This window comes from Aplidium turbinatum, chromosome 1 (genome assembly GCF_918807975.1).
Source record: "Aplidium turbinatum chromosome 1, kaAplTurb1.1, whole genome shotgun sequence".
In the NCBI taxonomy this organism is placed as follows: domain Eukaryota; kingdom Metazoa; phylum Chordata; class Ascidiacea; order Aplousobranchia; family Polyclinidae; genus Aplidium; species Aplidium turbinatum.
The window spans coordinates 47887565-47959653 of NC_137472.1; the positions used below are offsets into that span (position 1 = coordinate 47887565).

General features: G+C 36.9%; 1 protein-coding gene across 1 annotated transcript; it reads left to right on the plus strand.

Annotated features, from left to right (window-relative positions):
* Positions 1–24224: 24224 nt before the first annotated feature.
* Positions 24225–36101, plus strand: LOC145781686 (uncharacterized). Its single transcript, XM_082593363.1, has 9 exons — positions 24225–24279; positions 28206–28304; positions 29260–29445; positions 30256–30393; positions 30677–30861; positions 32212–32270; positions 32835–32892; positions 33710–33744; positions 35077–36101. Exons 2-6 carry the CDS (start codon positions 28263–28265, stop codon positions 32222–32224), a joined length of 564 nt encoding a protein of 187 aa, XP_082449489.1. The 5' UTR covers positions 24225–24279; positions 28206–28262; the 3' UTR covers positions 32225–32270; positions 32835–32892; positions 33710–33744; positions 35077–36101.
* Positions 36102–72089: the final 35988 nt, after the last annotated feature.

Below are 72089 nucleotides of genomic sequence, written 5' to 3' on the forward strand. Positions count from 1 at the left end.
CAAAATCTGGGCTCACAAAGGGTATACCCTACTTCGTAAAATAGGGCTGATGGGGAAAAAATGATTGCATTTTTTTAATCAGCGCCTTATTTGCTGTACGTATATTTCCAAATAGATCTGACATTCCAGGCTCTAAATTTTGTATTGATTAGTGTTATTGCATTTTAACAAAAATTTAATGAAAAATCTGTAAGAATGGTAGGTAATTTCTTATGAACTTGTTTTTTTAATTTGAATAGCTTTAATCGACGCAGAATCTTTAAAATGCTCTTTGATGATTTATGAAATTGTTATTATGTTGCATCATCGATGAAGCACTTTGTTAATAGCGTCGACTGACGATTTGCGTGTAGCCTTCACATCGCAGTGTTTGATTTGCAAACAAAATAAAAGCAATTTCCCAGCAACTAACAAATTTTAAACCAAATTTGTTTTGCAGCAAAACCAAGACCTACACTCCAATAGCGCAGTTTTGTTGGTTTCCTGCACGAGATTACATATTCAACAGGTGCACCGATGCCGACGGCTGGAACTTGAATTTCAATGTTTACAATGGTACAACTGATGCATCTAGCATGAAGCTACTGTTTGCAAAGTCGCTTAAAGTGCCCGAACATGGATATTCCAATCGACTTGTTCTTTCTCCTGATGCGCTTCCCTTAAATCTGAAACAATATTCAAACCCTCAATACGACCTAACTCTATGGATTCCAGGTAAATAAAAAGATTGTTATTGATAAAGCGGGCGTTTTGTCGCAAAATAAATCCAGCAAACAGAGTAAATTTATTGTCATTAAATTGCGTTCGTGCCATAACATTGAATTTTATCACATTGCGCGATAAACAAATTTTTATAAGTAGGCCTACTTCTTTTTTCTGTAGCCTATGTGGTGCTAAAAAACTATTCGAATCGCAATAATTTACGTTTTAGTTATGTTTAGTAATTTTATACAGGTTTGTTGTAATATCCATTACAAGCAGTAGAAATCTTAATACAAATTAAAGCATCCAGTTATTAACATTATTTGAATGAAAAAATACAAAATACTATATTAATAGTGCTTATTGTTTAAAATGCTATATATATTTTATATCATTGGCGTAGCCATACACTCTCCTTTTGAAAGAGGCATTTCACGAGATTGACAACAGTATTTGGAAAAGGATACTTCAATACTGAAAGATTATTCAAAACTTCAATACGATCAAATCATATGGATTCCTGGTAAACAAAAAGCTACTTTGTGGTTAATAATGAGTAATGACCTACCCGTCCTACATTTTTGATACGTAAAAATTTGTTTTGAAAGTTTGTTGAAAAGTTTATTATAGCCTAGGTGCTTCCTCGGTTATCCGATCTCGCTGGGACAATGGTTTCGGAAATTTGACCGGAAAAACAAAAAAAAACAGATAATCGAATTATTGTTATATTTAAGTCAAGAAAACAAAAAAGTACAACATATATGGTAGGCTACAACACGGTATAAAACTTGATAAAGTTCAAGAACGCAAGAACTTGTTTGCTTGACTATCAGTTGCAACAGTAGATGTACTGTAAAATCAATTGATTTTAGATTGTTTGCAAGAAGATTCGCGTATTTCGGCAACTCCCTCGTTAAGGCGTAACAATAAGGATGTATTCAAAATTGCTGTCTCCTGCAGAAAACGGAGCCATGTTGAACAGTGGTCAAATATTCGCATTGCCTCTACATGAGAAACAGGACATTGTACGTTTTGCATTGAATGTTCTGTATTCTTTTCATCATCACATAATTTTTTTTCCGCTAAAACAAGGTCAACCATTCTATATTCACTTGTATGTTTATAAAGCTTGAAGTCAGCCATCAATATCGGAGGTGGGCTATTCGTGTCGGCTACGTAGTCCAGTGGTGGAAGCCGTGGTGGGGTACTCGAAAACGTGTGGGTTAAACCTCGCTCATGATCATGCGGCTATGTCTTTAACAGGTCACTCAAAGGCATGCCTGAAAGTGGACACGGAGATTAGCTTTCTTGCCTTTTCGTCCACTTAATCCAAATCTTCAACCATTGTGCGCAAGCCTTGTCACGACAAAAATATCGGAAGTCGTCCATTCACTCAATCTTCCATATTTCTTGCGCAAATTCATTTTCTTATTTAAATTCATCGGCAAATTCATCTTCACTTGACAAAGCTGAGCGGTTATCTAATATCAAAAGTACTTCTAGTTCCTGTCTTATTTGGACTGTTTTTTCTCGACGTAACGGGGATTGTTTGTTTTTTCTCCGTACCATATCACACACTTCAACATATCTTCAACAGATACAACAATCTTTTACATTATTATTCATATATGAGGCCATCTTTAAACTTTCTCAAAAATTAAGCTTTTCGGCCCAACACAATGCAGGCTACAGTAGTTACATTTCGATAGCTGACTCCAGCGCATGGAGCAGTCCTGATTACTTTTATGGTGACGCAATGCTGCGTTACTGAAAGTGATGCATCCACGATTTAATTTATCGTAAAGTAAATTTGTCGGAAATAAGTCGTGGAACGGCTAAAAAAAACATAAAATTTTGAAATGGTGTAGGAAAATAACGCAACAGGATAATCGAATGCCGGTTAATCGAGGTATGGATAAATAATCAAAGAAAAGCTTATTTGAAATAAAAGTTGAACACAAAATGAAGCATCCCTTTTGGGACAATATTTACAGTATATTCAAAAAGTAGGCTATAGTGCCAGTGCAGTGGTCGTGGACTAGACAGGTTTTTCTTGATTGGATTGTTTCACAAGATTGACGATTGCATTTAAAAAAAATATTGGTTAAGTTCAACTGAACTGAATTAAAAGACGCAGGACGCACTGCAGGTGATGTATGAACTATGAAGCTATAAATGTACATCAGATCTCGTCTTTACCAGAGTTATTTTTTACCCAAACTGCCCTGTGACTGAGTTAAGTAGTTGGCGTTTTAATTGGAAAATAATGGAAAGATGTTTGAAGTGACAAATAAGGTTTTGTATGAAACTAGTGTTTAGATGAACCTTGTGTGTTGAGGCTCTTTTCAGCCTATATTTTGTGGATTGAATGTCTGCCAGGTTTGGTAAATATGTACTTAGTAGGTTGGACGTAGAAATTCAATCCTTATACCAAGGCTACTCAACTGGCGGACCGCGGTCCGAATCCGGACCTTCTGGGTGATGATGGTGGACCTTGAGCTTTTGGAAGAATAACCTCATTGCCACGATTCAGGGCTTCTTTAAACGGATTTCTACTGGGAGGAAGCAATTTTTACTGCAATTATCCTAGTTGCTGGGGAGCTTTGACTCCCAGACTCCCCAACACTTTCTTAGAAATATAATTCGAGTTCATTTTTCGTAAAAAAGTGATTTGGTACAGATAGTTTAACTTTCGTGGTTGCGTGTGAAATAACTTATTCAATAAACCGCTAAAAATATTCAACTTGTCAAACTGGACTTTTTTAGTTGAGTAGCCCTGCATACACTCAGCGTCAGTGATGTACGCGAATACAAAAAATATTGACGCCGTCAGCGTAAACGCAAACGTTCCAAAAACCATACGCCGTAGGCGTCAATGTAACTTGTAAAAAGTTGGCGGCGTCAGCGTCAGCGCATACACTAGCGTAAACTCATTTTGTTTGCTAGGAACCAAACATTCACACGGTATAAACCACTCGAAACAAACAAGTTTTATTTTGAATTTCCACGAAGAAACACAAGCATTTGAAAGTGTTCATCTGACATTTTGCTGCGTTTTGGTTTTAATAGATCTTTGCCCATTGAAAACATTCTTTCAACTTATTCAAAATTTGGAATGTTTGATAAAAAAAATGCAAACAACAGCGAAGACAATAAAAAGTATGCGTTGACGCTATGCGCTAAAAAACCGCAAAAACTTTACGGCGTAGCCTCAAGCGACAACTATCCAAAAAATGTGGCCGCAAGCGTTAGCGCAAACAAAAAGTCTACGCCATAAATCTGCGGCGTAGAATTGCGGAGTATACGTACATCTCTGCTCATCGTCATTGGGCAGCTGGAGTTGTTAATAAAGTGAGTATATTAGTGAAGTACCGGACTGAAGAGCAGTGGGAAGTCGATTATTTGCGTCATGTTTCGTAGTTAATTAGACAAGGTTTGGGTTAGTAGCCTAGGTCAGTAAATGTTAAACACCCTAACTTGTCCACAAGGCCTGAGCGTCGTTCGACGAATTAAGCAGCATCTTGAGGCGCAGCCTTTAGATGGAGACAGAAATTGATTTGCCATATTTGTATCCTTATAATAACTTTGCTTGCAATAGCTTTTTGGTGTTTGGAATAGCCTACTGTAAGGCAAGGGTGTCGAAACTTTTTTCCAAGCAGGGCAAATTTGATAATTCGATCTCTGATAACCTTGTTTTGCTCGAAGAAAGGTGCATTAGATAGCAATATTGCGTCATTTAATATCATTTTCATACTACAATGCAATATGCAGATTTAAAGTAGGCTATGTTATAAAGTTACATATCACCGGTTGTGATAAGTTCAGCTATAAGTTATCACATCAGCTTTTCTGCTATAAATTGATACATCCAAAAATTTGGTAAAACTCAGTTGTGTTAATGTAAAAGATGAAACTGATGTCTTGATTTTAATGCACAAGTCAAGTCTGGATCAGAGCTAGTGGTAGACAATAATAGTACCTCACCTTATGTAAAAGTCCTCTTTTATGTGAGAGTTTTGATTTCAAACGCTAAGTCCATAACCGAGAACGTCTGCTCTCACAAATACGCTGAGCCGAACAAGCTCAACGTTTTCTTTGCAAAGCATTCGCACTTTTGGAATTTTATTTAATCCGACACGAGCTGGTAAAAAGCTCAAGGAAAAAATGTTGCTATCGATTTCGGAGCTACAGTGACGCTCAACTAGCTGCAGGTGGGCTGGACCCTCATCAAGGTTCACGCAGAAAAAAGTAAATAACCAAAAGTCCTTGTTTGTGGAAAAAAAGCGGTTGTTGTCGGCTGCATTGCCGAGTGGTGAGAACACTGGAACGGCAATCGAAAAGGCGCCGGTTCGACACCACTCAAGAGCATGCGTCTGTGTTGGTGGCAGGACACTTGAAGGCATGCCTGAAGGTGGACACGAAGATTGGCTTCCTTGCCTTCCCGTCCACTTAATCTAAATCTTCAACCACCGGGTGTAAGCCTGGATACGACAAACAAACAAAAGCGGTTGTTGCATATGCTAGCAAGGAAATGAATGAATGCTCAGCGATCACTAATTGCTATACTGTTCAGGACAATGATAACTGATTGCAATAATGATTTTAACTTTTTTTGCCAGCTTCTCTTGTCAGCGAGAAAATACTATCTTTAATTTATTTTCTTTTAAATGCAAGTTGAAGTGGTATAATTTCTGTGTGCCAAAACTTACACATTGTGAAACAACAGGCGCGGCAATACAAAAACGTTTCGGGGGCTGGAATTGGTTCTCGGGACGAACTTTGGACACCCCTCCTGTATGGCTTAAAACTGTTTTAAAACTATTGAAATACAATCTAGTTTATTCTTTGTTTACATCTATGTCTAGCCAATGTTTATGTGTATGACAGTATGAAAGAAATCTTCAAAGACACGAAAATTACGAACTTGCAGTTGCAATATGAAAACTTAAATTTATGGTGTGCTTAGTAGCATTGTAAACATACAATGACTGCTTTAAAGTAAGCATCACAAATAATGCTTCAAAGTAGTAACGTTAATTTGAACGTATGTAGGCTGTAAAATGCATTGCTGGTGACAAAGATTCTCTGTAATACTGTAGTTGTATACAATAGATCTATGAAAGCTTTCAGCAACTTTTTGTCTATAATAATTAAATTCTATCTATGCGTCAATAATTAAATTATCAAAAAATTTAGTTCATTTATTATTTAAACACGAAACGATCAAGAGAGGACAAAAAAAAGTGATTTAACGAAAAAAGTGAGACAGCAAAAGAATTTACACCAGACCTATACAAAACGTTAAGGTTGTGGTCTTTTTTGCGACTTTATTGTTTTAGTCACGGCTACAAAGAACAATTTGCAAAATATAGCCTATGTATAACTTTAGCAGTGGCTACACTTCGATGTTTGTTTTTTGTATGATATTTTCAAAAAGGATAGCCGTTAAAAAACATTTTGAATTACTGCCAAACATTTGACACAACCAGACGCATGACTTCGTGAAAAGTTAATTGGGTTTTCAGCTTGCGTTGGCTACAAAACGGAGCTATAGTAATGAAAAAATTTTTTTTTCAGATATCAACGTATTCATTGGAGCTCGATCTGACATAAAGGAGTCATCATGGTTTTGGAACAACGGAACCGAAGTAACGAATACCAACTATCCAACATCGAATAGTTCAGTTTGTCAACAAATGGCATGGCCATTAACGTATGACTACGGGATCAACTTATCACCGAAACCATGTACATCTGATAAAGCATTCTATGCATGCCAGTTTGAATGTAAGTTCATGATTCCTTAAATAAGTTGTTGTTGTTATTTCGTATGACGCTATGATATTGATACAGGCTACATTTAATTTCAAATCCAAGAGACGATGATTCAGCCCACCTTTATGTCACTGTTGCATTGCCTTAAGCTAATATACAAATTTAATTATGCGGATATATTGTTATCAGAAGGATACTGTAAAAACATTATAGTAAGAAAATAGTGTTTAGATGGTAACACTGTGAACACAAGTTTTGTTCCTAGAGTGTAAGTGCCATTTTCTGATAAAGGTAACGTCTACAAAAGAAAGAAAATCCATATGGTATCTTTCAAACTTTGTTTTTGTGCATGCGAGAATGACTTTTTTCAAAATTCAGATCTGGTGCGAAAATGCATAATACCATCTGAAACTCTTGTGCCCAACTATTCTGACAATCTTGTGCCCACCCATGTAAAACGTTACTTGCTTAAAAGCTTCATAAAGCCTTGTTCGAAACAATATCCGCTCATAACTCATGCATCACTCCCAAGGAAAAACCTTTACATTCTTGATCTGTAGATTGATAAGGAGATGGTGTAATTCTAAGCTCTGAAACAAACTTTTTGTCGATGAAGCTTTCTAATGCTCCAGAATCTAGTAAAGCTTTGGCTGAAGCATCGTTGATAAAAACTTGAATTGTTGGCCTTCAAGAAATGAAGGAGCTCCACAGACATAACTGGATGTGAGAATTGGGAATGCAGTTGCTGCAGTTTTGTCTTCTTCAGTTTGTTCCTTTTTGCTCTTGCAAATTTCAGCCAGTTTTACCGCAGTTATAGCATTCTGTCTTCTGAGCTGGGCAGTGGGCAGTCCATTCATCTGTGCATTGATCTAGGACAGAAAATGAGTTTTTTAGGATTACGTTGTGATTTGAAAACAGACGCTGCTAAAGGTTCTTCCTCCTTGACGAATCTGAACACTGTGACGCTGCTGATGCCGCAGCAGATGAATTAACGTTATAGATGCTTGAATTTTTCGAAGCAAGGTCGAAATAGCGCACTGTAGTGGACGCTGCTTTTAGATAAAAGTGACCTTCTTGTTCTAAAAGAAGTTGTCTTATAAAACCTGACTTCAGCCCAGTGATGAAGACATCACGAATTGAGACCTCTTTATGCTGTTCAACAGAGACTTGTCTGAAATTGCAGTCCTTTGATAAAATTCGCAAATTCTGCAGAAATTCGTCTATAGATTTGTTTGTCTGTTGACGACGAGTAGCTAAAAAATGTCTTGCAAGTATTTCATTTTTGGCTTCAACATAATATGTAGCATCAAGCACCGCGATGGCCTCGTCGTAAGTTGCAACGTCGTCTGTGTAGTTTAACATAGATGCTGACACGAGATTTTCAAGTATACTAAACTTGTCTAGAGGACGATTAGCTTCGACATCTATGATTCTGATGAAGTTACGAAATGTCCTTAGCCAGTGCTTAAACTCTCTGCTTGCTGTCGTAAATGCAGGTCCACTTCTAAACGATCAGGTTTCAGGAACTTGTCCATAACTAATGAAATTGTGATGAATTTATTGATAAATAGCCATAAACCTTAAGATGGTTTTAATGCATTGGACTATTGCTATGTCTAAATTCAAATAGAATATAAATTAAACTATTATAAACATAATAATTACAGAATTATACGCTATATCTTTAACATGAAACTCTTTAAAAAAACTGCACTGGAAAGCAACTGCTACTAACTGGTCACTACGTTACGACTTCAAATCAACAATTGAAGCGACAGGACTGACAAAGGCACACACACATAATTATGAAGTAACCAACTAAGAAGGGCATCGACCAGACAGCAGTTCAAATACTTCACATCTAACATGATATTATAAAATTTGATGTTATATCTTTTTTTCGCTGTTAAAATGATATAAGTTTTGTATTCTAGTTTATGCTTTTTTGTAAAACAAATTAAGACCAAGTTTCAACTTCCTGTATAATATGAAGTTGCCAACTTAACAGTTTAAAACAGCGCAATTGTACACTTAGCCAGCAGTAAATGAAGTAATTAAAATGTGCGATTATTTTAGGTTTCTGACTATACTGTAAGTCACTGTAAAGGTAGGGTGGCCCCTTTTGAGTCAATTTTTTCATTTCAACTTGCATGCGTGATAAATTTTTTCCTTAGCCCAAAATATTATTAAATATATATATTTTTTGAAATCTGACCCTGTTTAGACTCTGCCCCAACAGAATTTTTAAATCGAGCACCTTAAATCACGTTTTTATTGATAAAATTAGTAACATTTGAGCTAGATATATGTTGTTGGTATTCATTTTTATTGCTTTTCAGAAAGGAAGACATTTGCATGTTTTAATTCAAGATTTGAACAACTTTTTTATTAATTTATTTTATAATATCAATGTAAATGCTTCCTTAATTGACCGATGAAGTGATATGATTTTTTTTCTGAGAGTTAGGCAAAAGACAAAGTGATGAAAGCACTACTAATTTATTAACCAAGAAGTAACAGCACATCGCATTTTACACACTAGAATCTATGTTTGCTTGGAATTTCTGGTGACACGATACTTTTTCCAGATCCATGGATTTTTTCTTCCTTCTATGGTCCACACTGCACAGTGCACATAGCTTCACCAATTTGTGGTTTTTGTCTGGCTATCTGCTCAGATGCTGCTGTTGTCAGTTTAACTCTACGTTTTACAGATTGAGTGTGACTTGGATAATTTAGATGAAGAAGATGTTCCACAAATTGCTTAATGTTAATGCATGATTTGGTCAGGAGAGGTTTGTTTGTTTGTCGTATCCAGGCTTACACCCGTTGGTTGAAGATTAAGATTAAGTGGACGGGAAAACAAGGAAGCCAATCTTCGTGTCCAACTTCAGGCATGCCTATAAGTGTCCTGCCAGAGACACAACCGCATGTTTTTGAGCGGTGTCGAACTGGCATCCTTTCGATTGCCGTTCCAGTGCTCTCACCACTCGGCTATGCAGCCGACAGGGGAGGTTCGTTCAAGGAAAAGATTCCTGTTTTGTTTAAGAGGTAGGATATTGTGGAGCACCCACTGCCGAGTATGGTTATCATTTCTGTATAAGATGTTGCCTCAAAATTTAATTTGGGAAGGTAAAACTCTCGCACTGAAGAATTTTACGATTGACTTTCATCATTGTTGGTGCGTCTAATCTTAGAGATTAGTTTGACTGCATTAGCTTTGATGGTTTTGTTATCATTGCCAAAAGCACATTTTCGAGATGAGCAAAAAAACAATTTTGTTAAACACTCTGTTGAATGACTAGGAGCACTTTATTGCTATTGAATAGATTCTTTTGCGATTGCATTTGTTGAAAAAGATTCTTCGGCTTGTTGTAGATTACAACTAACCATTCGTATTTTGCCTCGTGCCTAATCATTTCTATTGCTTCTCCTTGCGATGCTATGACGTAGGTAATTGCTCGTTTAAACAATCAAATACCTGCTGCGACATTTTACTTGTGTTCTAGAAGCGTAGCTTGCTTCATACAGCAGATTGTTTAGTAGTGAAGACATTTCAGTTGCATGTATTTAGTTTGTAAGCTGTAGTGTATAATCTCTTTATTTAAGTTAATACCTGCTATACCTTATTGTGTTGATGCTAACCGCTATGTTTATGTTCAGCTATATCGTGTGTTTTGTTTATTAAATCTTAATTTGAGGATATGTGATGAATGAGTATGGATTCATAACAATTTAATAAACAGACACAGAATGGATCTTAAAGACTTAAGACCAAAACTGTTTACTGCCGATCCTCACAGTAGCGAAGCCAGGAAGATTTGGTCGCACTGGTATAGGTCATTTACCTATCATATTCAGAAGTACGAAGGTATTTGGGATGCAGATAAACTCGGTCTTCTTGTCAATCATCTTGATGGTGCAGCTTATGAGGTCATTTCAGAAGCTGGCACTTATGAAGCTGCAATTATTCAACTTTAAAGTGCATATGACAAAGCTCCTCATCGAATTTATGCGCGTTATTTGCTTAAATCTTGCAAGCAAGAGGTCAACCAGACACTTGATGAATATTATCAAAAGCTCAAGCGCTCAAGTACTGACTGCAATTTCGAAGCTGTGTCGGCCGTTCAGCACAGAGAGGAATGTATTCTCGATGCCTTTATTGGCGGATTGACATCACAAGAAATTAAGCAACGTTTATTGGAAGAACCAAACCTTGTTCTACAAGCTGCTTTCGAGAAAGCTCGGTCGTTGGAAGATGCTCAAAAAAACGCTGGACGAATAGTTGCAGAACCCTCGGCACTGCATTCGCATCAAGTTGCTGTTATATCCGAACCTAAAGATGCCCTTGAAAGAAAGCAAGATACTGCTGCAGCTACCGTTTCAGTAAGATGTCCATATTGTGGAAATAAACGGCATTCTCGACAATTTTGCCCAGCTAAGGAAGTTGAGTGCTATCGTTGTGCTAAGAAAGGACATTTCTCCAAAATGTGTCGATCACCTAAACCTTCTATGAATAAAAGTCATTGTTCTTCAACCTCTTTGATGCACACAACCCCTCAAAAGACTTAAATCTATTGATACGAAAGTCATCATTCCTGTCACGATTAACGGTATTTCGGCCAATGCATTAATGGACACAGGATCGTCGTTATCGCACATAAGCAAGTCGTTTAGTCAACAATTGCAACTAAACCTTAAAGAGACTGATCAGCGGATTGGTTTAGCAGTAAAAGGATGCAGCTCTAAAGGTGTAGGCATATGTAAAGTTGACGTGAACCTTGGTGGTCAACTATACCAAAAAGTGGATGTAATGGTGCTGGAAAATGTGCTAACTGATGTCATACTCGGTCAAGACTTTATGGAACAGCATAAAAGAGTCAGCATTTACTTCGGAGGTTCGAAGCCCACGTTACACCTCGGATTGTTGCAAGCTGTAAAGACGTCAACTCCTGTCAATCTATTCCAGCATCTATCGGAGGATTTCCATCCAGTGGCAACCAAAGAACGGCGTTATTCAATGCAAGATAAAGAGTTCATAGGATCAGAAGTAAAACGACTACTGAAGGAAGGACTCATCGAGCCAAGTAACTCTCCATGGCGTGCGCAGCCTCTTGTGGTTACCCAAGATAATCATAAAAGGCGAATGGTCATTGACTATAGCCAGACTATAAATAAATTCACTAGAATTGATGCGTATCCGCTGCCACGGATGCAGGACGTGTTGCAAAATGTTGCAGAGTTTAATGTGTATTCGACAATCGATATGACAAGTGCATACCATCAAGTAGAACTACCCAAATGCGACAGGATGTTTACTGCGTTTCAAGCTGACGATTCACTTTGGCAGTGGAAAATAATACCATTTGGGCTAACAAATGCAGTGCCATGTTTCCAGCGAATTGTGGACGATATTATCAAGTCTAATGATTGCAAAGGTACGTTCGCTTATCTTGATGATATTACAATCGGTGGTAAAACGCAGCAAGAACATGATGAAAATTTGTCGAAGTTTTTGCAAGTAGCTAAAGAGTGTAATTTGACATTTAATGAGTCGAAATGTGAATATTCGACTGACTGCATACAGTTGTTGGGTTATCAAATTTCTAAAGGTTGTTTAAAACCAGATCCTGACCGAGTGAAAACTCTTTTAGAGCTCTCTTCTCCAACAAATAACAAAGAGCAGCAGCGTGTTATCGGACTATTCGCATATTATGCCAAATGAGTGTCTCATTATTCTTACAAAATTAAGCCGTCAATAGAAAACAGCGACTTTCCTTTAAATGGTGATAGTTTAAAAGCGTTTGAAGAGCTTAAATCAGAATTGGCCACTGTGACACTTGGAGTAATCGATGAAGAAGCCATGTTTGTAGTCGAAACTGATGCTTCAGATGTAGCCTTGTCAGCAACCTTAAATCAATAGACCAGTTGCATTTTTTTCCCGATCGTTGACAAAAACCAAAAAGCATCACTCTTCGATAGAAAAAGAGGCCGCTGCTATTGTTGAAGCAGTGCGGAAATGGAGCCCTTTGCTGGCCGCGCGGCGTTTCAAACTTGTAACTGATCAGCGATCAATCGCGTTTATGTATGACTGCAAAAGTCATAGTAAGTTGAAAAACAGTAAAATTTTGATATGGCGTGTTAAACTTTCACAATATCAATATGACATAGTTTATCGACCAGAAAAACTTAACGTGGCACCTGATACCTTATCAAGAGCGTATTGTGCATGTTTGTCTAGCAATTATTTGTACGAGATTCATGCGAGTCTTTGCCACCCTGGGGTAACAAGAATGCACCATTATATCAAAACAAAGAATCTACCTTATTCGCTCAGCAAGATACGTAAAATGATCTCAGATTGTAATGTTTGTGCTGAAATTAAACCTCGTTTCCACAAGCCGATTCAAACTCCGCTTATAAAAGCTACTCAAGCTATGGAACGCCTAAATATTGATTTCAAAGGCCCATTGCCTTCAGCCACAAGAAACAAATATATATTGACTGTAATCGACGAGTATTCGAGGTTTCCATTTGCGTTTCCTTGTGCAAATATGAATGCCGGAACTGTTATTTCTTGTTTATCGCAATTGCTTTCTTTGTTTGGCCTTTGCTCATATATTCATTCTGACAGAGGGCCTGCATTTATGTCAAACGAATTTATATCATTTGCGCACAGCAAAGGAATAGCTCTCAGCAAAACTTCAATATACAACCCTCGATGTAATGGTCAATGTGAAAAATATAATAATATTATTTGGACCGCAGTGCAACTTGCATTAAGAACGCGCAATTTGCCCATTTCAAAATGGGAAAGTGTTTTGCCTGACGTATTAAATTCCGTACGTTCACTGCTCTGTACTGCGATCAATGTATCTCCCCACGAGCGCTTTATGAAGTTTAGTCGACGTTCCATGCTGGGATTATCATGTCTCACTTAGCTCAGTACTCTTGGTCCTGTTCTATTGAAGTGCCACGTTCGCACGAGCAAATATGAACCTGCTGTAGATGAAGTAGAATTAATTCATGCTACTCCAACGTATGCTTTTGTGAGATTACCGAATGGTCCGCCAGACCAGTGGCGCCGGCAGAGGGGGGGCAGGCGGGGCAGCTGCCCCCCCAATGTTTTGGGCATCATCTTTTTAATTTTTTTTATATTATTACATATTGTTATTATTTTTTTCATATTTGGATCCCAACCTGAAGTCAACTCAAGTTACAAGAGGGGGGGGGGGGGGGGTAAAAGCTTTCTCTTTTATTTTAAACTTGCTCTTCTTGCTGCTGTTATTATTACAATTTTGTGATTCTATTCACGTACTTCTCCTGCTGCCTGTCACGTAACGTAACAATTGTTACCGGCTGTTCAGCAGATTGGCTCTTGCTTGGTTCTAGAGTGGTAGCAGTGCATACAGCAGTGGGTCATTCAATGTTTCAAGGATATAATGTAGATTTAACTCAACGAAGTCTACTAAAGTAATACAGTAAGTAACCAGTGGTTTGATGACTATCTCTGGCTGGAGTATTCAGAAGCTAAGGATGCCACATTTTGCTTTCCCTGTCGAGTTTTCAACAGCTTGGTATATGTTATAGTCCTGTTAATATTAGTTAAAATTTATTTTATTAAACTGCAATTATGCTCCACCGGTGTTAAATGATTTTTTATTCTTAATATTTCTTTATCCTATCCACGAAGATTTCATGCGCAATATAATGATGAAAAAGTTTAAAACACAAAATGAGCGAATAATTATATTATATACCTAGTCTATTAAGATGCAAAACTGGCAGTATGACGAAATGATGCAACTAAAGTCAACATGTTTCTACGTTTATTAGACGTTAAAATACGTTTCTCTTGTAGTAAAATTATTTTCTCATTCTTTTATTTCTAAGGATATTGCATTGCTTATTTCCTTTAAATGGGTAGATTTGCGTCCCCGCGCGCAAGATTGTGCATTTTTTACATCAATTCAACGCCCTACAACGTTGAATCGATGTAAAATCAGCAGATTTAGCTGGCTGGGGTTGGTGTTTTAATTGATTATTTTTACTTTCAGAGAAGCTTGTTTTTACTCAGTGAAGCTTGTTAATACTGTAATAATAATTAACTTAAAAACTGTGATAATCTCGCAAAAAACAGCAATCAACCTTTGTCTCTAAAACAAAGTTTGCCTAATTCTAAACGAAACTGCATTAAAACAGCGAGTTTTGCCAATATCAAACATTCAAATATCTCAGCCTGGAAATACCAACAAGAAAACATAGAGACTTAGCTTTATTTTCGAAAAATGCCGAAGAAAACATGATCTTATCCTTTTGCTGTGCCATCGGACAGCACCATTTTACAGGAATATTCATACCCACATTTTTGTTGAAAATGCTCTCAGAATGCACCAAACTGAAAGTAATTTTCCAAAAATTTCTTGGGGAGGCCCCCCAGACCCCCGCCGCTAAGTGTCGCCTTCCGCGAACACGCCCGCCGGACGTCAACACCCACCTTTCAAAATTCCTTACTACGCTACTGTCTTGCACTGTCAATATTTTGCCCCCCCAATGTTGAAGGTCTGGCAGCGCCACTGCGCCAGACTACTGTATCATTGCGTGATGTTGCTCCTGAGGGAGAAAGAAATGCTTTCGAAAATAGATTCTGACAATTCTGTTTTCTGATTCTGACACTTCTGTTTTCATTAGTGATCAATCGTACAATGATGAAACGTTGCAAGCGATTTACCCATTGATAAAATGCATCACAGCAACGTGAGAGGTGCTGAACCAAACACCGAAGTTGATCGTCATTCTGAAGTCAATGAAGAGCCTAACACAAGAGAAGAATCAATGCTGAGGCGTTCTTTCGCATAAGGCGCCCTCCTGATCGTTTGATGTATGAATGATACAAATACCCGTTTGAACTCGATTTCTTGGCAGGGGAGAATGTTGTAGATTACAACTAACCATTCGTATTTTGCCTCGTGCCTAATCATTTCTATTGCTTCTCCTTGCGGTGCTATGACGTAGGTAATTGCTCGTTTAAACAATCAAATACCTGCTGCGACATTTTACTTGTGTTCTAGAAGCGTAGCTTGCTTCAAACAGCAGATTGTTTAGTAGTGAAGACATTTCAGTTGCATGTAATCTTTAGTTTGTAAGCTGTAGTGTATAATCTCTTTATTTAAGTTAATACCTGCTACCTTATTGTGTTGATGTTAACCGCTATGTTTATGTTCAGCTATATCGTGTGTTTTGTTTATTAAACCTTAATTTGAGGATTTGTGATGAATGAGTATGGATTCATAACACGGCTCATCCATGATTGTACTTTGATATTTAGCTTGAATGTAACTTTTCCAATAAACGCCAACAATATACAGTATTTTGCAAGAAGGCTGATTTTTTTTGTAAGGTGCACTTTGTATTTTAAGGACAAGGGTGTTGATCCTAAAATAACTTGGTCCATCCACAGCTGTGCTCGGCCTTATAGTGGAGGTGGTCGTAATAATTGTGGCCTATGTTTGGCTGAAAAGCTGGCCATTCTGAAGGCTGATAGTGGCCACCTTTTGAACAAGCGTTCCAAACTGGTGGGTAAATGTCGTCATAGAAACAAATTTAAACTCAAGTACTTCAAAATAAAATAAATTCCTTTTGATTTTCACAGGTTATTTTTTAAAAAAAATTTCATTTAATTTTTACAGGTTATAAATCTCATTTAATTTTCACAGGTTTAGAAACAGATTTCATTTCATTTGTTCAGGTTACTACAGGTTACATCATCACAATTCTTTGTGATTTTCACAGGTTATAATTTTGAAAAAATTAAATTTCATTTGATTCTTACAGGTTATAAATCTCATTTAATTTTTACAGGTTTTTTAAACAAACAATTTCCATTCATTTTGTTCAGATTACTACAGGTTGCATTGATCATCAAACTGCATTTTGCTTTTTTGTGATGTCATAGAGGTTGCCATCAAGTTGCTTGGTTTCCAGATGGACAAATTAATTGAAACTTTGTAGTAATGGATGAAGGTAGCCCTTAGTAATTCTGAGGGTTTTTTTCTGCAGATTGGATTACGGTTATAATATTTAATATCTTTTCAGGAAGTACAGGCTTAAAGGGTTTTTTTGCAGATTAAATTACAGTTATAATATTTAATATCTTTTCAGGAGTTATCGATTCATTACTTTTTTGCATGTTTTTGCAGACCTTCTGATGATCCGTTAGGTGAAACAATTTGTAAAGGCTTCAGATAGTAATAACTACATTTGATTATCCATATATATGTAGACCTTTAAAACTGGCGATCCCAAAGTCAGCCAACGAGAATTGCACAGTGGACCAATTTTGTTATTAACTGTTAACTCCGGAGATGATCATCAAAGCTCTGATTTTGTCTATAAGAGTGTTCAACAAAATTACTTTTTTGCTCATCTCGAAAATGTGCTTTTGGCAATGCGGACGATGATAACAAAACCGTCAGAGCTAATGTACTCAAACTAATCTCTAAGATTAGACGCACCAACAATGATGAAAGTCAATCGTAAAATTCTTCAGTGCGAGAGTTTCACCTTCCCAAATTAAATTTTGAGGCAACATCTTATACAGAAATGATAACCATACTCGGCAGTGGGTGCTCCACAATATCTTACCTCTCAAATAAAAAAGGAATCTTTCTCTTGAATGAACCTCTCCTTGTAATGTTAAGGAGTCCACGAAACATTACAACCCTGACCAAATCATGCAATAACATTGAGCAATTTGTGGAACATCCTTTTCATCTAAATTATCCAAGTCACACTCAATCTGTAGAACATGGAGTTAAACTGACAGCAGCAGCATCTGGGCGGATAACCAGACAAAAACGACAAATTGGTGAAGCTTTGTGCACATAGAAGAAAGAAAAAAGCCACGGATCTGGAAAAAGTATCATGTCACCAGAAAATCCAAGCAAACATAGATTCTATTGTGTGAAATGCAATGTGCTGTTAATTCTTGGTTAATAAATAAGTAGTGCTTTCATCACTTTGTCTTTTGCCTAACCATCAGAAAAAATCATATCACTTCATCGGTCGATTTAAGAAGCACTTACAATGATACTATAAAATGAATTTATAAAAAGTTGCATGAATCTTGAATTAAGGCATGCAAGGGTCTTCCTTTCTGAAAAGCAATATAAATGAATACCAACAACATATATCTAGCTTAAAATAGTAATAATTTTATCATTAAAAACGTGATTTAGGGGGCTCGATTTAAAAATTCTGTTGGGGCAGGGTCTAAACAGGGTCAGTTTTCAAAATAACAATTATTTATTAATATTTTGGGCTAAAGAAAAAATTTATCACGCATGCAAGTTGAAATGAAAAAATTGCCTCAAAAGGGGCCACCCTACTGTAATGGGTTAGTCTCCATATATATATTCACTCCAAAATCCGCTCATTATAAGTTATTATCTTTGGAAACAATGATCAAAATTCAATATGTTTTGGAGGAATAGTTAGCTGTGCTCCTCATGGTAAGCTCTCATATTTTCCATGATGGGATGATTCGCAGTCTATTTCGCCGTATCATTTCACAAATTTTACAAACAGCCCAGCACGATTTTCAACTTTTGATAGCCTAAAAATGATAAGCTACAACAAGAAAGTTATTTCAAGCTTCCCTTTTCTTTTCTGGTTAATTTTTTAAGAAACTGGTCGCACTCCAGGATCTTTTTTATTTGGGGCTTGTAAAGACACCAGCTTTTATCTTTGCTTTAGAAATCTTAGAAAGTAATGTATGCAGATGTTTGAATGCACTTTAATTCTTTAGCTAACTGCTCTAGGCTGCTGCTGAGCTGAGTCGTAGTCTGCCTCGCTTTCTGACCTAGTCTTGTTCTGAAACGATCCCTGTTCCATATCTAGAAAGCTAAAACCTCAATTGCTAAGGTAACAGGGATCAGTAGTCAGTAGATGTAACAGAAAATATATTTCGCACTTGTTAGTGCATCGTCAGTTCTGATCTAAGATCATCGTAAGATCATCGTAAGATCATCGTAAGATCATCGTAAGATCAAAACTGACGATGCACTAACAAGTGCGAAATATATTTTCTGCTACATCTACTGACTTCTGATCCCTGTTACCTTAGCAATTGAGGTTTTAGCTAGCACCTTAATTCTTGTTTGATGTTTTAACAAATTATTTGATAACGCCCAGTTTTTATATCATGCAACGATGGCATCAACATTTTGCTGTTATCAATTTTGACATTATTTTCCCAACCGAAAAGTGAGTTCGTTTTGGTCATATTTTTTCAATTGTAATGTGTAAAATTATTTCTACTATTCTAAAGATAATATAAAAATTTGGTAAATCCACCCCAAAGATCTAATAAGAATCCGAGTTTTTTGAAATCTTCTTTTCTTGTCGGTTGAATTGGACATACTTTAAAGCAATCAGAACAGTTTTGGCATTCACATAATTTTCTTGAAAATGAACTAAATGGGTCAGAGGAATACAACTTTTTATTGTGAAACGATAGACCTAAGGCTTTGGGACTCCTGCTTGAGCTATCGATGAAAATACGCCAATCGTTTGGAATACAGTAGCTTACAGTGAATCCCAATAAAATCAAAAGACCATTGACATTACGACAAAAAAAAAGGTCTTTTTTGTGGCAAAAACGCTAATAAAGTTGGAATGGCGCGCTGCTCAGTGACTCGAACGGATGGATCCAGCAAGTTTCGTTGTTTGAGTCCAAACGTCAGCAATTCCTACATTCGATTATATTAGGCCTACCATATTTTCATCACCCAAAAAGAGGACATGTTTAGGAAGCAAGTAAAATGCCAGTAAATTTTTACGTTTAAACAATTTTTACATCTTAGATGATTATAACCCTATGTAGCAGAAGTGACATAGCCTATAAAAACATATTTATTTGTCAGATTCAGTCAATGAACATTTTGCTGTTCATTCGATTTTCGCCCCGATAGCTCAGTTGGTTAGCGCGTGACTTCTGGAACAAAGAAGCTTCCACATCAAGCGGCCCTGGTTCGACTCTCGGGGTGTGCGCTTGAGCAACGCACGTTAAGGACTGCTCTTCATTCAGGGGCATCAAATTGATGGGATAGTTCCCGGCAACAAGATTTCAACAATCGGAGACTTCACTCTGTCAATCTCGATGACCGGGCCTGCATCAGTGATTCAAAGCCTCTACAGTCTAAAAGTATGCGAAACTGCCAGGATTAAGCTCTGCAAGAAGCTTTCCCAGTCCGAGGATAAAGATTCAATCAATCAATCAATTTTCTATACAAAAAACATGCGTTTTACATTTGCATTTTGAGCCATAGCTTATTGCAGATGAAGAATTGCTCGATTTTTAACAATTCATTAAAAAAAATTTATAGTTCTGCAATATTTGAACTATTCTGTCCATTTTCTAATGAGCCATCATTAAACAAAGCTAATGCAAGCCAGATATCAGGTTTACGACGCCTTTGCACTAGCTTTGGTGTACTGTAGATCGAACAGTTTAACATCATCAATGCCAACATTTTTCTCTGACAGATACTTCCACACACCGCTGAAAAACGTTATCCTATTTTTTTGGGTAAGACAGAATAAGCATCCAATGAAAGGATATATATAAACTCGGAAAATGGAATTAGTGGTCTATTCATCCAAACAGGCAACACAAGAGTCGAACAATAGAAATACATCTGACATGGTCATCGAGTAACACATACCTTCGTTTGCCACAGAAATAAATGTTTCCACCATATCCACAGCAAGCAATGTATTGTCAACCTCAAAGTCAATAAACACTTTACCTAAACAAGGATAGCCTACTTCTTCCACAGCTCACAGAAAAAATACTTTTCGTTTTTGGTATCGTTGCTTAGCCTTATTTAGCTTTCACAAGGTCACATAAAAATAAAACTTTGTTGAAAATGATAGCAATGTAAAAAAAGAGGACATTTGAGCATTTTCAAGTGTCCTCGGAGGACAATTTATTTTTTATGAAAAAAGAGGACAAATCCTCCTAAAAGAGGACATATGGTAGTCCAAGGCCACCTAAAGATACGGCCTGATTTGTCACATTTTGCACAAATTTCGAGGTTTTTCTGACTTTGGGCAAACGTTTAAATAAATTTTTCTAAAAATTAGATTTTTACGCTTTCTTTATTCTTTTTCCCAGATGACACAATATGTTTTAACATTCTCACATGTTGAAAATAAAGAAAATTTGATTTAGAAGATTTTAGTCAGACTGTTAATTTTCAATAACAGTCTGATTTTGCGTTTTTCAACTTACTTTTTCTCATTTGCTACTGCTTCCCCAAGGCAACAAAAAAGTTTTATGTCATTAGGAAACCGCAAAAAGTAAAAACATCTCAAAAAATGTCAGTCAAGCACTAGCAGTAGCTATAATCAAAATCCGCAAAATGTGACAAATCAGGCCGCATCTCCAGGTGGCCATGGGTAGCCCTAGATTATATAAGACCAAGATCCATAATCTAGTCATTGATATCTTGCTTCTTGGGAAAATTAGTTTTTTTTGCTCCAATGCATTTGTGAAGTTAATATCATAAATAAATATATCTTCCTCACTTGTTATAATGCTTGACTCATCTTGAGAGATTTAAGGTGGGGGGTAGCGGGTAGGTACAGGCAAATAGAAAGAAGTGGCACAGAAGTTACCATCAGCTTTCTGCAAGGTAGAAGCAGACGAACTGCGTTCGAATTACAGGTGAGCCGCTGTGACATATTCGGGTAGTTGTTGCTTCAAAGACCAAGCAAGTGCTCATTTGTGAAGTCCCAGCGCACTTTCGGTTATCTTAGGGGTCATATAGTTTTTCTATAAAAGGATGTGGAAAATCACTCAGCCGTGATTAAAGTAGCTTGAAATTTGCATGGGATATTTATGATGCACTAGCAACGAGTTGATCAAATTACATATTTACACGTTTACAATTTCGTCTGCCAAAACTTCCTTGGATTTTTCTTTAAATTTCATGTTTGAGTGAACACAAATATTTTCCATTTTCAAAGAGCAATAACTTGAAAACTACTTCCCCAATCTTTCTCAAATCAGTAATATTTTACTCAGAAAACTAATCGCTACAACTGTGTAAAATTGTATAAAAAATTGTTATTATGGGTGGCATGACCTGGATGATTTCACAAAGAATGACTCTACTAAAATCGTCTGCTTACATAAGCTAAATTAAAGGCCACATTTTTCCGCATTTTTCTAGAAATTTCTTAATTTGAACACTTCATTCTCATAATTACAAAAATAAAGTTTTAAAAGAAAACTTGTAATTTTCCAATCTTTCTTATCATAAGCAATAAGGAAATGTTGGTTAGAACGTGGAAATAAAAAAAAGTCACATGGTGCATTTTTAAATATGCGAAGTTGATGTGAGTTTGGAAGCTTTCAGCTGCAATGGAACTACACTCCGAGTTTCTTGGATTCCCACCAACTTACGTGCAATCACAAATGTGGCTCCTTCTTTCGTAGTGCAGGTAAGACAAACTTTTACTCATCTTATATAAACAGACATAACTGAGCAAAAACACAACATTAACATCATAAAAATAAAATAACAAACATTTTCGGTCATGCATATGGCTATTATCAAGCCTTTAAAAGAAAATAATTAAACATTAATAAACATTCTCAGCAAAGGTGAAGCTATTACTTGATAGACCGTCAGTGTTTGGTGCTAGAAGTGTGGTTCCGGCCATGTTTTATTGGTCAATTGGTCTTTTGTTTTTTTGGTCAATGTTTGTGGTTCGATACCGTGTTAGTAGCCTATTGAGTATTAGCATGCATGTTCTTTGCTCTCAGTAATCTCTTGTATGCTTTTCGATTAGCGGTGTTAGGAGTGTGGTTGCTCATTTTTTTTCGTTCATTGATCTTTCGGCCAATGTTGTGTTTCGGTACAATGTTAGCCCTTAGTTTAGCATACATTATCTTTGCTTTCAGTATTCTCTATTATTCGTTTTAATCAGCGATGCTAGAAGTGTGGTTCGGTCAATATTTTTGTCAATTGTTTGGTTAGAATTTGTACTGTGAAAATACACACTATATTATTGTAGGTCCTCTTGCAAAATTATTTTGACTAAAAGACTCAAAAAGAGCTTAATACAGCACAGGGTGTAGAAATTTTGCTCCTAAAAGATATTATTGACAAATACAATCTTGTTTTGGTCATTTTATGGCGTACCAATCTTTTTTTGTTGTTGTCAAGATGCACACTTTGTATGTAACCATAAGGCGCTAAGTATGTAACCAAATTTATGAAATTAAAATTGGATTTGGGTGGACATTTTGGTGTAACATTTAAGTTAGCCTATTATTATAAAAAAAATTCATTCACGACTACAGAATGATTTCAATAATTTAGTTCTTGAAAGTTTGGATATCCTGGCGTAGGGTAGCCTTTCAACACGCTAGAACTTCAAAAATGTATCTGAGGTGTCCCCACTTTCACCGATGGCATTTTCACTTCACGTTTAACTTCATAATCTATCTCGATTAACACTGAAGCTTATTACTTAAATTGTTAATTAACTCGAGCAGTGTTTACTTCGACATATTTCATCATTTTGCTAATTTTTTGAGACCCAAAAATTTTTCACTTCCTTTATCCACTGCTGAAACTGTGCATGCCCAATATCGTTTGTTAAGTTAATAAAATGTGGTTAAGCGAGCAAAAAATAAAAATAAATACATATGAAATGTTACATGTCCGGTGACAAAGCAGCAGTATTGAAACATTATGCAAAATTCCACAACAGTGAACTAAAAAAGAAACCAGCTCTGGCAGACTGCTTTGTTGTTACTTTCGCCGAACAACCCAGCAAACAATATATTTAAACATCGCTGAAGATAAATGGCTACATAAAATTAAAGCCACCATTAACATAAAAAAATTGATTCGACCAACCACTTAGTCTGTTTTGTTACTCCCATGTCATCAGCAACCTCCGACCCTGTAGTGTAGATTATTCAACCATGCCCATTCACACGTTATTCTTTTTGGCGTTATATCAATGTAAACTTATGGCAGTGGACTGTAATCTAAATTGCGTTTTTCTTTGTATTCGTCTTGTTGAACGATTGTAATTTACTTGATGGATGATATTGTTCTTGAATTTTGTACCAGTATAGTGTTGAAAATCGTGGCAGAACACCAGTTTAAGATTTAGGCTTGCAGGTTTTGATTTTAATTTTATGTAACCATCTATTTAGAATAGAATTTTATGCATGTTGATAATATCGGAGTTTGCTTTATTTGTTCGTTTTACGTATTTTCAAATTTTCTTTTTACATGTGCTAGCTGAAGATGCTATTACTATAGCGAAATCGATTCTTACTTAATAAATAACACTAAGAGGTTTGATTGTTGTGCAAATGCCAGCATTTGATGAATGCAAAATAGCAGTACCATGTTACATGTAAAATTACAAGTTGAAAAACGCTGCACTAACTAAATATGCGTGAGCCCCTTGGCAGAGGTGGGCCAGCCGTGTATTTGAAAAGCAGTAAATATGGCCTTGCATAATTTAAGCTATTGATCATATTGAGCATCTGCTGCAGAGTTTATTTTTTCAGACAGCCAATAAATATTAAACAGATAAAAATGAGTGGACGTGGGTTTTTCTTGCTGGCAATTAACACGGCCCTTATTGTAGGTCCATTCTTAGACCTACAATCTACCCTAAGAAGTTGATGTGGATTTGGAAGCTTTCAACTGCAATGGAACTTCACTTCGAGTTTCTTGGACTCCCACCAATTTACGTGCAATCACAAATGTGGCTCCTTCTTTCGTAGTGGAGCTAAGACAAACTTTTACTAATCTTATATAAACAGACATAACTGAGCAAAGACACAACATTAACATCATAAAAAACAAAATAACAAACATTTTCGTTTATGCATATGGCTGGGATCAAGCCTATAAAAAGAAAATATTGTATAAGATATAGCCTACCAGAGAAACATGCAATACAACAAGAAGATGGTCTAATTTAAACATTTAAAAAACTGCATAACTTGTTCACTCACGAAGTGATGACTGAAAGATTGCGCAGAAGGCTACAATACAACGGGTCAGGTATTTGAAATAAGAAAAATTAAATGTTCAGAAAAGAAGTATCCAAACAGATTCCCCAAGATGACGGAAGCACAACACGAGATAGTTGCACAAACAAAGCAAAATACTTACAAAAAGCACAACAAGTGACAATTTATTTAAAGGCCGTAAGGAGATCGGAAGCTCAGCCGGCAAACAATCCTGTTGTTTTTTTTTTTGTTTTTTTTTTATCAAGATGCACACTTTGTATGTAATTAAATTTATGAAATTAAAATTAGATTTGGGTAAAATTTTTAGTTTAAAATTTAAGCTAGCATATCATTATTAAAAAAATTAATTTACGATCACAAACTGTTTTCAATAATCTAGTTCTTGAAAGTTTGGATAGCCTAGCGTTGGGTAGCCTTTCAGCATTGTAGAACTTCAAAAATATATCTGAGGTGTCCCCACTTTCACAGATGGCATCTTCACTAGGGTTGGCCGTTTTTGACTTTTGTTCGAAATTCAGAAACGGCTAGTCATAAAAAGTGGCACATGCATGAAAAGATTACGTGTGCAAAATTTCATCCGTTTGGGGGTGCATTTTCTGCCCCCGCAAGGGGGTCAAACTTTCAATTTTTTGAAAAAAAGGGGAAATTTCACTTTCTGTTTTAAAATTTTTTTTTTTAAATTTTTCTACTGGCTAGTTATAACTTGTAAGTGGGATGTACCCAGAACTTTCCTATGTAAAAGCATGTTCCAAGCTTAAGGTTTACTGCCACCGCATCGACGACAAAAATACTGAATTTTCACTAATTTGAAGTGCTATTTTGTCATTGCTCAATAAACAAACTTGTCGCAAAAGGGCGAGATGGTGTTAACGCTGTACGCTCATTTATGTTCTGTCCACCAACTTTGCAGGATGATACGAACTGACAAACTATAAGACGTAATCTTGCTTAAACGAAAAGCAATAGTAGGCCTACAGTAGCCTACGTTTGGTCAGTTGCAGCTATAAAACGGAACCTACAATTTACTTCAGAATAAAATCAATATGATCTGCCGGTTTCGTAAATGGAATGTACTGTACAGTTCCACGTGAATTGTTATCATGATTTTGTTTACACAAATTTGTCATTTACAAACATTTACAAATGTTTTCAAGATGGGCATAAAACGCATTCCTCTATATTACTTTGTTGAGAATATTGGGGGTTTATTCGATAGCTTCTGAGGAGAGTGTAGAATTTTAAAGAAATGTTTTTGGCCATTAGTGAAATTGCTTTCCTTTATAATGGCAAACCATACTGGAATATAAACATTCATAATATAGTCCACAACGTTTCACCAATAGGCTACAGCTGACGGTTCGTTAGATGCAACATATAAACGTAGGATTATATTGGCTGTGGTCAACCATCTTGAGTGGTTCATCATACCTGGACTCCTATATGCGAAATGAATTGATATGTCTCCAATTTTCACTGCTCTGTGCATGTGTAGAAAATGTTTTTGGTCAGTGCTGAGGTCATTTTCATCAATTTCAATCTCTGGTGCAGGAACTGCTTTATATTTTACAACATCTAGTTGTGTGACAGTGGCTAGCTGCTTTATAATGGGCCCAGTGAAGCTATCAGGTTTGCTAGTATTGCCATATCTTTTATAAGATGCCTAAGAGGCCTACTCCATTACTATGGAGTAGGCATATTAACCGCTGAAGTGGCTTTTGGAAATGATCTTTCAGGAGCTTTATCACGAAGCCTTTTTGACCTGTGTTTATTGCGGTTCCATCGCATCCAATTGCCACTATATTATCGTAGCTAATTTTATTTGATCCAAGATATTCAAGAATCCCGGTAGCCATTGACACATTAGATCAGTTGGCTGCAGTAAAATGACCAATGAAATGATAACTTGGCTCCTCAAGTAAAGTAATGTGTTCTTCAACTGCGAAATGTTTTCGAAGTCGCCCAGCAATTTCATTTTGTTTGATGGTTTAATCTTTTCGGCCATCAAAATATATGCTTTGCAAATTTATGCACTTCATAGGCCTACTTTCCATTTGAGTTGTAAACCTCATTTTTTTTCTCGCTCTTCTCACTTTGCTTTTGTCTACGATTGATTGAGATTCGCTATCCGTTACAACTCCCGCATCTTGTAGAAATGATGAAGCAACAAGTGCTGCAGACCTATCTGAAATACCAGTAGGCTACGATCGCATGATTTAGCAAATACTACTAAACTGGAAGTAACCTTGCTTTTTCTGGGGTTTTCCGAGGCAAAACTGGGTTGATAATCAAAATCTTCGCAGCGTTCTTCATTGGATGACAAAGTTTTTGAGCTTGAGTAAGTTAAAGGTGTTTTAACCAAAGCGCTACTTGTGCCTGCTCTTGGGTCTTCACGTAAAGAACGGAATTGTTCTGATCTTGCGACTCTCCTCGGAAAACGTTTAAAATTAGATTTTGTGGCCGATTTATCATGTTTATCAATCACCATTATGCGAGTTGTTTTTTGATCAAGAAGGAACTGTTGTTCTTTAACAGGGACACGATTTTCCTGCGGCAAGTACATTGCAGAAAATTGGAACACTTAGGCTACAACAACCGATTTCAAATATTTTTACTTTGCAGATTCTTTCATTTGGTCCAAATTTTACTGAAACATTCGTATCATCCTGCAAAGTTGGTGGACAGAACATAAATGAGCGTACAGCGTTAACACCATCTCGCCCTTTTTCGACAAGTATATTTGTTGAGCAATGACAAAATTGCATCTCAAATTGGTGAAAATTCAGCATTTTGGTCGTCGATGCGGGGGCAGTAAACCTTAAGCTTTGAACGTGCCTTTACATAGGAAAGTTCTGGGTACATACCACTTACAATTTATATCTAGCCAGTAGAAAAATTATAAAAAAAATTATGTTAAAACGGAAAGTGAAATTGCCCCTTTTTTTTCAAAAAATTGAAAGTTTGACCCCCCTGCGGGGGCAGAAGATGCACCCCCAAACGGATGAAATTTTGCACACGTAATTTTTTCATGCATGTGCCACTTTTTATGACTAGCCGATTTTGAATTTCGAAAAAAAGTCAAAAACGGCCCACCCTAATCTTCACGGTACATTTAACTTCATAAGCTATCTCGATTAACTCGGAAACTTATTAGCCTACTTAAATTGTTATTTAACTGGAGCAGTGTTTAGGCTACTTCGGCATATTTCTTCATTTTGCTTTGTTTTTGGTGACAAAAAAACTTTTAACTCGCTTTATCCACTGATGAAACTGTGCAAGCCCTATATGGTCTATTAAGTTAATAAAACGTGGTCAAGCGAGCAAAAATGAAAAAAAAATACATTATGAAATGTTACATGTAAAATTACAAGTTGAAAAACGCTGCACTAACTAAATATGCGTGAGCCCCTTGACGGACGTGGGCCAGCCGGGTGTTTGAAAAGCAGTAAATATGGCCTTGCATGATTTAAGCTATTGATTATATTGAGCATCTGTAACTGATTTTTTTGATTTTTTTTAAACAGCCATAAAACATTAAACAGACTAAAATGAGTGGACCTTTAATCAGCCGTGGGCTCCCCCGGCTGCATGGTGGTTAACACCGCTCTGATTGTAGGTCTACCCTTACAACAACTTAAAAGTAATTGTGGTTTCACAGGTGAAAGAAACAAAAACAGCTACTTTGAAAGAAGTTCCTTACACTGCACAAGAAGTGATGATATTCGGCTTACAGAAAAGAACTGATTATGAGATAGAGGTAACTTGTATTGATCATGTGTCATACTTGGTGGTAATTTCTATCTAAAAAGTATAGTTGGATCAATAGAATAATATCCCACAAGAGCAAGTATAGTGTGTCAAATTGAGGAAACAAGGAAAAGTAGCTGCAGGAATATTTATTGCACTAAATAATTAGTTTAGTATGGAAAGGGCCGTTTAGGAAATCATTATAAGCAAGTTTCAAAGGGTGTGCTCAACATCTTTTTACTTAACTGACTAACTTTTTACTTTGACTAATTTGCATTTGATTTGGTTCACATGTCTTTGTTTTAAACTTCTCCTTTTTTTTCACAAAAATTGTTATAGGCGTTCATTAGTAATGAGTGTGACGTCATGTCTTTAAATTTCTTGTTTTTAAAATTGATTGGATCCGCAATTGTTTCAAGGAAACAAAATTGATTCGCCAAGAACAGAGCATTTCAAGATCCACTGATCAAAATGCATGGTACATGCACAAGCTGTTTAACATTAAAAAGAATCATAATAAATAAAATAATTCAAACTAATCAAGAAAAATGCCATGTCGAAATAAAAATAAAACTGATCATTTACTTGCTGTTGATATAGAGACGATTTAGCGCCAAAAGGCATGATAATTTTATTTAGGTGAATTGTTGCAAAAGTACATTGATATCTGTGGCTAAGCTTGTACAAGTCTATTTCATTTTTACAATTCAATGAAAATGTAAAATAATACAGTTATCATTTTGCACTTAGAAATCCTAAATTAAGCATTTTTGAGTTATTTTATTATATGACATTACTTGCTCCCAAATGCTTCTGAGCTATATCTCATTAATAAGATCATTTGAAACCGTAAAATTGCTATTTACTAACTTGATTGTTAGACTAAGCTACTTAATAATACATTTACAGTTTGAACTGTTGAAATCACTTCACAAGTACGTAAAATACTTTGTTGACATGGGCAGGTTACACTAAAAGACAGCAGCAGTTGCCCAATTTGGAATATTTCTAAAACAGCAAGTCAAACTACCGGATATGGCTTACCTGATCCTGTAGTTGGAGCTCATGTTGATAACACCACAACTGAGTCACAGGATTGTGCTATCGCTTGGAAGTATAATGCATCTCATCTGCAGATTTTCTCATATGAGGTAGCCTACATCTTTGTATCAAAAACTAAAATGCCCAAAAGGTTGATACTAAACTCATGTTCAGCAAACAAACGTTTCGTAAACTATAGCTTACTGTCTTCATAGTCTGTATAGTATCAGTATATTATAAAGACAGTATAGTTTTCAACGAATTGAATAACGCATTTCAGAACTGCTCTCCGTTCAGCGGCACCTAGTAGATGGAACAAATCCCAGACAACAACATTTCAACAATCAGAAATATCACCCTGCAAATCACGGTAACCGCTCCTGTGTCAAAAGCCTTTACAAGTATGCGAAATTATCAGGAATAACTTATCAAAGGCTTTGTCAGTCCGAAAATTAAGATTCAAAACCAACCAATATTAGGCTGAGTCGGTTGCCTAAAACAACCGATATTGTTTTTTTAGAAAGTTCTTCGCTGGTGAAATATTGCAACTTAATCATGTATGTAAACATGCAGTAGCCTTGGAAATTGTAATTTTCTCTCTTTTTCGAAATTTCAAAATAAAACAGGCTAAATTAAAATTAGGCAAGCTTATTGCATTTTATAAAAAAATAGTTGGCAAAGCTTCTTTAGCCTCTGCAAATAATTTTTTGATTTTCCAAATATTTCTTTTATTTTTCTACATAAGATGCTAACTCCAAGTCATACCTTGCATTGCAGCATGCTAGACTTAACTGCTAGTCTACTTATAGAAATTTATGTGGCAACTGCTATATGGTATTTAATAGGTTTTGTTCCACCTTGCATGTACAAAAATATAAAAGACTGCAATAAAAGTAGCAACTTGTTACGGTTTTGCTCAGGTTACAGCAAGGAGCACGAATATTATTCTAATTCAAACAAAATATATAACGAATGAAGACAGGATCAACAGCACTGCACAGTTGATGATCATTGTGGATCTTTCTTCTTTCGAATTCAATAAAACCGTCTTGTTTCATGTTAGTAACATGCGAGAAATGATGCATTTATATAAATGACATGCAATGTTGGAATAGCACTGTATCAATAAAACCAGCTTGATTTTGAATCGTGAAATGAAAATCTTCAACAAGAGTAACAGATTTATCACTTGCACTTTCCCAGACATTGTTGTACTTTAATTGTTAACTCTTTGCGAATGATATTCTGTCAACACACAAGTGATGACATATCACACAAATCTAGCTAAATTCGTAAGAAAGAAAATTAGAACAATAAAAAAATATTTTTATATTTATTTAGATACAAGCGGTATCATGTGGAGGAAAGAGTGATGCTACCGCAGTAGCAGGAAGCTGTCGAACTCCACTTGAAATATTTCCCGAACTACAACCAAGTACAGCAGGAATATGGATCGGTGTTGGTATTGGTGGATTGTGTGCTTGCTTATTGTCGTTTATCGGAGGATATTTTTTCGGAAAACGCAGGTGAATGTTTTAGCTTCACATTAAAAACCAACTCAAATACTGATAATACAATAGAAATATAGAATTCTGAAACGTGCCTACTTTACAAATACATGTAGACTTGATAATAATAGTGATCGAATGTCATAATAGTAAGTGTTTAGAACAGGGAGAAAATGCAGCAAGCGTGCAGAATTCGACAAGAAACATACAATGCCTACTGTATAATGTATATTATAATGAAAAAGTAACACAGGCTTGACTGACATTGCAGCATGATGACACTCATCATCAGAAATATCATTAGCTCAAATCTTTTATTTTACGCTTTGTTTTAAACAAGGCACAATACATTATCAGTTTAACCAAAGTAATCTTTTTTCAAATGATTTTATGTACTGATTTAAACAACATGGTTAAATTCCTACCTAACTTTAAATCGCCTTTTTATGCTTTAACATTTGGGAAATATGACATAAGGTTATTTATTACTTATTGTAATTGTGAAATTAATATATTTTTTGCATAACGCTCAGAGCTCAAAGTCGATACTTCTTGAGTTACTATAAATAATAAGCAATAATGTTATTTTACAATATCAAGGATATCAGTAACATTATTACAGAAATGTTTGAGGACTTGAAAACTGTAAAGTCTAAAACTTATTTGCATCAAAATTTCGATATTTTTCGAACTGAATTTTTCAGTAAAACTGACAATGATCTGAAACTATATCAGCTATGATTAAAAGTAAAACTAGATACTGTAGGTTACAAAATTCTAAAATACATCCTATATTATTTAGGCTACCTATCTGAATACATGTAATTTTTTAGATCAAAAATTTATTATAGGATAAAAATTGAGAGTAGTTTTTCGTAAATGATTTAGGCCTAATTTTGATATTCTGTTATTATTTAAATAATTTCCGCATGTGAAAAGAATAAAATCTCCTTTCCATCTTGAAATACAGCAATTAAGTAACAGGTTAATTTTATTGGATTTATTCAGGTTTTGTACAATCAAATTAACAATATGTTATTTACAGCATGCATTCTTTGATGTTTATATAAGATATCAATTTTTTCTTAGAGAGTCTTCAAGTAGCAGACCTTCTTTATATGCAAGTATGATATTTGCAAGTTAAATTTTATCCAGTTAAATTAAAGTAGACTGTGAATTTATTGTGTATAGTAATGCAGGGTATACAGAATTCTTAAGCCTGTTTTCCCAAGCCATTTTCTTTTTAGCTTTGTGTGGTAGCTAATAGCAAAGTAAGTTCGAATTTATTTGTTAATAATTTTAAATATTAAAGGCCTTTGGGTGCATCATGCATCACAAGTCTTGAGTTTGTGAATATTGACGTTTCAGAAACCTCTTCTGAATCAACTAAAAGAAATGAAGCTCCACCAACGCCACTACAGAACCATGTAAAGCCTTATATTGATGGCTGGGTAGAATGCATGTTGCATGTTGCAATAGGCTACCATTAAACTTATGGACAAGTTGAATCCGTCAATTCCTTTTCAAACAAATTGATGATTTATTGCAATATTGCTAAACCTCTGCAGAGAGTTGAATCTGTCAATACTTTATATGCAAATTAATGATTTGTTTGTGGTAAATTGTTGTTCCTTGTTGCACTAAAGAGCTGCTGATGCGACTATACAGCAACTTATGTTTAGGCTACAGCCTTTAAATGTAATACTGTAAATATAGTTTCGGGAGAGATGTTTTATAGCATAAACATTAATGTTTTATAGCATAAACATAAAACTTTTAAAAATCCAATAAGTAATAAGTATTCAACAAAAAAGGCTATGTAGGTTATGCTAAACAATATCTTAGAGAAATAATATATTAAATTAACATTTTAAGCATAATTTTTATTTTATTCTATAAAAATAACGATGAAAGGGTGTGCTGAACCTTTTATAACCATTCTTGTAAGTCCAATATATTTTTTATTTGTTCACCTGCTGCGTACATTTCAGGTGGGGCTGCAAGAGCAATACAGTCCATACGTCAATGAAGTGAAAAACGTTGTTTACGGTGACTTAACAATTTTAACATAAACTTTCTGTCAATAATATTAGTAGTATATTGTTATTAAGGAGACAGCTCGTAAAGGTACATAATCAAACTTGCTTAATTGGTCTGCGCTTAATCGCAATATTTACTCAGCATTGGCTTAATCACGATGTTTTTTACTAATCACAACGTGGTTCCAATTGAATTTTCCGCTTTTTTTTCTTGGAACTACAGTATCCTCTTTGTTGAAGCAATTTGGCTTGGTTTGGTCTTGCTGGTCCGATGAAGCGGCTGAACACTACCAAGTACCAAGTAGTCATTTACCATTTTTTTAATATCATTTAAAGGGTATTCGTCTGGTTTAAAGACTGCCTTCTAGTTTTAATTATTATTATGAAAGTTTACTACTTTACTTTGATAAGTTTACGCATGTGCAACACTATAGAGTAGTGTACACGATAAACAATATCGGTTGTCGTAGTAGCTATGAAACAACGGACAAACGTCACCACTTGGTCGTTTTAAGTTGTGATAAATTTCTGTAGTTCTAGTGTTTTATTGCAATTTTATTTCACAATTTATTCTAGTATAGTGAGTTATAAATCGTTGCAAATTATATTTGCCAATAATCATATCAACTAAAAATTGAATGAGGCTGTTCACCAGGCATTTAGTTAAATAACATGTTGCGTTCTAATTTGCACCAGTAGAACGCATCATGTTATTTAAATATCAACTATTGACATAAAAGACATCATTACTTGTAGTAGAAAATTTCATCGTGGTATTTTAATTCTTTTGAAGTTTATTAATTTTCCTTTATTTATTCAATTTTTAGAAAATCTTTGAATTCTACACCTGCTTCATATACAAGTAAGCTGTTCGCAAATATTGTATACAGTAGCTTTGAAAAGGTTTAAGATGATAACCCATTTAGACTAAGCAAATTTGACAGCCTACATCGCAACATACTGCAAAGTTTTTGGCTGGTGGGCTACATCAGTGGCTCTTGGACATTTCAACTCTGCCGAACCGGAAAAAATATATAAATCCGTTTGCTAACCGGTAACCAGAGTATCGAAGGCACGATTATTTTAAGAAAGGTGCGAGTTGAGAGTATGAAAAAATGACGCAAAACTATGCTCAAATATTTAGTGAGGCCTACGCAAATATTTTAGTGTTTGCTAGGACTAAGTTTATTTTGAAGTTGTTTCTTTAAACTACTTTTGCGATGGAAAATCAAAGTGTTGATTTGCCTGCAATTTGCGGATGCAAAAAAAACTTTGCAGGTCACCAAAATTTAAATGGAAAAATTTTCTTAGCGAAATAAACAATATAATTTTTGAGATACAAATTTTTGCCTTGGCTTGATTGATTTTTGTGTATGTGTGGTACAATATTTTGTCTTTTGCCTAAAACTCACACTTTGTATTTGACTAAATTCATCCAATTAAAATCTAGATTTCTGCAGAAGCTAAAATAACAAAATTTAATTTAAAATTTGAATTAAATTGCAATTCAATTATTTTCATAACCACATGATTTTAATTGCTCATCTTTGACGAAGGTTTGCTTAGTTTTGTATATCATCTTTCAGGGATATTTCGAATGCGCGTCCAATGTGTTCCCACCTTATCACATAGTTGTGGCCTACGCTTGGTATCTTGCAACCTATAGTAAATTGCTGTTCTCTATAAATCGCAGTATTATTAAAACTGATTAAGGCTTCAATACTTTGTATCTCCTTCAATGTGGCGAGCTAAGTTATTTGGAAACGTACTTTTACGTACGATAGATCAATAATATGTTTGCAATTAGCTAAGAATTTGGATGTTGACTTATGCATGGTAATCTACATGCACATTCAGATATGTCTTTCATGTATTTACTTAATTTTTGACGTTTCTGAAAGAAATCTTCTAACTGCTGCAAAAAGTAACTAGAAAAGCTGCATCACGACTAATGGAAAACTGTATGAATATTATTGTAGTATTTGTCGCTTCATTTATTACAACGCATAAGAACCGAATTGAACAATTGGCTAAAAATTCCAGAGCTATCCTACTGTATGTAAAAATGTTTGTGTTAACTGTAACAACACTAATCAATGAAGTGTTTAGTGTGATTATTATTTCTAACATTTTTTTATGATTAATTTTTGCGTTGTAGATTCTTTTTGTGAAAGTATTATTTTTATTTTTTCAGAAAAGAAAATAACACGTAATGGCGTTCTCAAGTTGCATTATCCACAACCACATCATGGCCATCTCGTCATCCTCAGTACTATTTTTTGCAACCCATTTTGAAATCTTGATAAAACACCCCTTTTGATTTGGCTGAATAAAAAAAAAGTTTTGTTGTTGTCGTGTGAGCCTCAGGGACCGAGGGTCTATCCTTTCACCGCCCCAGATTCACGATGCTCCCGGACTATGCTGGAAGACTACCAGAAATCAGCCAGTCTTTGGTTTCATCAATCATCATATAAGACACGCAAACTTTCCACTCCTTTAGGCGGCTTGAAGGTGGTACAAACATTGATGATGTGGTCTGCAGTCTGTTCCTCAGTACCACATTTAGAAGAAGAGGAAGAGGCCATTTCTCATTGGTGCGTGGTTGAGCAAAAAATCCCGTCGCTCGTACGCAACTTCACAAAAGAAACCATAAAAAATTCTCTACATGATGAACATTTGACTGAAAATTTTTAAGCTAGCCCAATGTAGCCTATATAAAATGTTTATATTACTGTAACAACATTAATCAACAAAGTGTTTGATATGATAATTATTTTTTACATTTGTTTGTGGTTAATTTTGCGTTGTAGATTATTTTATAGGCTATCAATATTTTTGTCCAGTTTTATATTTTGGAAGAAATGATAATAATATGTGATACTTAAATTTCATTCTTCCACCCAGTCATGTCTGTTTCGTCGTCCTTAGTAGCATTTTTTTTTTGCATCCCATTGTAAAATCTTGATGACATAACTTCTTTGATGTGGTTGAATCAAAAAGAGAGCTTGATTTCTATTTAGCATCGTACGCAAATAGCACCATAGACAAATACTGTATATTTGCTTCTTTTTACGATAGGGAAAAGTAGGATGGTTTAAGCCAATGGGAAGTTTGAACCATAGTTGTTTGTGCGAATATCACAAAATTAGGGGTGATGTAACCATGTCTACAGACAGCGGAAATCGGCTCGTTCCAAAGCATATTTACTTGAACGCAAGAGCTGGGAGATTTATGTGATCAATTAATTATGCTAAAATATATTTTGCAACAAAAAAGTCAGGATTTTTACTTTGTAGATGCATGCAGTTGCAGGTGCCTTATACTTAGGCAACACTTAAAGTATTAATAAGTAGCCATGTTCTAGAGGTATCCACAGGTGCTTAGAAATGTTCTGTAGAAAAAAGGTTTGATAGTGAACTCGATGAGTGTTTTAAAATGGTGGGAATGGGGAGGTTTGAACTATTGAAAACTTGGACGTTTGAACTGCTGAAGATAAAAGCACCTTTAGAAAGGCATAGCTATACTTTTTTTTAACTAATTTTTCTTTCGAGCTTGCTAAGTTTAGGTTTTAGACTTTTTAAATATTTTTTACCTAGGCATACTTATAACCACAACATACGGTGCGTTAATTTACTAATGTTCATGACTGCTTTCCTTTAGTTTTATTTTTATTTTAGATAAAATTTTATCAGCTTTTACGCATTGTTTACTTCTAAGATCATAAGATCTACCAGAAAGCATTGATAGAGGACAGCAAAATGCAAACGAACTTGCAGTTGGAGATTTTGCTGTCGTTAAATTTAACATCAGAAATAGCAGGCTACACATTGTTATATCGACGTGGAAGGAAGTGATAAAAAGCCTGAAGGTCGCTTCTTGCAAAAAGTCCCATCCACAAACATGAGCGCAAAACCAACATTTACATTTAAAGAAAATAATTGTCAGAGGTGCCATTCGGCAAGAACGATTGTCTAGCAGCACTAGTGCAACGCTCAGAGTTTAAGATGGATACCACTACATCTTGCAGGTTTACAAATTGTCCATATGGAATGGATTTGTTTCCTGTCTCATCATTAGTGCGTCCGCTCCGGGAGCCGTCCACACACCCAAACACTCAGCAGGCACACCATACTTACATGGGAGATACCTACCAGGGAGGCGAGGGACTCACTACGACCGAAAGGACCCACCGCGGTAGATGGTAATCTGTGGATGTAAATGTTTGGTTAGTGGCTGCCTCAAGCTGATCTGCCTGTCTCAACTTTCTTCTTGCTGATCTTGGAGCAGTCTAGGAGATGGCGGGTCAAGCTCAAGAACTAGCGCATTTTGATAGAGAGTTAATTTTAATTTTATTTGAAATTGTTTGTGTGTGTGTATCTTCTTGTTGCCCGCTTGAAGAAGGGCACCTGTTTGGAGAAAACGGGCCACTGCAGTCTGACATCTCATTTGGCGGAGATGCCAGAGGGAGGGTAGCTTTCGCTGACCCCAGAGTCATCATGGAATTGGCCGCTGCAATCCTGTCATCCCAGAGCGAGTGGGACGACGGAGAGGGACGGTTGAAGATCCCCCGTTGCAATCACTCTTCCGGCATCAGGCCGTTGGAGATGAGTGAGAGGGACGGGTTAAAGGTGGGTTGTTAAGCCCTTGGCTGTCTAATCTTCTTCAAAGATGATCTACGACCGTACTGTGCTAGTGAGATCCACCGCTGCAATCAGTCATCCTTACCACCGAGGACGACTGAGAGGGCGGTTGAAGAGTGGATCTCGACTGGTTCTTCTTTCTTCTGACCGTAGGAGGAGGTTTGGAAGGAGTAGAAATGTCAGATGACAAAGGAATGTTATGTTTTTGTATTATGTCTTTCGTTTTTGTCATGATCACCCACAGGGCTTGAATGGTGGACCGTTTTGTGTCCTGTATATATGTGTCGCCGATGTCCAGAGATATCTTCTTTTGGATGATGGTGTGCTTGGCGACATCCATCATGGTCAAAAGAATCGGGTTGTTCTTCTGTCCGTCAGGGATTTGGTTGTAGAGGATCATGTCTTTTGTTATCTCCATGTCTTCTTTGGTTAGGCCAAGATATTGTTGTTTCAGTTTCAGGCGCTCCCATATTCCTAGCGCAAAAGAGCATTTGGTGAGGACGTGAGCAACATTGTCTTCTGGTTTTCTGCAGAATTTGCAATTTGTTATTCTGTCGGAATGTATTGATCTATTAAAGTCTCCCCATTTGTATCCTCCATGTGCAATCCGAAAGGACATGGAGGATAGGTAAGGTGGAAGGAGGAGTTTGATTCCCTTGTTTTTCAAGAGGATCTCATTCCAAGGAATCTTTTTTCCGTTTTGATCAATCTTGTCAATTTTCTTTTCATATTGCGTTTTCAGATTGAGATAGATGTTTTTGTAGGAAGTATTTTCCCAGTCGTGTTTCAAGCCTTTGAGTTTGCAAAAGGACTTGAAGATGTCCGCATACATTTCGTTTGGATTTGGGGCATGCGGAATGCTGTTGGAGAACAGATGAGGATTAATGTGTCTCATTCTGTAGCTCAAATTGAACATGGCCCATTCGTGCCAGATTTCGGTGGCGTCTTCTAGTGAGAAGAGGTGGCGAATTCTGTCGATGCGGCTTGTTTGAAATTTTGATTGGATGTCCACCATGTTGATGCCTCCATCTTTGACAGGAGGAAATGTCTTGCTTTTCTGGAGCTGTTCGAATGGTGAAGGATACCAGAGGAAGTTGAAAAGGATTTTGTTGAGTTCTTTGATGTGTTGTTGTGTTGGCATCAGGACTAGGGTGGAGTGAAAAAAGAAAATTTTGATTTTTGCTCTGTAATAGCGATTAAAAGTTGTAGTGTGGCTTGACTATTAAGCTTTGAAAATTTCAGCGTTTTAAAATAAAGTTTTTGTCTGCCGCAAGCAAGTTCAAGATTACAAGGGATGTGCTGATTAAATATCACAATTTGCTTCAGATTTTTTTCCGCAACAAAACCACCGCATGTGACGTCATAGAGGATATTTCTTACGATTCAATTAGTCCATTTAAGCAACATAATCGGAAATATGCAATTCTTAAAAAGGGCCTGAAAAAGCCATTGCAGCGGTTTGTATGTCTGTTGCATTTTAATGAATTACCACTGAGACACTTGATGCATTATCTTGATGGAGTTACATCTGGTCCACTAAGTTTTTCTGGCTCCATTGGTAAAAAACTTGAAGACTGTGACAGTTTACCAGTCACAGAGTTTGAGGCTGTTGATATTCAACTGCCTTCAATTGACGTGAGCTTAAGCACAGACCAGCAGTAGCCTACTGTACTTGTATGGTATCTGTAAAGCAATTAGCTCAGGGCGTTGTGATGCCAAGCTTGCCTATTGTAATCCAAGAAAGATGAATCACTCCAGATGGCTGACAACAACCAATCGCATTTTGAAGCTTTATGTTTCACGAAACAATCCCTGTAAATCTGAGAGCGTTGGTCTTCTTCATCGTGTATCACACGGCCGTAGCCCAGAGCATCACGCAGGCTCTTGCTCTATCGTTGAACTTGGCCAAATCCTGTGCAGAGCACCTTGCTTTTAGGTCAGGGCATTCGAGTAGATGTTGCATCGTTTGCTCCTGTCCGCATTTGCAACTTGTGCTCCCCATGGAATACCCCCAGTGTCTCATCAAGGTTTTACACCTGCCAATACCAGTTCTTAAGCGGTTGAGGCATCGCCAATACTTCCACGGTTCACGTTTTCTGGGAGGAAGGCTCTCCATGGGTGTGAGCTCCATATTGGCCAATGTCGGTCCGGCTGCCAGTCTCTCCTGCCATAGTTGAACCCGCACATCGGCGGCGACATCGTCATGACCTAATGGGACAACTGAAGCAAGGAAACTTTTGGTGGAGTAGCCTACATTGCCAAGTTATACGCTCCAACGTGGTTTGCAGTGAAAACGCAACCTTCCTGTACTACTTACTGTAAAGGAGCTAAACACTTTGTTTCACGTAGTTAAAAAGTCGCGCTGTCTTAGCGCTGAACTAAAAGCAATAGTTGTCCCTGGTATCAACCGAAATGCCTTTTTTGCTCACCAAGAGAACCTATTGCTGTGGATGTTGGTAGATGAACGTCTGTACAACAGAAAATTAGCACTGAGAAGGATACTTTCCAGAAAACAAGGTCATGGAGATTCCATTCGTCTCTTTAAAGTTCCACTCTTGATCTTTGAAGCAAACGAATACTTTGAACTGATTGATTGGCAGCATACAGAGAGATATGAACCACCACTAACTCGAGACATACCGGACAGTCAGTTAATGTCCTTCATTCAAGATGCTGCAGCTCCAGAGCTTGAATTTCCTAGCTATCCGTGTCACACGCAAGCCATGGAAGGTGGCCTTGCCCCTCGTTATTGAAGCAGCATCTGCGGAGTGTGGTCAGAAACAACGGGAGGGGTTTATTCGAAGTAGACTGCAGTCAAAATTAGAAATGACTGTATTCAATACAAAACGAAAGTTTTTGGCAAATGGAGTGCTTAATGAGATTTAAACTCATGGGAGTCGGCAGAGAGGGGCACTTGTCCCCCTGGATTTGGGTTTTATAAACGTTTCTTTCCTTATGAAAACGATACTTTTAAAAATGTTTCTTACCTTTGGGCGATAATATCTTTTTCATCCAATTTTCTTCGAAGTAAACCAACATTTTTCCAGGACTATTTTTTCGCGCTTTCGGAAACTATCGCTAAGTATGCCTTGGAAATATCTTTAATTGTAACGTTTTCGCTCGTGCCGTCCAAATTTACGTTACATTTCATCAATACACTTAGCTACGTTGCACTCGTTGTAGCTCACAAGATGAAATTTGGCTTAAAAGATGTTTGCCCCCTCCCCCTGCAATATTTCTGCCAACGCCCATGTACTGTATAAGCTGATGATTTAAAAAGCGTTTACAATATTTATATGGGATCAAAAGTAAACAGGCAACCGAAATCTCAATATTGTCATATTAAGAAAAACACTTTTCTACTGTAGTTTGCTTTACCTTCATTGCACATACTTGCTTAAACTGTGGTGATGAACTTGTGAAAGGAACAGAAATTTGAAGAAAATAGCTTAAAATCCGTGTTTTTTCTTATCAGTTGATCATATACATGCAACAAGCGTTCTAAAAGACGTATTTTCCACTGCATTGCAACGATTTATGTGTAATTTACAACTCTGATATTGTTAGATAGAAGTACCGAAGGTAGAAGTTAGATAAAAGTGACGATCTGCTAATTGTGATGACGTCATAGCTCCAAAATACCAGTGAAAACTTCAATGGACTTGCGGCAGACGTAAACGTTGATCAAAATCAAAAATATTTCAGCATGTGAATACATTTACCACATCACAACTTTTAGTAACTATTACAGATTGATTCTATCAACTTTCATTTTTAACCTATGTTTCACTCCACCCTAATCAGGACTCTACTCAGATGCAGAGTGACGGGTACCAAGAGAGTGTTGATGATGGAGATTTTTCCATAGAGGGAGAGTCTTCGTGGTTTGTGGATGTTGGCGATCGTTTGAGTTTTCTTGATGGCGGTCTGCCAGTTCATCTTGTCAAGTTGTGTTATGTTTGTGCCTAGCCAGATGCCCAGGATCTTGACGTTGTTCAAGATCGCAGCTTCTGGAAAGAGTTGCTGAGCTCTTTGGGCCAGGTCAGGCTTGGACGCCAGGATCTGGGTCTTTCCCTGGTTCACTTTCTGGCCGGACATCGTCTGGTAGATGGCTAGTTCTTTGTTGATTTCCTTGAGAGATGGAATGTCTCTTGTAATGAATGTGGTGTCGTCCGCATATTGCTGGATTTTGATTGTCAGCTTGGAAAAGCGAAAACCGTTGATCAGATGGTTTTTCTCTATGCGTCGGGTGAGAACGTCAGCACAGATTATGAAATAGAGCATGCTGAGGGGACAACCCTGTCGTATGCCCCTTTTAACGTTTATTAGTTTTGTTAAAGCTCCATTGATTTCTATCTTGCTTTTTGTTTTGTGGTAAACTAATGACAGGTAATTCATCATTATTGGTTTTACTCCGAGTTTCTTCAAGATTCCATAGAGGAAGGAGTGACTAACTCTATCGAAAGCTTTTTCAAAGTCAGTTATCATGACGTACAAGTCCCTGTGTTGTGTTTGAGAAGCTTCCAGGGCAGCTTGTATATTCATTGTAACATGCTCTATTCTGCGGTTTGGCAGTCCACATTTCTGATTCGGACAAATCAGGTTTGTGATCATGGGTGTGAGTCTGTTGGAGAGGATTTTGCTCAAGATCTTGTAGTCTGTGTTGAGCAGAGAGATCGGTCTCCAATTTTTGAGCTTTTCTTTTTCACCTTTTTTAAAGATTAACTTCACTTTTGCTTCTCTCATTGAGGGAGTCATTGTTTTTCTCAAGTAACAATTTGTAAGCATCTCTAGAATGTCGTGTTTCAGGAAATGCCAGCATTTTTGGTAGAATAATGAGTCGAGACCATCTGATCCAGGTGCAGAATCCTTGTTAAGAGAATCGATGGCGGTTTTTACTTCTTTGAGACTGATCAGCTGTTCCGCTTGTTCAGCTGCGTCTTCCTCAAGTTTGGCCTCTCCAAGAATGTTTAAGTAGTTGTTTTGTTCTTGAGAGTTTATGTTGTCTTTTACACCCCATATGGAGTGGTAGAAGCTGTGTACTTCTTTGAGAATGTCTTCTTTCTTGGTGAGAGTTGTGTTGTTTGCGTCGTGTATCTCAGTGATAGAGCTACTTTTACAATTTTGTTCCTCTGCTTTGAAGAAGCTTTTAGATGGCTCTTCATCGCTAGCTGGGATAGTTCTGGATCTGATTTGCGATCCGACTGCTTTATAATTGTAGAAGTTGTTGATTTTCTCCAAGAATTCCGGGCGACGATCTTCCAGGACGTGGTCTGGATGAGCGTCCAGAGTGTGGAGCATATTTTTCGCTTGATTGTAATCTTCTCTACGCTTGAGTGCGACATCTTGTTTTTTTTTTTTTTTGCTTATGTCTACCTTTGGTCATTTGATAGACTTTTCCCCAGTTTGCTTGGCAAGCAAACTCATTGATTAAATCCAGATGCCACTCGTCTGGCACTGGATATAGTGTGATCACGTCGCATGGTGGCATCGGTCGCCATACCTTGATCACGTAATCAGTTTCCTTGTGCTTGTAGGTCACAGGTGACTGATGGTCTAGCGCCAGCTGTTCCATCAGCAAGGATTTTGTTTCGTTCTCAGAAGCTGAGAACGTGACGTTGAAAATGTGCTGCGCAGGCTCTTGGCACGCACCGCTTTTAGCTCCTGGCCGTATTTGGAAAGGAAGCCATCTTTCATAAAGAAACCAATGAAAGTGTTTACATCAAGCCAGGTCTGGCTGGATGCTTGCACAACCAAGGTTCTTTGATACTTAAACTCATTGGCCTTAGAATCGCCCATCATGAAGTAAGTATAGTGTAGAGATGTTAATCAAGGTAAGTAAGAAATAAATTCAAACGGACTTACCGTAATTCAAGCTTTAAAAGTTTCAAATTTTCCTTCTGAAGGAAAATTTAGCTATTTCTGGCTTGACCACACCCTAAAAACTGGTCACGTACTGTCTAGACTCGCTGTAGCTAACTAACTATTCTCACCTGACCTTTCTACGTGGTAATCAGCTAATTCCCTTAAGGGGAAAGGGCTGATACCAAAAAAAAAAATCTAGGGAGGGAAAAAAAGCTAACTACTCGCCTAGATCAGTGGTTCCCAGCAGGGGGTCACTGATCTAGCTGACTTAGGCTATTTTCTAAACTTTCTAGTTATTTATTTATCTAGCTGACTTTTTAAAAAAAATCTAAAAAGGCTGGTAAAAGTTAGGCCGGTGTCGCTTTCACTCGCTCGCTCTAGCGAGGAAAGCAAGGCTTGCTTGTTAAACGCTTTTTGGCAGCAATGTCTCCAAGGCCACCAGATCGCAGATAATCGTTCGCAGTGAATAAGGCTCGTGAGACTTACCTTATTCAAATAGAAGTTAAAGAATTAAAAGAATTACCTTATTCAAATATTCAAATAGAAAAAAAAAAAAAATAGCAGCACTAGTGGTATCCATCTTGAACTCTGAGCGTTGCGCAAAAGAAAAAAAACAACTAGCAGCACTTTTCCACTTCGTATTCAGTATTCAGATCTTCGTCTGAAAACCAGTTGTGCCATGGTTTCTTTAGACTTGCTTGATGATCAAGGCGTAACCGTTTGCTCACCGGTATGGGACGCTGTGTTGTTCCTTCATGTTGCGTTGAGGCTTGGCAAAGAGTGCTGCCTGTGAGTTTGGTAAAATGCAGACGGCAACCCGCAAAAACAAAAATTCCCTCTGTACAGGCCACCTCATAGTAGGGAAGGCGTTGTCTGCATTGACAATGACACCAGGCAGCGGCTAACTGATGGGTGCCCTGATATGTAGCGACAACATGAGGGAAAAGAAAGAAAATGATAAAAGGTCTATTCCACAGAGCAACGTTGTAAAATAGTTACTCACTCTAAAAAGCTGGTGAAACAGCACGAGGGGAATCGTATTCAGCTGCTGCCTGGAAGAATTCAATTTAGCATAACATTACATGGCAACTGATTTGTTGTAACTTAATTATAGCCTACAGTCAGACCCGGATATCGGGGGGCAGAGGGTGCAGGTGCCCCGGTCTCACTTTCCGTGGGTCAATAATGATGTCTGTGGAGAAGACTTTTCCTAACACATCCTCAAAGTAGCAGTGGCAATAGCAGCAACTGTGTCGTCAGAAATCATCTTTCGATCGGCTTCCTTTGCAACACAAGGGATTGGGATGTTATTGTAGGCACTACCGTACTTGTTGAGACACTTCCCGTGAAACTCGGATCATTATCAGATGAATAAGATAAAGAGTCAGTTTCACAAAGTTTTTTGTGGCGTATTCAACCGCACAACTATTAGAAGTTTGCTTACGATGGGCAAAAAGATGAGGTAAAATGACAAAAAGTTTCGCAACTTTTCGCCCAATCTGGCAACCCTGTTATAGGAACAGAGGTCATTGGGGTAATGGGTTGCTGTGCACAAAACGATTTTAAACTTTGAGGAAATGTTTAGAAGGTAAAGTCGCACCTATGTTCAAATTTATATGATAAATGGAGAAATCGACTCACCCTATTAAACATAGTAACATGTTCAATTGTTCTTTCTAAATTTTCTCTTTCAATTATCACGCTTGCTGGTGAAAGCATCTTTAAATAATGCTAAGCGGAACTGGCTTCTCCTCTTGGAAGGGCCACTCAAGCCAGGCTGGTCGAAAGGTACAGGCCAAACAAAACGTAGTCCCCACGCGACCGGAACAGCATAGCCTTCTAGTACCTTAAGACAATCTCCTAATGACAGTGACATCCTACCTGCCTTGAGCCAGAAGGAAATAGTACAGTTTGTAAGTTCACATGGTATAAATATGTCAATGACTCATAGATGCAGATCACCCATGTAAGTTGATGCACTGTCTGCTTTGAAGGGAGATGGCGATTGAATATACTGTAATACCATATATTGGTGTTTTTCCCTTGCATTTTCAAATTTAGTTCATTCAGTGGACCAAACATATCAACTAAATAAGCAAGGAATCTAATCCATCTGTCATCATTCAGCAATGAAACAAATAACAATTTTATTTAAAGATCAAATAATAATTTAAGCTCGTCTCTGGAGCTCAAACACTCGCTTGGTTACGTTTCCTTATGAAAGCCATCGAGTATTTGAATAAAAATGAAGTAGGCCTACGTGATGGTCTGCATCCATGTCAGACTGCCAGTGCACAGTTGCAATCGGGAGTTAATCTAATAATAATTTCCTCTTTAACGCTCTAGTCTAGGCCAACTTACCAGGCTTAAAAAGGTTTACAATCAAAAAACCAAGTTTCCCTCTGAAAATTGCAAATTTCCTCCCTAGTGGGGAGTTTTCCCCCCGGTTGGAAACCACTGCACCAGAAACCAATGCCTACCGATTCATAGGCGGACACACTAACCACCAAGCCATCGAGCCGGTGAACATGAGCTGGAAACGTTTCCTTTGAGACAGAAATGCACAAAGTCTGCAGCAAGCCCTTTACTACTTTCACAGCCGAGTCATTACATCTTTAGCAAAAAGATTATGATCTTTCTGTTAACTGCGTGATCTTCATATTTTTCCATTTCAACTATATTCCAGTTTTTGTGCGAAAATCATTGTAGTTTAAAAATATTTGAAAAAAAATTGATGGCGGAAGTGACAAATTTTGGCACAATGTTGGGCATACTTTTTGAGAAAGAGAGGCATTTTTTTATTCCATCAAATTGAACAAATAAAGTTTAATAAATGCCCGACGGGTAGACAATATAATATTAATATTTTTTTTCTTTTGTGGGGTGATAGTGTTCATGCGTAAATGCAGAACTAAAAAAGCCAAGCAGAACCTGAGATCGTTGGGCTGCAACACCTTAATGGTGAAGTTGAAGCAAAAAACTTTTGTTGCCATTTGTTGGAGCTCAACCGAACTGCGATAAAACGCTCAGTCTTGCAATAATTTGATTTGCATGAAACCAAGAAACATTGACACAACGTGTAAAAGTTTCTTTCTTGAAAAATTTGTTGGTGATACACAACTTGAAGATAAAGAGAAAGGGGCGGTTGATTGTGTGAAGTGCTTTTTTCTGACTCCGTTTTTGTTCCAGTTTTGGTATTTCACACTTAACATTGCAAAATTTTTAGAGGGACTGTACATAGTTTGGTCGATTTTAACAGGTTATTCAAAGCTTGTCCTGCGGTCACAATTACTGCACTGTAATTGCACCACCATAGACATTACATCAGGAAACAATGGCTCATTTTAAACGAGTCACTTGGCGTGTGCATTAGGGTGGCTCGTTTTTGAACCTTTTTTTTTAAATTCTTTTGGGGTAATGGGGAAATGGTGCCAATGAGTGAGAAAATGCACATGACAAAATTTGAGATTCGTAACAAATTGTCTTCAGCCTCCTCATGGGGCCAAAAATCGAAAAATGGGGTCAAAAACGCAATTTTTTCCAAAATATTTTTAATTTGGGTAGATACAGTATTGTTTAGATATATCTAATTAACCTAAAAAAAAAATTGGAGTCATTTGAACTATTCCTTCAGCATCCTCACAGCTTCTGAAAATTTCCATTTTGCTGAAAATTTCGCATTTTTGTTTGTGGTTACATAACTACAAACTTCGTCAGTGACGTAAATTCAAACAAAAGACGTAACTTTTTCCTACCAAATTAACCCAATTTCATTGAAAAATGACGCAACAGCTCAGGGCAGGTCTATAAAGAGAAATACAATGACGTTTTATAGTTGGCAAAATGTCTAACGCAATTATGTATTATGTAACCACAAACAAAAATGCAAAATTTTCAGCAAAATGGAAATTTTTAGAAGCTGTGAGGAAGCTGAAGGAATAGTTCAAATGACTCCAATTTTTTTCTTAGGTTAATTAGATATATCTAAACAATATTGTATCTACCCAAACTAAAAATATTTTTGGAAAAAATTTCGTTTTTGACCCCATTTTTCAATTTTTGGGCCCCATGAGGAGGCTGAAGACAATTTGTTACGAATCTCAAATTTTGTCATGAGCATTTTCTCACTCATTGGCACCATTTCCCCACTACCCCGAGAGAATTAAAAAAAAAAGTTCAAAAACGAGCCACCCTAGTGTGCATCAATTAGGCTACGCATATAAAAAACCACACCAACGATGAGCAATGGTGTCTTTGTTGCTAAACTATAACATCTTACTTTGCAATTGCGCACCTTTAGAATGCCCACTCAGCAGGAAATCGCAAGACGGGAAGCAAAAGTAGCCCACATAAAGAAGTAAGGTAAACGTTTTGTTTCGTCATAGCTTGAGCAATTACTAAATATTTTGCTGAGCATTAAACTGAACAGTTAAACTTTGTTGCACCATTCTTAGAAGAGTAAGAAAGTTTAGCCTATTCAGGAAATGTAATAGCTACCTCACAGAAATTAAACCAGGCTAAAGCTTTCAAAAAATGAAAAAACTGAGAAAAAACAACTTTGCATTTTTCTTGATTGTGATAATAGGCCTAGATGTACTCTCCCAAGCGTCAGCGGGTAAGTTATTGACTAATCTGAAACTGAAAACATACAATAATTAGTTTATTATTGGTTACTTCAATTTTTATGTCGAAATATTAAATATATACATAACTTATATGCACAGTAGGATATTGATAAGACGTATACAGTAGAGCTCGCCTCTGCATGGGTCGCCTCGGTTTGTTCAGAAAGATGCTTATTTTACTGTAAAGTGGCTCAAAACAAATAAAACTTGACATCAATTGGCATTGTTAGGACAGGGATTTTTGAAATACTGTAACTCTCTGCTGTAGAAGGTTTTATAATTGAGAATTAGATGTTAACTATCCTACGTAATTCCCAACAAGATGATAGTTGTGACATGGTGACATGCAGCCAAACATACATTAATACCAGTTGTTCTTCATTAGCCGTAACAGATTTTTAAGTGGTTTTCGAACAGTTTTGGCATAACACACAATAAATATTGTCTATAACAGTTTGAAAAGTTAAATACAGTGTTCCTGCAACTTTATAATCTATCACTAAATCTAGTGTGAGGATTACTTTAAGTAACTTATATCTAGCTTGGTATCTTACATTGATTGACGCCTAAATTGGAGAAAAGTTAATATTGAGTCTATTTGTTCGATGTCAATTATAGGTGCACCTTGGTTCGACCAAGAAGAATTAATTCGGTTGATTTTAGGTTTTCATGAGATGAGTGACAATGATTGAAAGCATAAAAAATGATTGGATTTAAATATTTTATCCTTAATATAATGCATTCTTTTCCGGAATAAGGTTATAAAAATAAACAAAGCATCTCTGTTGAGTAGAATACATATTTTCGTAAAATTTTTAAAAATTTTGTTTAGTCTATAACAGGTGTTCTTAAACTGGTGTCCATGGACCCCCAAGGGGTACGCAGACTAGTTTTAGGGGGTCCATGAAGGCCCAATGGAAATCTTAATGCATAATTTCAAAAATGGAATAAATTTTTCACAAGAAAAGAGATCAAGTTCAAACAACGCTGATGATTTCTAGTTTGGTGTTTCCAGATAATTGTTATTCGCATTGTACTTTTTTTTGTTACCTACGTTTATCACGTCACTTTCCACATTGTTGGTTTTGCGCTGTTTGAACATTGCAAAATTTTATCAGTTGCAAGCAATTGCAATTTTTTCATTTCTTAAATTTAATAAAACATAAATTTTGTTACCACGAATCAACCTACTACTCTGTAAACCCTTGACAGCCTGTTTCACTCTAAAAGGAAGATCATCAGAAGGTCCTTATTCAAATAGAAATATATTTTGTTGCCAATTCATTTTAATTTTATTGCGTTACATTTCTAATTCATGCTGATCAAAAAAGTTTCTCTGACTATGCCATAAGGGGTCCACGCAAACCAATTTTTTTTTAAGGGGTCCGCGTTAAAAAAAAGTTTAAGAACCCCTGGTCTATAAGCTACTGAGTGATAGGTGGGATAATAAATTTAGGTTAGCAAGAAAATCGATTACAGCTTTTTTGAAATATATTATTTTGCATTTTTAACTCTAATGAAATATATAATAATAAGAACACGGTCTCTATCGCTGTCAATTCTTGCTGCAATCAGCTGCCGAGTATCATACGAATAAAAGCGTTAAAAGTTTCATCTCAATTATGATATACTTTTAAGTATTTCTTAACACAAGTCTATTTGCATCAACAATAACTCAACAAAATTTCAGATTTCGGAACAGACATATTTGAAATTGACAGCAGATTGTTTGTGTTGTCCGATCATACAACGGATGCAAATAAAGCTCGAGAAACCTGCTCTTTATCGGGAGGAAAACTACTTGAAATTCGAGATCAAGGACTAAAAAATGTTCTCCTTGAAAAGATGAAACAAAAGTACACATCAAGTAAATCAGTTTACAATTGTTGTTAGAAGACTTAACAATTTATTTTGTATCTTGATTTAAAAAAAAATCACTATAGTGCTTGCGTTTTTGATGTGATGATGTTGATTAGGTAAAAGTTTAAAGTAAAAGACTAAAGGTAGGTACAATTTAATGTTGAACATAACGCACAGTGCAATCAAGTATTTTACTGTGTGTTTTACATCTTCAGATTTAGCCACTGTTGAGATTTTCATTAATCCTAATGAACCAGCCCGTACCAAATACAGATCATCAGTTGGTAACAAAGATACTGAATCTGTGACAACATGGAACCAACCAAGTTTTGGAAATTTAATTCGATTTATGATCCAAGCAAGGTACATCGGCCTACTATCAGGGTTGCGGAGTCTGACGAAAATATTTCTATTCACTCTCTTCAGCTTATACCTGGCCTACCCCAGCTTCAGGGATGCCGCCATTTTTACAGTTGAAATAGTTTTTAAAATTGTGTCCTTTTTTATTACACAAAACCTGATAACTGAAAACTGACAGGAACAAACACTTCTATTTTCTAGTAAAGGTTTAAAACGCAATATAGACAACAAAAAGTAAAATTTTGAACAAATATTGCAAACAAAACTTTACTTTTCATTGTTTTGCATCAAGCGAAGTCAGAATGGGTCTTTTTTTAAATACTCCGACTACGGACACGCCAAAATCCCACTGACTCCACGACTCCGGCTCCACAGTCCTGCGTACTACACGTAGCCTACTTCTAAAAACTTTGATCCTCAAAAGAGAGGCCAGACCTGGTCCCTCTCACATTTCCTTTAATTACTTGAACCACAGTAATATCATGCACTTGGTTTTTCTTGTCTTTCCAAAAACTGCAAGGCGGATCTGATGATGTAAAGTTTGATAGCAAAAGTTGTGTAGTTTGTTTGTAACTTCAAGATTTTGGAGAATTTTTGCTGATTTTGGCCTACGTTTGGCAAAGCATAAAATCGATAATTTTTGCTGTTTTTGGCCTACGTTTGGCAAAGCAAGAAATCGATTTATTTTCGCTTACAAGCGATAAGCTCATAATTGCTCGTGGATGAACATAAGCATGGAGAGAGACTATCGCGGAGTTTTCCATCGTTTTGTTTGACCTAAAGTCCCGAGCCCGAGCTGATGGTTAGAGCAATCCAGTCAGAAAATCACTTCTTTTTTATATTAATTCAACGTCTCAAGACGTGAAACCAATATAATACAGAAACGAAATTCTTATTGGGTAGAGTAAAGAACATGTTATTCTTTTTTCACAGCATTGCATTGAAAAACATTTTATGTTTTTGAAAATATATACGCAAAGACACAATTTGGGAAAAATTTGGAAAATTTGGGCAAATTTTGTTCGCCCCCCAAAAATGTTTTACTCTCCTACGGCTATGTCCATTGCTGTGTAGTACAATACGTTACCGTAGGTAAGACATGTAAAAGCAATATGAATCAAAATTCTATGAAATGACAAAAAAATTACCGTAAATGTGCTTGATTAGATTTGAAGGCTTTATGTAGCTATAAAAACTTCCACAAACGTGTTATTTATTCGTGTATTGGTAGATCTATTACCCACATTGTTGTCCTTGATAGAGTTTTTTTTGTGCTGTCGTTGCAGAGAGCCTTGTATCATATTATCAATTTATTCGAAACTACATTCTCATATCAGCCAAACCATAAAATGTAGTCTTCTTTCGAACAAAGAAATGGGTTAAGACCAACTTTCTGGTGTTTATGCTTACGTAAAAAACATTTAGAACATGAGAAAATCAATCGTGGAGCTGCAATTAATGTAGCCTAGTCAGCGGTATATAGTAGGCTATGGGTTTTTAGAAATTCAAGATTGATACTTTGCACGGTGTTTTTAGGTGGTAGACAGATACCAAACTCTCGGTGATCATTTACTTTTTGTCATTGTTGCATCACATTTTCACCACTGGATATTAGGGTGGATCGGTTTAGGTGGGTAAAACACTTTTTTCCTCATTTTGCTTAGCTTGGGGTTGGAAAACTTGCCGTTGGGTGTATAGAACATTGTGTAAAAAAATTATTTCGATCGAACAAATTTTTGATCTGCCACCAGCCACTTGAAAATTTACTATTTCCTTCTACATTAGGGTGGATCAATTTAGGGGGGTGTAAAACTTTTTTCCTCATTTTACTCAGCTTGGGTGGCCAAAACTTGCTAATAGGTATATAGAACACTGCGCTAAAACTATATTTCGTTCGAACAAATTTTTGATTTGCAACCAGGCCATTACTCATTGACTAAAACCGCAAAAATACAAAAAAAATGCAAATGTATTTGAATTTGACGTTAGCATAGAGATTTATTGCAATGCAATGGAAATGATAATATGCATCAAACTTCCTCGTTTTAGATGAAATAGTCACGTTTCGATTTAAACTTGGGCATTTGTTGTCGTGATTCAATGCGTGAGCGTATAAATCCATCTCGCTAATTAACCCTTCACACCGCCGCTGAAGCTTCCGTCACCAACTTGACACACCTTTCCACCACTTGCGTGTGACACGGAAATCGAGGAAATAAATGTTTTGGAGTGTCCTTAGCTGCAATCATGTCTCCTAGTTTTTGGTCTCTCATATTTCTTGTCACAGGAGGCTCGGTGAGATCGAGAACCTGACAGTCAACCATATCGTAGTATTCGTTGGCGTCAAACTTCATGGGCGGAATGCAGAATCGTCGCATTGCTCTCTGTTCGCGATGTCTTGATCGAGCTTTCTGAATTCACTTAAGTCCAAGCTCACGGATTATCTGCCTCTCATCTGTGATCATGGCCAACTTAATGTTTTCTGAGTGTGCAAAGTATCCATTTCTCTGGAGAACAGTATCTTGTATTTGCATTAGACATGTATTTGCACATCTGGATGGACTAACACCTGGACCACGTGAATTTTCCTGTCCTCTTGGATAAGCTCTTGCTTTGTGTATGGAGCATCTTCCCAAAAAGTTGGAGAATATTCTTCTTTTTGCGTTTGAGACCGCGCAGATCACGTTGTTACATCCAGGCACAGCAGCCAGTGGATAGTGTGTTCATCGAGCGTTGTGAGGTCCACACTCCATATATCTGTCCTGGGGTCGATATGCAGGACATTGGTAGATAATGTGTTATGCAGTCTGAGATTCTGAGGCACATGCACAAGATGGTGAGTCGGTGAGGCCGCATTGAAACATGTTGCTGTTGAAATGACCCACCCCAGTCAGCAAGCGATTGAGCTTCATCCATTCCTTCCGAGGTTGTTCTGCTCCGGCTGGAGTGTTGGTATTAGGAGGAACTGTTAATTGGGTTGGTCTCGCAACTTCTCTCCATTCACTGTTCCAAACTTCGGTAAGGTGGAAGTTGGACTTGCAGATATCTGCAGCATGTCCGGAAAAGGGGCGTCGAGATTTCAAGCGCTGGGGCTTTTGAGGGTGCGAATTTAGGACAATCTGGTTGAGGAGGTGGTCATCCCTTGACATAGCTTTTAAAACTAGACTGCGTACGTGATTTTCCCTCGCAGTCTACCTAGGGCGATGCCGGATAGTACAGGCAAAAGTCGGTGGGAGTTGGAAGCAGGCAACCAGTGATTATTCTTATGGTGGTGTTGAGGGCAGTGTCAATTTTGCTAGTGTGTGCGCTGCAGCACCAAGTGGGGAAGCATATTTGGAGGTGCTATAAACAAGTGCAAGAGCACTTGTACGGAGTGCAGATGTACTAGAAACCCAGGATGTTCCAGCTAAGCATCTCAGAAAGTTGTTGCGCGCTGATAGCTTAGCATGTAAGGCTTCAGCATGGTGTTTGTATATTAATTTTCGATCGAGATTCACTCCTAGGAAGGTGGGGCACGGGTTGTGTGGGAGTGGGTTTCCGTTGAGACTGACAATGGGCGCGTAGATTCCATGTTACAAAGGTGAAAAGGTGTGACAGTGATCTTTGCCAGGCTCAGTTTCAGCATCCAAAGCTTCAGGTAGTCTGCGATTTGGGCCATGTCATCTGTAAGTGCTTCCTCTACCACATGCCAGTACTTGTCAGAATGGAGTAGTGCCAGATCATCAGCATAGCCGTACTGGCGTGACGTAGTCTCTGGCATGTCACTGATGTAGATGTTAAATATAGTAGAGGGGATAACCATGATACTTGCGGAACACCGTTTCTTAAGCGGCTGGGCCGGCTGCACTGCCCATCACTCGTCTTCGGCAAAAAGGTCCGATTTGCCAGAATGTTGGCAAGAAATCGCACTACCTTTTTACCTGGGATCATGCGGAGGAGCTTTAGGGTTAGCCCTTGGTGACACACAGAATCATAAGCAGCAGTGAGGTCTACCAAGATTACTCCTGCTTTGTTGCCCTTCTCGAAACTTTTCTCTATATCCTCGGTCAGCTTGACTGCTTGATGAGTCGTACAGCGTCCGTGCCGAAATCCAACTTGTTCTTTTGGTAGTTGGAGATCGACAACTGGCTCGAGTCAAGTTAGCAGGAGCCGTACCAGGATCTTATATGGGACGCAGAGTAGTGATATTGGACGATAGCTCTTGAATCATCAGCTGGCTTGTTTGGTTAGTAGTGCCACTGCAGTTGCTTTTCGACAGATTTTAGGTATGGCCTGGAGGGTCAGGCAAGCAGAATAGAAGCTTTTCAACCATGCCAAACATTTGGGACCACAGTGCCTTAAGAATTCTGGAGGGATATTATCGGGCCCTTGTGCTTTCCCACTTTTAACTTGTTTAATGACAGATGCAAGTTCTCTGGTGCTGAAGGGGGCTGACAAATGGCCATCTGAGCTTGGGGAGTTTCAGAGCCAGCTGCATTCCTGCTTCACTGCAAGAGCGTGCTTCTTATTTGCCACTTTACATTTGCCATTGGTAGTGATAATCCGTGAACTTGGACTTTAGCGAATTCAGAATGCTGGATCAAGCCATCGTGAATAGAGAACAGTGCGACGATTCTGCATTCCGCCCATAAAGTTTGACGCCAACAAATACTACGATATAGTTGACTGTCAGGCTCTCAATCTTACGGAAGCTCCTCTAACAAGAAACATGGGAAACAAAGAACTGCGAGACATGAAGGCACACTGTTAAGTGAAAGGTGTATAAATTTCCACCCCTAGGGGTGGTCTCTGTTTTCCACCCTATGCGTTTGTAGGGTGGATCGTTCCACCAAAAATGGTGGATATTTCCACCCTTGACCAATGGTGGAGATTTCCACCCCCAACAAAATCCACCCTAAACTGTGGAAACTTCCACCCACCCTATACACTTATAGGGTGGATATTTCCATCACAAAAGCTGCAAAATTCCACCCTTCATCTGAGGTGGAAATTTCCACCTCAGCAGCATCCACTCTCAGGCTGTCTAAATTTCCACCCTTTAATAATCATTCTCCTATCTCCGCTTGCAGCAGATTGCGCATCAACATGGGTTACTTGACAGGGTTCCATGTGATTTTATGAGCCGTACTGCTTCCATGCTGGCTCAAGGCAGATTGGGAGAGGATGATATGTCACTAGATTATTACCCGATTTATCCTCACTGCCTTATGCAAGAAAGAACACAATCGGTACCATTTTTGAAGTCTTTGGTATGACCCGACCTGGAATCGAACCCAGGGCTACCAGCACCAGAGCCGAAGGCGATAACCACTGAGCCACCGGTGCTCCACCCTTTAGGATGGTCCTATTTTTACCTTATTCCTTTTGCTTGAAGTGGAAATGTCCACTCTATAATTCAGACCGTTTGTTTATCGCAAAAATTCCGTGTTGCTGTATTTTTTCGTTGTATTTCTACCTCCCAATCCGCCAGGTTGCGTGAAAAGTGTTCCTTGCACAAGTGTTTTTCAACCTTCTTTGAGCCACGGAACACTTTATGTGTCAGCAGAACATGGCTTTCCATAGGGATAGTGAGCAATAGGCTTTGGCAATCAATATTTGTTTTGGTCTTGATTCTGTAAGTTCAAAGTTAGTCATTCGATATTTACATAAATTCAGAATCCTTATATTGTTTTGCATCACTGTGTTTGTTGTTTCCTATGGTGAGCCAAACGTGCAGTCAGCATCGTCAAAAACCTGAACCACCGACAAAATATGATCGTACCCTATACATGAAAAATAAGTTAGAATATTTTCCGATAGATTCGTGGTTCAAATTCAATTGCTAGGAACGCTGAACGCTAGTAGAAATAGGAACTCTATCAAGCTTAATTTGCAAAAAAAATTATTCCAAATTATTCATATTCGCAGGAAATCATATAACGTTGCATTAAAATTTAATTTAAATTAAAAAAAGAATGATTACCGCAAAGCTACTGATGCTATACGTTAATTGTCTCTATTTTGTGATGTGAACAAATTTCAGATGGGTGGAACAATCCACCCTTTCCTTCATTCCACCCTTGCCGCGAGAAATAACCACCCTCAATAATTTCCAACTCAGCCTATCCACCCTCGTTGTTAACAGCGTGTGTATTTCCACAGTTTAGGGTGGATTGAATACTAAACGGTGGAAATATCCACCATTCTTTTCGCTTTCCACCCTTGCCGCGAGAGGTTTCCACTCATGGAAATTTCCACCCCAAGGTTTCCACCCTTTTGATTAACAGTGCAGCTAAGGACACTCCAGAACTTTTATTTCCTCGATTTCCGTGTCACACGCAAGTGGTGGAAAGGTGCGTCAAGTTGGTGACGGAAGCTTCAGCGGCGGTGTGAAGGGTTAATTCGCGAGATGGATTTATACGCTCACGCATTGAATCACGACAACAAATGCCCAAGTTCGAATCGAAACGTGACTGTTTTATCTAAAATGAGGAAGTTTGATGCATATTATCATCTCCATTGCATTGCAATAAATCTCTAAGCTAATGTCAAATTCAAATATACGTTTGCATGTATTTTTGCATTTTTAGTCGATAAGTAAAGGCCTGGCTGCAGATCAAAAATTTGTTTGATCGAAATATAGTTTTAGCACAGTGTTCTATATGCCCAATGACAAGTTTTGGCTACCCAAGCTAAGCAAAATGAGGAAAAAAGTTTTACACCCCCCTAAATTGATCCACCCTAATGTAGAAGGAAATAGTAAATTTTCAAGTGGCTGGTGGCAGATCAAGATGTCGTCAGATTACATTCTAATTTTGCACAACTGTTTTTGGTAGTAATTGGCAAGTTTTCCAATCCCAAGCTAATAAAAATTTTATAAAAAGTGTTTTCACTCCACCCTACTGGATATAGCTGTGAATGGCTTTGATATGAAATTATATAGGCTATTCTTTAAAACAATGAAAACTATTAATACTACAAAAAGTGCTCAATGCCAAGCAAAAAGGCAAAGCAGAGCGAATTAAATCAAATGATTTAGGCTATTCTTTATTAACTTTGATTTTATGATTATTTTTTGTATTTTTATGATCTTATGACATTGATTTTCCTACAGAATTCCTACAATTTATTAAAAAATACAATGATGTATTGCAACGATGTTTACCTAAATGATGTAAAAATATTGTGATAGCTTTCTTTACTCTGCAATGTCTACATGTCAGATTGCCAGTATTGCCATAAAGATTCAACTACGTTTCGTGTGTTCAGGATATGTTTGAATAATAGTAAACTCTCTCTTTTCGTTTCCATTCCATAATATTGGAATTTTTGCTTAATCGTGTTAAAAAAAGGTTTCAAATTATTAGCCTACTTGACGTAGGCTACTGTACAAGTTTCGTTTTCTACATAGCTAATATCATGGACAATGGATAGACAACAAAGTAGGCTAATTAGGATTGATTAGTGCTTTTCAACCCAATTACTTTGTTGTCTATCAATTTTCCATGATTGTAAGCCAAAATCACACAAACAAAAAGTCAATATTTTTTTTTTTATTTGCATAAAACCGCACAATTAAATTTCAATACTGGCCAAGAAATAAACGAATAACTAATGCAAAAAAATATGTATGTACATAATGGTAACATTGCTTGGCAAGTTTAAGCGTTAACCTTTGTGATTGGTTCGTTACGTCTATGTCAAGATGTATTGCAATTTTCAAGAATCCATTGAAGTCTGAAGGTTATTACTTTTATGAACAATATAATGTAAAAGACGTATAAATAATGCTTGATGCACACTCTCATTGCGTAATAGTGATCGTAACTGTCACATTCCGTTACATGATTTTTATTTGCGTCATAACGCACAACTAAATTCTTATAGCCTACTGGCAAAATAAATAAACGAGTAGCCAACACAAGAGAAGTATGTGCCATGTGCGTAGTGGTAACATTGCTTGGTTATCACTTTTATGAACAGTCAAGTCTAATGCAAAAGACGTAAAGATAAAACATGATGCACATTCACATTACGTAATGGTGATGTAATTGTCACTTCAGGTCGTGGTAAACGATTGATAAAAATACCTACTAAAAGGAATGCTTTACGATAAAATGAAGCACTTTGTTGGAGGTGGTGTTAAGTAGTGTGATTGTAGTGCGATATGGTGTTTTTAATTGAGTTGATTGTGTCTTTGTGTTGCTGGCCAGTGATAGTGCATGACGTGCATGTATGGATGACTTAACCCTATCTGTAGCAACACGGGGTTTCATGAGCACTCCCCACTCTAATAGTGAAATATTTCATATAAGGAAATAATCTAGAAATGTGAAGTTTCTTGACTTTTAGTTTTTATTCTTTGCGAATTTTTTAAACCTTCACTGGTCATTTTACCTTCCTGATCTACTTCTGCCTTCCTGCCCTTCACAATAAGCATTTCGTCTTAGGTGGCTAGACATTTTCGTGCACAATTCAAAAATTGCACTTTTGAAGTTATTTTCGGGAAATTAGAATAAAAACCGACTTTCTGATGTTTTTGTCATCTCAAACACTTTATTTCAATAAATTAGTTTAGTAAAAATTTAATTTCTGTACGCACATTACACATGGCTATTATCTTGTACTATATTTTGGCTCTGTGATTATCCGTTGCCGGTCGTTTGGTCGACAGACATTTGGTCGACAAACATTTGGTCGACAAGACATTTGATCGACAGGACATTTGGTCGACAGGACAGACATTCGGTCGACAGGACAGACATTTGGTCGACAAGACTTCTATTTAGAACATTTGATCGACAGGATGTTTTGTATTTTGTCTAGTGTTTATTGCGCACAAAACCAAGCAAATGCCAGCCGATTACAATGGTTGTTTGTTGTCCAGAAAATGCCAAAAAAGCGTTTTAGACATGGCGATCTATACTACTGGTCTTCCCAACGTGGCAACAGCCAAATAATGTCGGGGCCTATTAAGTTATGGCAGCCAACAAGTATTAGGTGTAAAAAAGGCGTTTTTGCATGAATTACTACTAACAAACAAATACTTATGGATTAGAAACGAATTTTTTAACATACTGAGTGCTTTGAAAGTTGGGTCACTCTTGATTTCGTGTACCTTGATTCTGTTGATATCTTGATTCTCATGGTATTCTTAACATGTAGCTATTGTCCTGCTTTCTTTCCACTTATTTAATAATATTACATCTTAATTACGTTTTGGCATTGTATTTACAATTTTTAGGCTAAAAAACATTACTTGACCAATGAAAATTGCTTATTATTTATAGGCCTATGTTGTAACACTTATCTCAGTTGGTAAATTGAATTTTCATATAGACCCCACATTATTTGGCTGTTGCCACGTTGGGAAGGCCAGTAGTATAAATCGCCATGGTTTTAGACCATCTAAAAATCAAACCAGACCCCTGATCAATAAACACACATGCCAGATATTATAATGGTCAATAAAATGAATCGTTCTGTCGACAAAATATCCTGTCGACCAAATGTCCACTCTACCAAATGTCTGTCGATCAAATTTCCTCTCGACCAAATGTCCACTCAACCAAATGTTCAGTCGACCAAATGTCTGTCGACCTAACGTCCTGTTGACCAAATGACTGTCGACCAAATGTCCGTCGACCAAATGACCGGATACCGTGATTTTTACAGCTCCCGTTATTAGCGATTAATGAGCACGGGGCTAAGACGTACTTTCCGCGTCCAAAAACAGCTCGTATTAAGATAGGGTTTATAGACTTCAGCATGCTGTTACTGGTGAATGTGTAATTTTCCTATATTATTTTATTGCGTGCTTTAGGTGGCCTACTATATTGCTAAGGGATGCTTGGTTCCATAAAAAATAGAAATTATAAGTTTCGGAAAGCATTGGCTTATGAAAAACAAATGCAATTTTCGTTTCAATTAGATATTGAAAACGACAAAAACCATTGATATCAGGCCGATGTAATTAGTAATTTTTGCATTGCACAACAATGTAAACCGTAGGGGAGAGTGGGGCTAGTCGGAAAGTTTTTAAAGTAAAATTTAAAACAATTGGTGCATAACCTGACAACTTGAAGCGGCTTAAACTATCATCTATGGTGTCTTCTATGATACAACCGAAAATAAGTATTGAGTCAATTCAGATTTTAATGAAAATTTAAAATAAACAAACATACAATTGATTTTTCAACTAACCCCATGCCTGGGGTTAGTTGAAAAACGTCGGTTTAATGCTCATTAATGAGCTGGATACTCTTTTTTCAACCAATAAACATTTACATGGGGTTGTAAGCAAATATGTTTACTTGCTTTAAAATCAAAATGCAATAAATTCTACACCTTTCACCGTAAAAACACTTTTCAATAAACGCATTGTTGAAACTTGTGATGCCGCTTATATAGCACTTTCCAAGCTATTCAAATTAAAATTTTACAATGTATGTCTGCTTAAAACAAGTACATTGGAGTTTATACTACTTATTATCATACCAGGACGATATACTCGTGTCATACTGTATAGTAGGGTGTTTTTAATTTTCTCATATCGTAAGTTTGATTTGTACAGGGCACCAGGTTGTTACAATTGGTAAGAAAACAATGTCTTTCAAATTTCAAGAAATTATTTCAACATTTACAACTTGCGCAAGGAGGTTGAAAAATTCGCAAAATCAATAAAACAAGCAACTTTACAACACACAACCAAATAACCAGCTTTATTCAGTACTTTTAATATGCACGCATTTCAGGCACGTTTATAGGATAACAAAGCAAATATAGCAACAAAGCAATTATTTCTCTAACAACCTTTACACCGTGTTTCACCCATAACCGAGATGATCAGAAGCAGTGGCGTATTTAGAAAGCTTATTAGGGGGAGGGGGAGGCAATACATTGTGTCAGTCAGCCGTGTAGCGGTCCAGAATCGCCAAAAATACCCTCATATGATATTTGAACGGCCCCATACTTTAAATCAAGAGCGATTCCGCAGAAGTAAGTTACTGTTCCAATCAATGAACCAACAAAAGATATCAAACTCTTCAGAACATAAACAATAATGGAACATAAACAATAAGTTAGTCCTTCCGACCTCGAATACTTTTGAATATTCTCGACGATTCGCAATGACAGCCATCGCATTAAACTTAGAGTTTGCGCTTGGCAAATATGTCAATGACTGCATCATACTCGAGCACAATATCCTTGTTTAAATACATCTGAGCTAGACCATCCAAACATGGCTTTTAATTTTTTTTGGCTACGGGAAATTTTCTTCGATGATGCTCCACTACCTGCAGAACGTACTGTTTCTGCTCCTCATCTCTAGTCAATGTCGAATTGAACTCTGTCATAAGCGCCACTCCTCGTTCTGCTAAATCGTTTGTCACCCTCAGGGCAGAAACTGTTTCCTTGGCACTTTGGTACGCCTCATTTTCAGCCCAGTATTTAGGATCAAGGGTTAAGAAGCTTTTGTCTAGACCAAGTATTGTGAATAATCGTTCAGTTGCAGTAGTGCAGAAATCAGACAGTTTTCTCTCAGCAATATCGGGTAGGTACCACGGCCCGGTTTGGCGGATCTTCGGATCCATGACTGTTTACCATACTGCGAACCATTTCCCTCTTATCAATGTCAGTGACTCTGCTGCCAAACAGTGCAAAGGCAATGAGACCTTCCGAAAGTACCACAGGTGTCTGGAGTAAACCTTGAAGGCTAATTGAGATACTTCTCCATCAGCATACGTTGTTAAGTTCTTCATAAAATTCAGGTCGTTGAGAGGTGCCTGTATGGCTGAATCACAGGCTGTACCAGTGGCCTATGTAAACACTCACAATAAATAAGCACATGCGTAGCAATTGATTGGACGTTTTGGGCTGCGTCTGTCTTCGGCCAGTGGTACGAAGGTCCAGTTGGAATTGCTTCTTGAACAGCCATATTTTAAGGGAATATATCGCTCGTGCCATCCATCTGGCTCGATGAAGTGCACCAGGGTGACGGAATTTAACACCTCTCTTCGGCACTCCTCCGAGAAATATGATACTGAGTTCTAATAATTCAGCGTAATCGTCCCGAGGATGATTGAGATCTAGCTTGTCGCCGCTAACTTCAGGACTTCTGCGCGGACAGGTTGTAACTGATCAGAAACAGCAGGATTGTCCAGAGATGTGCTGAAGTTTGCTTGATCTATATTTGGCCAGAAGTCGCGGAACCGAGCGAATAAGTCGATGACTGGGGACTTAGAAACAGCATCTACCAGAGAGAAAATTTTTTCAAGGACAATCTCCAAGGAAATGACCTGAACTGCTACCTACCAGCCAAATTTTATCTTTAGACCTTGTCACAGCCATTGTACAACCGCAAATTGTTAGTAAACTGAAATAAATGCAACAGCACAACAGACATGACAGTGTAATTTTTGTAGTTTTACGAGGTGTTGCAATTGTGACGTAACAATGCTTTATTTGTTCTGTGAAGTATCGTAGCCTACAAGTACCGGTAATTGCTTATATTCCGCTGCTAGATTATAGGCTAAACAACCTAAACTTTAGCTTCCTTGCGCAAGTAGTAAATGTCGACGGATATCAACAAAAATTTGCCAAAAGGATTTTTTTACTGAATGGAAATGAACACCACCCTGTACATTAATATTAACAATGGTTAGAATTTTGCGTATTACGCTAAAAACACCCTACTGTATAGTCATACCGTTATCAAACCATTTTCCAACTAACCCCACCCACTATTTTCCAACTAGCCCCATTAGCATATGACAAACTATTTTCATAAAATATTCAAGCATGGTGCATTGGACTGAAATTTGTTCATTTCTTAGTGTTGTAGAACACCTACAGCTGACACACACCAAAAAACTTCTGCCTATCTTCAACGATATCGACGCATACGATGTTTTTTATTAAGCCAAAAATTTTACTTTGAAAGTAAGAAAATACAAAATTGTCTGCCAAACAGGCATACCTTGACCCATCTAATCGAAACTAACATGGATTATGTGATTTTATAAACTACTTCACATGTTGGCAGTAAATATTTAAAAAAGTTATCGAGAGTTAAAAAAATGATCATTTTTCAACAAACCCCGCCTTCCAACTAACCCCACTCTCCCCTAATTTGTTTATTGAAAATTTCAGTCACCCTTTACAATTACATTGTAACATAATGTAAATAATGCCAAATTTTCCAATTAGTAAAATATCTTTGGATTTCTTGCATCGAAGATTTCAGAAGTAAAGTCCGATATAAGATTCTCACGCAAAGCTATCTAATATAGTACACTGGCACACACACTCGGCATTGCGTTGGAGCGGACTCAATGTTTTGCAGCGCTTTGTGTAAAATTGGATTAGCACGGTAATTAAAAGGCGGCAAGAGAAAGCAAAATACTCGTTTTTGGGTATCTTTGCAAAAAATGAAATATCGAGTTAAGCATACAAAATGTCAGAATATTAAATTTTCAAACTTATAGACAAGTGATTTGTCTACACATTAGTACAAATTCTGTTCAAAAAGAACCAGCAGATCACACGTAACAGCTGGTTGAATTTAGTCCAAGAACGGCCCTCCCTTGAGCAGCTTGCGAAAAAACGTTGAAAAGCAAACGGTTAAAGTTACAACTGCGACTTTAGTTGTATGCGCTGGACTTGGTTCAATTTTTGACGGTGTACTTTCACTGACAACTTGCACAAACTCTTGCGAAAGTTGTTTTTATTTGCGGCTAAAATTTTACAATGTGATTATTGTTACTTGTGAAGAAAAACAAAGCAACTTTTGAACTCTTTGATGATGATGATGTGGATCAACATTGTCGTTTCGTTGTGGTCGCAATCGCCACAAAACCATTCCAGAACAGTTTCGGGATATAACTATTATTATCTTTCAAGCTAAGCTTTCAGTAAGACGGTTCAAAAAAAGACTTTATAAATTATATTAAGTACAACAATTTATATTTGGTTAAAATTGCATAAATAACGTAAAAATAATTTTGGAACGCACAAATTGTTAATGAAGAATACTAAATTAGGTTAGTTGAACATTTTAACAACAAGAAATAGCAAACTTGACATAAAGATATCGTGATTAAATGAACCTTTAGCAATACTTCTGGCCAAACAATTTTTAAACTTTTTTCTTAAGGATGCAGTAGTTTGATTGATGCAGAGTTTCATAAACTGTTTTGTACATTGGTATTTAAATTTGTTGTAGCTTACATCAATGGTTATTGACGAATCAATTCGTTAACATGTCGAGTCAATCGTAGGCTACACATCGTGGTACTATATTTCCAAACAATCAAACTAAAGAGAATGTTACAGCAACTAACAAATTTTAAACTAACTTTGCTTTCAGCTTGACCAAGACTTTCACTCCAATGGCACAGTTTTGTTGGTATGGGGGACGAGATACTGTTGACACCAATTGCAAGCTTGCTGGGTCAGACTGGAAATTCAATTTCAACGTTTACAATGGTACAGCTGGTGCTCCTGACGCAAAGTTACTTTTTGCAAAGTTCCTTAAAGGTTCTCGTCGACTAATTCTTTCTCCTGATGGGCTTCCTTCAATGCTAGAAAAGCATTCAGTTCTTCAACGCGATCAAACTATATGGATTCCAGGTAAACAAAATTTTAATTTATTGATAGAAACTGTGATTTGTCGTTAATTAAAATCATAACATGACCCAGAATCATAGTCGTTGATTGTTGCGTTAGTGTCACAAGATCGAATTTCATTACATTGTGCGAAAGACGAATTTGTTTTGCTGCATGGTGGAAAAGTTATCGTCATAACTTACATTTTAGTAAAAACTTATCGCGAGATGAAGCATGTGTTTTGGAACCATTTCGCAAGATTGACAAATAAACAAATTTTTTTTTGTCCTGAATGATAATAATTATCCTGAATGATAATAGTTTTCAAATTAACCTAAAGCTGCTAGGCTATTTCGGATATATTTTGTGTAGAAAACAAAAGACGTGACAGAACACGAGTAAGAACATTTTGTCCCTAATAACACAAACTGTCGTAAGTCCAAAATCATATCTTTGAGGCAAACGCATTTTAATGCTTTTTGTTTTAAAAAAGTTTTTACACCTTGTAGATTTGTGAAACCGAGTGATTTTAACATTTCATACTAACTACTGAAAACTAAAGGTAATCTTACTAGTTTAATTTCTCATTACTTATGTTAATCTTTGTTTATTCTTTGTTAAAGTAGTGCTACATGAAGTTACAACAGTTTTTCATAACTGAATCATTCTATTTTTTATGCTTGGCGAAAAAGTTACGACGCTTTTCTACCTGTAACTAATTACTTTCGTGGAAAACTGGGGAAGTGTAAGTTCCAAAATGCTCAACACAAATAGAAAGTGACGATAATAATTGCCAGCTGAAGATTTTGCTGGTGTGGCTGCTGGTTGCCAAACTTGACAAAACGTTGCTAGCGATACTTTTTCTGCACCTCTCGCAAGAAAAAGGTGATTGACAGATGATACTGACGAAAATAGTCCTATGCTAGATTCCTAAAAAATTGAGATTTTATCCCATAAATGGCAATAAATACATACAATTCACCGCTACTTTTGCCGTTTAGGCTTATTATTTTGAAAAAATATTAAAGAAATGTTAACAAAGCACATTTAAAAAGGTATAAAAATTTGCAGTAGCCTACTAAAAGCTAAGGTATTAAAGCTAGGTAAATTTGCAGTGCTTAAAACCTAGATAAGCTAAGGTGGACTACTATCAAGATTTCGATGTAAAACTGTAGAGTCCAATAAGTTTATGTTTGATAAAATAATTGGGGCAAACAATAAAAAAAAATCTTATATGGCCATCTTTTATTTTATTGGACCATCTCATGGTGGTCACCAACTCGCTGGTCACTAGTTCCTTGTTTATCATTTTCTTCATACACTTTTAGCTTGTGATAAAAGGAATGCAACAGGTTGAGTTTCACTATTAGCAGCATGATCGTTGCTTACTTCACAATGTAGATATTCATGACCTTTTTTAGCCTGATGCTGCGAGTTTGCAGTGCGGTAATAGCAAATTGCAGTAGTATTCGGAACACAGTTCTTTAATCATGCGCTATGACGAATGGTGTTAGTCAGTGAGTCGTTGTTTTATGCGACTTTTTTGTTTGACTTGAAGCTGCTGTTTGCTGACTTTCCAATCGTTTATTCGGTAATTTGATAAAACTGACGTAGTTAACTCTATACAACGAAAAAACAAATTGCAAAAACTGCCGTATATGAGGACATACAACACTTTTAGGAACCATAATGTGGTTGTAATTTACTTTTAAGGAATTCATGTCTCGCAGACCAAAGCATTTAGAGATACCATACTTTTAGAGAAAATACGGAACAACTTCAAAAGCACAAAACTGAAAAAACAAAACGATTTCGGAAATTTCGGAATTATGACAGTTTTGTTATTAGCGACGACTTGCAGATCTCTGAAAACGTTCATTTTTGTGTGAACATAGTGATGTTCATTGTTCAAGCAACAATATTTCCTTCATTTGGTTGCTCTGAACAGCATTGGGCTGAAGACTTAGTTCTTTCGGACGAATTATAGGTGGTGTACGAAATCACAAATGTCCGTCGAATCTTGTCTTTATCTCAGATACAAGATTAGTAGACTCCACCAAAAATGATTGCTATGTAGTTACGGACTTGCAGTTGCAATCAGTTAAATCAAATTCGTGTAGTGCTTGGTAACATTGTAGAATTGTTTGTTTTGAGGTAAACTTTACAAAAAAGCTCCAAAATAATGATGTTGATTTGAGCGCATGCCGACTATCGAGTGCCATTACTTGCTACGAAGAATATTATCGAAAGATTTAAATGTTAATGCTACTGAAGCTGCCAAAAAACTAAAATTAATTATTCGAAACAAAGCGGTAACAAGAAGAACAAAAGTACTTCAACGAAAAGAAGATGGGGCAGCAATAGGAACTGCACCAGAACCATACAAAAAGTTAGAGTGGATTTCTATTTTGCTATTTCATTGATAAACAGCCATGACTGAGCAACAACTGTACATTTAATATTATAAAAGCAAAAAAGCAATTGGCGACCATTTTCGGCTAGTCAATAGTCATGCAGCCCTTTCAAGCATGTGAGAGAAATATTTTAAAAGAAGTAAACTACTAAAGAATCATACAGTATCATAGCAAAAATATGATCAAATCTAAACATTTGGGAATCTGCTTAACTTGGTTACACAAAATGATAACTGAGAAGTTATACAGGAAAACGGGTCAAGTATTTGAGAGGTCAAATTAATTGTTCAGAGAAGAAAGACCCAAGCAGATTACGCAAGATGGATAGAAGCACAACACGAGATAGTGGCACAAACAAGGCAAAAATACGAGAAGCACAACAAGTAAAAATTTGATCAAAAACGGTTAAAAGATATGAGGCTCCGCCAGCAAATAATTGCCTGTTGCCCCTGGGTTGAAAGATTTGATGATCAATGCTTTGTGAATTTTAGTTTCGGCATTGGAGGGAGGAAGAGATCTTGGTGGAGGCATTAATCATTAATTGTGTGAATTTTGCGTATTATGTAAATTTTGACTAGCACTTATTTTTAGCAGCTATTCTAAGTTTGTGTTATGAATAGACTTTGCGCATCAAGTATTCCCAAAATATCATAAATTTTATTTATTGGTGTGTGATTTTAGCGAAACGTAAAAATTGTCAGGTTTATAGTTAAACTTGACAAAATTTTAAATATTCGACTATGTTACAATATGTTACAAACTTGTTGAAATAGATTAACATCGTCAAAAATATTACAGCTTTGGAACAAATAAATAAGTTGGGATAGCCTAAGCAGTAAGCATGGAGAAGTTAGGTGTATTGTAATTACGATGGTGATGGTTACTTTAACACTAGAACGGCCGAAAAAAAGTATACCTCCAACTCCAACGGCCGCTGGTGTCAAAATCGAGACTTTTCACAAAAACTTTATTTTTCCGCAAAATTAACTGTAAAAGTTCGTTTTATTTTACAGTGATTAAATTGTCTGAAGCACTTATTACTTTTGTCACCTACTTGCGCTGTTTATTTTATGGTTTTAGACTAAAATTATGACGCAGGCTACCAGGTTTTGATCAATTCGAAGCTTGACTGCATCTGTATCTTGACTCTGTACGATGATCTAACAATTCAACAGAGCGAAGACATACAGTACTTATCATAAAAATAGCGCAAAGTTTTCTTATTCAGGAGAAATAATAAAACAAACCAACAAACACTTTACGCAGTGCAGCCTTTGCACTCTGTGACTTTCCAGTTACTTTTATTACACTTCCCACTTTTCGACAGTGGCGGCAAATGGAGCTGTATTGTTTTTGCAATAATGTCCAGCACATTTTCTGCGTTTTCTAGATGGTCGTCATTGCTCTTCTTCTCTCTGCAGTGTCGGCTTTTGTTTCAGAACATGAGCAATTCTCAAGCCCTCAATCTGGTGGATAAAATCACGTCGGCTGATCTTGCTGCCGGAACGTTTTCTAAAAATATTTAATGCAAGAGTTCAAAGTTGCAATATCTAGCATATTTGTCCAAACTGCAAAAGGCCATCTTTTGCTTGCTGCATGTGTGGTGCATTTTCTTGCCATTTGGTCAAACACATCAACTGCCACTTTGTTTTCGCTATAAAAATGGATCACAGAGGGAGGGTTTCTTTTTCTCTGTTGCATCGATACTGGGGCTGTCATGCATAGTGGAAAAGATATTTGCATTTTTTTGCACTGATATTTTACAAGCATGCAGCTGTTCGTTGGATTGTAGAAGTGTTTGCTGGAAAATCTTTCTCCACCCATGGTCATCTTCTTTGTCAGTCCTATACTGTTGGCTCGAACAGTTCCAGCAATGGTTATATTTCTTTCTTATAGCAAACCAGCAAGATTCACCCTAGTAAAGAAGTTAACTGTTGTGACTTTGTACCCGCTTTGTCTGTATAAATTGGAGGTGATCCTGATCACTACATCCTCGGGGAGAAGCCTTCCATTTCGTTGCTTTCTTTCAATAGCTCCGAGGTACGATAAGTACGGTACAGTATTGCATACGTATTGGGAATGAACCTCGGCTAACACCCAGTATTTCATGCCAAACTTGTCTGGTTTGTTTGGCACGAACACGATAAAAGGACATCTGCTTTTCATTGGAAATAGCTGTTCATCGTTGGCAGGATCCAATCCGGAGTGTAATTGTTGATGCAATTAGCAACAAGTCCTTCCAGTGGCTCTCGAATATGAATAAACTTATCTGTTGCAAATTGCTGAAGATTAGTGGAAGGTATTTGTAAACTCAGTGGGATGACCTAAAATCAAGCCGAGCGATAACACACATCAAGCCGAGCATTGGACAATTACCATGAGACACGCTATACGTAAGTGTGAAAACTATTGAATTATTTTTTTTCACACAGAAAATCTTTTATACTTTACAAATCTTATTAAATTTGTATGAGCTGTCGATTTCGACACCTCGGCCGTTGGAGGTATGTCCGCACATTGCAGATAACATAAAAATATTTTTTTATAAAAATAATACTGAACTATAAAGTGTAAGCATAATTGGGAAGCTAATGAAAGTTTGAATACGTTGCGATAAAAATTAAGGCCCAAAATAGTGAACTAAATTTCTAAAAGTGTCCATTTCGACACCTCTGCCGTTCTAGTGTTAAATTAACATCTAGTAAGTTGTTAATTTTTTGACAGTTGTATTCAAAAACAAGTGATCATTTGTTTTAAATTTATTTGTTAAAAAATAATTTGAAATTAAAAAGAAAACCTTCAACTTTTTTTACTTGACGCCTTCTCCAGATAATGCCTAAATATAATGTAAAACCTGCAGTAAGTTTCGGCACTTCTGTCGATGTCTATTGAACATCACTAGTGTACAGTTACAAATGCTGAGGCTAATAAGGGGTATCATACGCAATTGGTGTGGTGTAGCCTATTAGGCTAACTATCGACGATGTTATAATATAAGCTAAAAAATATTAGTACAAATCCATAAATTTTGAAATCACTAAGTTTTGAGTTTTAACCACCTAGTTTAGGTTAGCTTCATCCTAAAACGTGGCGACCACGTAGATTATGATTGTGAGCAATATTGAGAATAGTTATGTTCTTTCTGAAAACTTTTAAATCTTGAGCAAAAAGTGTGAGATAGAAAAAAACTTTTAATTTGATTAGTAAGTGAAGGAAAGCTCCATAAATAATGTGGACTTTTGGAAATAAAAAAAACATAATATTTGGCTTCTTCCTCTACTTGTGAATGTGGTGCTGAGGAAAAGACCGCAGACCACATTATCAACGATTGCACCATCTTCAATCCATCTAATGGAATGAAAGGTCTCCGTGTGTTGGATGATGAAACCAAAGACTGTCTGCTCTCTGGTAGCCTTCTAGCTTAACCTGGTAACATCGTGACTCTGGGAGGATAAAAGAATAAACTCTCGGCTCCAGAGGCGCACACGACGAAGATAATATTTGACACGACAAGACGCATGATCATCACGAAAACTTAAGTTTTGGACTTACAGTGGCTATAAAACAAAATGATTATAAATAATAATTCATTTTACTCATTTTCAGATATCAACGTATTCGTTGGAGCTCGATCTGACATGAATGAATCAACATGGTTTTGGAACAACAGAACCGAAGTAACGAATACCAACTATCCAACATCTAATAGTTCAGTTTGTCAACAAATGGCATGGCCATTAACGTATGACTACGGGATCAACTTATCACCGAAAGCATGTACACCTGATAAAGCATTCTATGCGTGTCAGTTTGAATGTAAGTTCATGCTGCATTGAATGAGTTGTTGTTGTTTCGTATGGCAATATAATATGTATTTAATTTTAAATCCAAAAGATGTTGATTTATATAACTTTGATGTCATTGTTGCATGTTAATTTTGTTATAAACTGATCTATTCTCTCCATCGGAACGTTGCATTTTGTACAATATGCTTAAGCTGTCCCCTTTCATCAGTGTAATGGCACTTTTGCGTTTTGTTTTGATATTATGTAAATACTCGATCACTGAAAATGAAAAATAAATCCATCAAAAATGCTTCCACTTCGACATTCAATTTTGCGAAAAACAAAAACGAAAAGTTTTTTAACCTTCGTGACCGGAAATGGTTAGATGCAGTGAATGTTCTTAGTTGAAACGTATAGGCTACTTTCTTACAAGAATCAAAGTTACATCTCAATACCGTTGAATTTTACCGATTGAACAAATGCAAGGGTAAAGAAATAATGAATAAAAAGACTGGTCAACACAAAATTTGGTACCTTGAATGTTAGACCTATTTTGGGTTATACTTGGGGCGATGATTTCGAAAATGCATTTTTCTTCCATTTAGGTCTAGTTTTTGAGCTGTAGTATACCCTTCGTGGCGCTAAATATTGCCTAGTTTTCATATTCAGTACCTTAGTGCACAACTACGTTGACATTCTGTGAATAACAAGGCTTAAAAAACTTTAAACACATTGGTCCTATTGAGGCACTTGAAAACTAATGTCACATGGGAGCACATCATATCTCAAAAACTATAGGTGACACGAAAAAAAAATTACATTTTGTTATAATGTTATCAGAAAAAAGTAAACATAGTGGTAAGAATTAGTCGTTTCATGAGAATATTTAAACTTACTTAGTTGATGTGAGTTTGGAAGCTTTCAGCTGCAATGGAACTACACTTCGAGTTTCTTGGACTCCCACCAATTTACGTGCAATCACAAATGTAGCTCCTTCTTTCGTAGTGCAGGTAAGATAAACTTCTACTATAGTAATCTTATAGCTTGTTGATTTTGTTGTGCTTCCTTGTTT

Excerpts from the sequence above, each read along its gene's own strand:
- LOC145781686 (XM_082593363.1), top strand. The coding sequence starts at position 28,263 with ATGATATTCGGCTTACAGAAAAGAACTGATTATGAGATAGAG. Across the intron at positions 29,446-30,255 it reads TGCAGATTTTCTCATATGAG|GTTACAGCAAGGAGCACGAA; the intron begins GTAGCCTACATC and ends GGTTTTGCTCAG. Across the intron at positions 30,394-30,676 it reads ATAAAACCGTCTTGTTTCAT|ATACAAGCGGTATCATGTGG; the intron begins GTTAGTAACATG and ends ATATTTATTTAG.